The sequence below is a fragment of the Oncorhynchus mykiss genome, chromosome 6 (assembly GCF_013265735.2).
Source record: "Oncorhynchus mykiss isolate Arlee chromosome 6, USDA_OmykA_1.1, whole genome shotgun sequence".
In the NCBI taxonomy this organism is placed as follows: Eukaryota; Metazoa; Chordata; class Actinopteri; order Salmoniformes; family Salmonidae; genus Oncorhynchus; species Oncorhynchus mykiss.
In genome coordinates this window covers 58,446,827-58,518,915 of record NC_048570.1, presented here as the reverse complement: position 1 = coordinate 58,518,915, position 72,089 = coordinate 58,446,827, and the positions used below count along the sequence as shown (strand labels likewise).

General features: G+C 45.3%; 1 protein-coding gene across 1 annotated transcript; it reads right to left on the bottom strand.

Moving 5' to 3' along the window:
- Positions 1-13,620: 13,620 nt before the first annotated feature.
- LOC110526241 (docking protein 4-like) lies at positions 13,621-64,468 on the bottom strand. The gene is made up of 9 exons (XM_036980596.1): positions 64,161-64,468; positions 28,491-28,795; positions 19,750-19,857; positions 19,076-19,190; positions 18,841-18,960; positions 17,772-17,961; positions 16,921-17,059; positions 16,575-16,689; positions 13,621-16,376 (listed from the first exon to the last, which is right to left on the bottom strand). Exons 2-9 carry the CDS (start codon positions 28,554-28,556, stop codon positions 16,234-16,236), a joined length of 996 nt encoding a protein of 331 aa, XP_036836491.1. The 5' UTR covers positions 28,557-28,795; positions 64,161-64,468; the 3' UTR covers positions 13,621-16,233.
- Between the last annotated feature and the right edge of the window lie 7,621 nt (positions 64,469-72,089).

The window sequence follows — 72,089 nt, the reverse complement described above, 5'->3', positions numbered from 1 at the left end:
ACAATAAATTAATTTGACTTTGTGAAAATCTGTTTTTTGGACAACTTGCTTAGGGGAGAGTGGGGTAGGTCAGTTGAGCCAGCCATGTTTCAAGGAAAACATACATAAAATGTATCATGTGACCAAATATTTAGGAAGAAGTCAATACTTCATGTGAAGGGAAAAAAAAACATAGAAAAGGTGAGCCAAAGCCAAGTTACAGTACCATTTCATAAACTCTTCCAACTGCCAATCAACTTCTGTCTGAACCCTACATCGCAACCACTGACAAAGCACATGGCGGCAATCCTTACACCGTAGAGCAGCTGGAGAGTGTAGTTTCATCACTAGCACATTCTGAGTTCGATTTATATCCATTCATCTAAAATAATTAATTGATTTTAAACCAGAAAACAATTTGTTTTTAAAGATGGACAATATTCATATGATATGAAAGGCAGGTTCCTATTGAGTTCAGGAAGCCAAGCTAGAGCTCTGTGAGACATTCACAACGATGGGGGCAGATGTTTTCATCAAGAGAGACCTTTAGAAAATACAGTGGGGCAAAAAAGTATTTAGTCAGCCACCAATTGTGTAAGTTCTCCCACTTAAAAAGATGAGAGAGGCCTGTAATTTTCATCATAGGCACACTTCAACTATGACAGACTAAATGTGAAAAAAATCCAGAAAATCACATTGTAGGACTTTTAATGAATTTATTTGCAAATTATGGTGGAAAATAAGTATTTGGTCACCTACAAACAAGCAAGATTTCTGGCTCTCACAGACCTTCTTTAAGAGGCTCCTCTGTCCTCCACTCGTTACCTGTATTAATGGCACCTGTTTGATCTTGTTATCAGTATAAAAGACACCTGTCCACAACCTCAAACAGTCACACTCCAAACTCCACTATGGCCAAGACCAAAGAGCTGTCAAAGGACACCAGAAACAAAATTGTAGACCTGCACCCGGCTGGGAAGACTGAATCTGCAATAGGTAAGCAGCTTGGTTTGAAGAAATCATCTATGGGAGCAATTATTAGGAAATGGAAGACATACAAGACCACTGATAATCTCCCTTGATCTGGGGCTCCACGCAAGATCTTACCCCGTGGGGTCAAAATGATCACAAGAACGGTGAGCAAAAATCCCAGAACCACACGGGGGCACCTAGTGAATGACCTGCAGAGAGCTGGGACCAAAGTAACAAACGCCTACCATCAGTAACACACTACGCCGCCAGGGACTCAAATCCTGCAGTGCCAGACATGTCCCCCTGCTTAAGCCAGTACATGTCCAGGCCCATCTGAAGTTTGCTAGAGAGCATTTGGATGATCCAGAAGAAGATTGGGAGAATGTCATATGGTCAGATGAAACCAAAATAGAACGTTTTGGTAAAAACTCAACTCGTCGTGTTTGGAGGACAAAGAATGCTGAGTTGCATCCAAAGAACATCATACCTACTGTGAAGCATGGGGGTGGTAACATCATGCTTTGGGGCTGTTTTTCTGCAAAAGGACCAGGACGACTGATCCGTGTAAAGGAAAGAATGAATGGGGCCATGTATCGTGAGATTTTGAGTGAAAACCTTCCATCAGCAAGGGCATTGAAGATGAAACGTGGCTGGGTCTTTCAGCATGACAATGATCCTAAACACACCGCCCGGGCAACGAAGGAGTGGCTTCGTAAGAAGCATTTCAAGGTCCTGGAGTGGCCTAGCCAGTCTCCAGATCTCAACCCCATAGAAAATCTTTGGAGGGAGTTGAAAGTCCGTGTTGCCTAGTAACAGCACCAAAACATCACTGCTCTAGAGAAGATCTGCATGGAGGAATGGGCCAAAATACCAGCAACAGTGTGTAAAAACCTTGTGAAGACTTACAGAAAACGTTTGACCTCTGTCATTGCCAACAAAGAGTATATAACAAAGTATTGAGATAAACTTTTGTTATTGACCAAATACTTATTTTCCACCATAATTTGCAAATAAATGTATTAAAAATCCTACAATGTGATTTTCTGGATTTTTTTTCCTCATTTTGTCTGTCATAGTTGAAGTGTACCTATGATGAAAATTACAGGCCTCTCTCATCTTTTTAAGTGGGAGAACTTGCACAAATGGTGGCTGACTAAATACTTTTTTGCCCCACTGTATGCACATTTTCTCTACCACTAAGCATACAACATGTATTTTACATTTATAAGGAAGGTGAAATCTTATAGTTAGTCGTTTTATAATTTGATTATACTATATTTAGAAAGCATACAAGTAATTTCAAGCCTTGTTCATATTTTTGTTGAATAGGAAATACATCATAAAATATGTCATATTTTTAGCCTATTTGTACTGTGCAGTTGAGGATGTGTCCTCAAAAGTTACTACACCTCAGCAATTTATAACTATTTTTACCAGAAATTTGATATTTTAACCTTTCTTGAAGTATGCTACATTATTTGTTATTGTTTATGGCCCTCATGATAATGAATACGTTTTAGGGATTACGTAGATTACATTGAACTGATTTTAAGCCGCAGACTCTGGCTAACCACTCGTTTTTTTTTTGTTTTAATTAAAATGTCAAGCAATGGTGTACTTTTGACAGCTAAAATATGGCAACATATGGCATAATTAAAACATCCAGCCATGGCGTAATTATGTTACCGCAGTCACACCACAGGTTGCAGATTTATTTGGAGATTGGGTTGAAAACGTGATATGCCAATTTCTTTAACCAAGCACTGTTGGGCTATGTCAGTGGTCACCAACCTTTTTTGAGTTGAGACCACTGAGTCAAAATGCAAGCCGAGATCTGCAGTAAATGTTTTATGCTTGACTTAAAAAAATGTAAGCCTATACAACATTAACCTATTAAAAACACTACTGTAGTAATGAGGTTTGTGCAGTAGGCTATAGGCCCAAAACATTATCAAAGCAGATTGGCTTTTCTTGAATTGACCTGCCAATGCATTGTTGTTCTTCTCAGCCTAGTTAGAAATATATATATTTAAACATTTGAGCAGTGGTGTAAAGTACTTAAGTAAAAATACTTGAAAGTACTACTTAAGTAGTTTTTCTGGGTATCTTTTCCAATTTATATTTTTCACAACTTTTACTTTTACTTCTCCATTACTAAAGACAATATTGTACCTTTTACTCCATACATTTTCCCTGACAACCCAAAGTACTCATTACACTTTGAATGTTTAGCAGAAAAGGAAAATTAGTACCTCGGGGACAAAGACATAACAAGATTTTAGGTGACAGCCAAAATGGATAAACGTTGGAGAGACTACTTTCATTTCAATATGTAGCTTCCTGCACGCACACTGGTGGTGGGAGACTGGTGGTGGGGTTTTTTGTATCTGGGCGGTGGGGGACAAAGACAATGTTAACCCAGTTTTGGTGGAGAGTCAAAATGGATAGCCTAAGCTTGGATGAACAATTGAGACACTCCATTCATTTAAAAAAATGTATCTAGCTATACATTACATTCGTAAAGTATTCAGACCCCTTCCCCTTTTCCACATTTTGTAACGTTACAGCCTTATTCTCAAATAGATTAAATAACAAATATTCCTCAAATCTATACACACTACCCCATAATGACAAAGCGGCAGCGTAGCCTAGTGGTTAGAGCGTTGGACTAGTAAACGGAAGGTTGCAAGTTCAAATCCCCGAGCTGACAAGATACAAATCTGTCATTCTGAACAGGCAGTTAACCCACTGTTCCTAGGCTGTCATTGAAAATAAGAATTTGTTCTTAACTTACTTGCCTAGGTTCAAAAAAAAGGTTTAGAGACATTTTTGTAAATGTAAAACTGAAATATTAAGGATTTAGTCCCTTTGCTATGACACTCAAAATTGAGCTCAAGTGCATCCTGTTTCCATTGCTCATCATCGATATGTTTCTACAACCTGATTGGAGTCCACCTGTGGTAAATTCAATTGATTGGACATGATTTGGAAAGGCACACAGCTGTCTTTTTAAGGTCCCAAAGTTGACCGTATATGTCAGAGCAAAAAGCAAGCCATGAAGTCGAAGAAATTGTCAGTAGAGTTCCAAGACAGGATTGTGTCAAGTCACAGATCTGAGGAAGGGTACCAAAACATTTCTGCAGCATTGAAGGTCCCCAAGAACACAGTAGCCTCCATCATTCTTAAATGAAAGAAGATTGGAACCACAAAAACTCTTCCCAGAGCTGGCCACCCTACGGTGAAGCATGGTGGTGGCAGCATCATGCTGTGGGGATGTTTTTCAGTGGTAGGGACTGGGAGACTAGTCAGGAGAGGGAAAGATGAATGGAGCAAAGTACAGAGAGATCTTGATGAAAACCTGCTCCAGAGCACTCAGGATCTCAGACTGGGGCGAAGGTTCACCTTCCAACAGGACAATGACCCTAAGCACACAGCCAAGACATTGCAGGAGTGGCTTCGGGACAAGTCTCTGAATGTCCTTGAGTGGCCCAGCCAGAGCCTGGACTTGAACCCAAATGAACATATCTGGAGAGACATGAAAATAGCTGTTCAGCAACACTCCCCATTCAAGGGGTCTAAATATTTTCAATGCACTGTAATGTTAGCTGCCCAAAAGTAATTGTCTGGATCCAGACTGATTAGCTAGCCAGCTAGCTAGCTAACTCAGAAACATTTAGGCAACAAGTAAAATATATAGTAACTGAACCACTATAATAGCCTGAGTAATAATAAGCTTGCCAACTAGCTACAACCATGTTAAATTAACTCAGACAGGGAATAGGCCTAGCTAGCTTAATAAAATCTATACGTAACTAACGGGTCTAACGTTAGGCTAAATTATTTAGCTACCTACCTGGTGTGAAAGAATGCACCGCACAGTAATGTTAGGCTTACAGAAGACAAGCTTGCTACAGCTACTGACATAGCCAGCTAGCCAAACTTCAACAAAAATCTAACATTTTTGTTACCACGCAGCACAGGAAAATAGCTTGTTGGCTCAAGCTCAAGCTAGCAGGCATGGGGTTGTTTGATAAAATTGTCTAAAATTGTCAACGACAGATACAGTATGTCATTATTATAGATTGGTCTATTTAACCTGAATGGATAATTAGCAATGTTAGCTATCTTAGCCTTTCTAGCTTTTTACTCACAGTTTTTGGTCAGCTACAACACCTTGCACATTGTAATTCCACTCAGCGCAGGCTGCACTGTCTGGTAGACTTGCTACACAGCTGCAACAATCCTCATTGATGAGCTTACCGGATCACTTTGATCTTCTGGATTTGGTGGGATAATTAACCCACCCACTGGGCAAATCTCAATCACCCAACATCAATAACCCAGCATTAACAACCCAACCTTGCTCTTTGTAAAACAGCCCAACTAAGTGACCCAATGCCTGTAAACCAGTGAATGGGTTGAACAAACAACCCAATGTTTTTTAGTGTCATATCCAAAACTGCTATATCTAGAGCCATGTATTTAGGTTTCTATAAAGGTATTTAGGTTTTCTATAATGATACATTTACATGACACTGCAACATTCTATGGCTGTTCAGTTGTAAATTAGGTTTCTCTAAATACTTTTTCCACACTTAGGAACATAAAACATCAGATGTTTATTTTAATTTAACCCCTGGTTTAGGTCTAGATTCAGGGCTGGATTCAATCTGTATCACCAAACTAGGCTATGACAGATAATCTTGGGTGATACCAACTGAATCCAGCCCTGAATCTAGGTTTTACAGCTGGATTCAATTCCATCCATTTTAGGGTAATATCCGATTGAGCCGACATTTGTAGTGTTTATCGTGAAGGGAAACAACCTATTAACAATAGCCTATCGGCTGCAAACGAACAGCAGGCTGTGTCACTCCAACAATAAGAAGTAATCCATCCTTGACCGTCAAATTAATTCCGACAGACTTTCAATGTCCTTATATCATTGCCTAAAGTTTATATAATCAAACTGAAAAAGCTTCCCTTGATTTATCCTAACAAAAAAAACTGTAAACCCCCCCTCCCCCCATTAAATTGTTCCAAAAGTTGCTTGAACAAAAAAGAGAACACACTTTACACCCTGCTGTCACGAGAATTAGGTTCTCAGTGTTCATAAACCCAATGTAATGATTTACTCAGCCTGAACCCCAGAATTTGTAAGAAACTGGTTGAAATGAATCAGACGGAGGCCCAGCTTCAATAGTCAGAAAATGTATTTACGAGAGCGCGCTAGCCTGTTGTACAAAACAATTTATTTTATACTTGCTTCTCACGCACACATTCACACAAACATACGCACACACATTCACACAATGTCCTGCTACCCAGCCGACAAAGATTAGGGACCATGAAAACACAGTGATAATCACTCCCTGTCCTCTCCCCAATCTCTCAGTGGCCCCTAGGCAAGGTCGGCCCCGAATCTTGTTCAGACAGTCTGTGCTCAAGACACTATAATAGACATATTGTCTGACTGACTAAAACTACACACATCATTAATTATAACTTTATGATTCTAGTCAATTTCTACAATTATATGGTTTCTGAGTGGAGTATTCTAATCATTCCTTTAAAGCTATAAATTCCATTAACAGCTGCTCACTCTGCATACAATACAGTGGCTAGGTGATGTTAGATAAAAACAATGTATTATTGTATTATTAAATGTATTATTTGTATATTTATTTCGGCTATGTATTGATCATTTATTTGCCTCTAAAGAATTGTGTGGATCAATGGACCTTTATCACTATAACAGATCTAAGTCAGATTCTTTATTTCATTACAACAGCACATTTCACAGCATTACCAAGCAGGGATCTCAGAAAGTGGTCGTAGACAGCATCAAAGTCTCAGTGACATCACATCAGAAAAACAATTTGCTAAAGTTTAGAATGGCTCTACCCTCCACCAACAATGTAAGCAACGAACGAGAGGGATGCAGAGAGAGTGGGTTCAATTGCAAAATGGGGAGATAGTCAGTAATCACATGTATAACTCTTTCTTCATCTCCACCAGGCCACGTTGGAGAAGATGGATGACATTTGGTTGGAGATTCCTACTGAGGCCTTACGTGTTTTCCTGGGAGACACGGCAGAGGAAGTTAACCTGGGAGTATTTTGGTTTGAGCATCACAGCATGTTCCTGGTAAAACAACAGCAACAACCACAACATCTCAGAGATTACTAATGAAACAGTCCTGCACTCATAACATACATTTACATATTTCAGGACATCCTCATGTCACGCAAAGCACAGAAAAACATCCGTGGTACATCCTCATTTTAACTCCAGTATGTGAATCATGTAGTGACAACACATTGGTATTAACATACACCGATGTTATCAGTGCACATTTGAATGAAGCCTAAACTGCAATGTGACAGGCTGCTATGGAAAGTAGCTCTATTTGCATGAATGGGATTTGGGGACGTTGACAGTTTCATGGAAAGAACCAACAACCCGTTGTATCTCTGTCATCTATGTAAAGTTACAATGTAAAGTTCTGTTCTCTCTTCGTATCCTTGACTAGGTGGGGGAGAACGACAATGAGCTCCTAAACAGCCGAGTGGTGGCCATCGATGACGGAGAGGACATCTCAGGCCTCACTAACCATATACAGGTTAAGTTCCTCTTCCGGAATGCATCACTGGTTAGTGAGCAGTGCATATTCACACCACAATCAACCATCACAGTCTCCTTTTAATTTATTTTTGTACTATTATGATTATTTTCCTGTCTGCAATCCAAAAATGTCTTTACAGCCTCAATCATTTATGTTCACATGTACATTTTGTGGTGTGGATTGGAATAGGACAGTGACTAATGTATTCTCTGATAGGAAAACAAATCACTTTCTGGGATGTTGAAAATTGTAGTATTATTTATTCACGGAACAAGAGTTTTATGATGCACTACATACAACTAAATGAAATGTTGAAAATGTTTTACTGTATCTCTTTGTTACACAGATACTGTTGCACATTGGAATTCCTCTGGATGTGTCACTGAGATCTAGTAAGTAAAGGCATGCCATTATGAAACACTGTAGGTAATGTCCTGTTGTGGCATTGATACGGGATTAACAACCCAGTCTGATACTGTGGTCTATGGTCAGGAGCATGGATATATTACACCACTGGGTGTCACTATTGTATACAAAGACATATTTATCATCTTTCAAGAGCAGCTCTTGTAATTCAGTTAACATGCTTAGAAAAAGGGTTAGGGCTAGCTAAAATGCTCTCCTAACCTGCTACGAAAAGTCACTTATATCTAGTCAAAACCGCTTATTACAACCTACAGGCTTCTTCCTGTTTCTACGTTAACTCGGCCAGAATAGGCATCCATCTCCACGGTAACCACTGAAGTGTGTTCAACCCCGAGATGCATCCAGCTGATGCACAAAACTAAAAAAAAATGTGTTTCCAGGTTTGCTTGTAAGATTAGGGCCAGTTTCAATGAGTTCTGACAACTGCAGAACAGTTTTACTTTTATTTGGAAGATGTCGGAGGTGTAACTGACTGGAGATGTCAAATCAGTAAACAGCTCCCGGCTTTAAACCTCTTGTGGACATTGCCATTGGATGTCCTGAGTCGCATTAATAATAATACTATAGCGACCCGCACAGACAGCTGTGTGTTATGAGTTATGCTGTTTGTTTGTTGTGTTGTTTGTCTGGACATTTGTTAATTTATGATCTAGCCAGGGCATTACATTGGTGTCAGAAGTAAAAACGTTGATAAATATTAGCCAGCTAGCTAGCTGACTACCATAGCTAGCAAACGTTGCGTGGAGAACGGAGGTTGAAAATGCTTTGAGGGAATCAGATAGTGAAGGAGGAGGCAGGGGGCGATTATGGCCAAGGAGGTGCATGTGCATGGATGTCGGAGGATCTTGCAGATGGGGGCGCCTGGGCATCGGAGGGCAGAGGCCGTTTGAGGGAGAGTGCTAGAAGGATGGTGGCTGAAGCGGACCTAAGTGCTTTGTCAACACTGTGCTTCGCGCAGATTCTGGGGGGCGGACCGAAGGGGTGACGTCGACGCTGCGTGACGAGAGGCTGGAGCTCAGGATGTAAACAAACATGGCGGCGCCCTGTCCCCGACTGCATCTGTATCTGTTAAGACCCCGAAGTAATCCGGTAAGGGGGATTGGGAAGCTTTTCATGCTCAGTTTGAACTGTTAGCTCATGCTGGCCTCACGGATGATGCTCTGTCCTGTTTGATATTGATTAGCCCTGCAGACGTGATTATGTGGATTTAGTTGGAGCACTGAGGAGGCGCTTTGAACAGTGTGTACAGCCCGCGCTTCTGCGCTCCGAACTGAGTAATAGACGCAGGCAGCCTGGAGAGCTGCTACGGGTGGTCCCATGGTCTGATGGGTGTTTGGCCAGCCAGGCCATCTGCACCGGAATTGCCCCATGTCCCCCAGAGCTCAGGGAAATGGCTCTATGTCAGCACTGGCAGGGACGGGGGAGCAAGGCTGTGTTGGGGACCTTTGTCATGTCCCTGTCACTGTGGAGGGGGTGCCCTGCTCTGCCCTGGTGGACACTGGGTCCACAGTAACCCTGGTGAGGTCGGATATTGTGCCAGGTTGGACTCAGTTTGAGCCCACAACTGTTCAGCTCTGCACAGTCACAGGTGAGCTGGCACCCATGAAACGGAAGGGAATAATGACTGACAGTAGGGGGCAGGACAGTGCATTATCCTGTGTGGGTAGCGGTTGTGCAGGACCCTTGTATCCTAGGGTTGGACTTTCTTAGGAGCACAAGCTGCCAGTTATTCCTAAATGGGTGGAATTGCAATCTACTGTAGAGGTCTATGCCCAAACAGTTTGAACTTCTACTTTTAAAGCTTCATCTCTCCAGAAATAAGTCCCTCGCTGTTGCTGCTTGTTATAGACCCCCCTCAGCTCCCAGCTGTGCCCTGGACACCCTATGTGAATTGATTGCCCCCCATCTATCGTCAGAGTTTGTACTGCTAGCTGACCTAAATTGGGAAATGCTTAACAGTAGAGGATGCCTGGTTGTTCTTTAAAAGTGCTTTCCTCACCATCTTAAATAAGCATGTATAACAAAGAACAGATATAGCTCTTGGTTCACTCCAGACTTAACTGCCCATGACCAGCACAAAAACACCCTGTGGCGTACTGCACTAGCTTCGAAAAGTCCCCGCAATATGCAACTTTTCAGGGAAGTCAGGAAACAATACACAGTTAAGAAAAGGCAAAGGCTAGCTTTTTCAAATAGAAATGTGCATCCTGCAGCACTAATTCCAAAAGTTTTGGGACACTGTAAAGTCCATGGAGACTTTACAGCTGCCCACTGCACTGAGACTAGGAAACACTGTCACCACTGATAAATCCACGATAATCGAATTTCAATAAGCATCTCTCTACGGCTGGCCATGCATTCCACCTGGCTACCCCAACAAAGGCCAACAGCTCTGCACCTCCTTTGGACACTGTGTTAACAAACCTCCAAACGAGCTTCAATGCCATACAACACTCCTTCCGTGGCCTCCAACTGCTCTTAACTGGTAGTAAAACTAAATGCATGCTCTTCAACTGATCGCTGCACGCACCCACCCACCCGCCCGACTAGTATCACTACTCTGGTCGGTTCTGACTTAGAATATGTGGACAACTATAAATACCTAGGTGTCTGTCTAGACTGAAAACTTTCCTTCCAGACTCACATTAAGCATCTCCAATCCAAAGTTAAATCTAGAGTCGGCTTCCTATTTCTCAACAAAGCCTCCTTCACTCATGCTGCCAAACATACCCTCGTAAAACTGACTATCCTACCGATCCTTGACTTCGGCGATGTAATTTACAAAATAGCCTCCAACACTCTACTCAGCAAATTGGATGCAGTCTATCACAGTGCCATCCATTTTGTCACCAAACCCCCATATACTACCCACCACTGCGACCTGTATGCTCTCGTTGGTTGGTCCTCGCTACATATTCGTCGCCAAACCCACTGGCTCCAGGTCATCTATAAGTCTTTGCTAGGTAAAGTGCAGCCTTATCTCAGCTCACTGGTCACCATAGCAACACCCACCCGTAGCACGCGCTCCAGCAAGTATATTTCACTGGTCATCCCCAAAGCCAACACCTCTTTGGCCGCCTTTCCTTCCAGTTCTCTGCTGCCAATGACTGGAACGAATTGCAAAAATCACTGAAGTTGGAGACTTATATCGCCCTCACTAACTTTAAGCGTCAGCTGTCAGAGCAGCTTACCGATCGCTGCAGCTGTACACAGCCCATCTGTAAATAGCCTATCCAACCAACTGCCTACCTCATCCCCATGTTTGTTTTTCTGCTCTTTTGCACTCTACTTGCACATCATCATCTGTACATATATCACTCCAGTGTAAATTGCTAAATTGTAATTACTTCTCCACTATTGGCCTATTTATTGCCTTACCTCCTTCATTTGCACACACTGTATACAGATTTTTCTATTGTGTTATTGACTGTACGTTTGTTTATCCCATGTGTAACTCTGTTGTTTTTGTTGCACTGCTTTGCTTTATGTTGGCCAGGTCGCAGTTGTAAAGGACAACTTGCTCTCAACTGGCCTACCTGGTTAAATAAAGATGAAAAAAATAAATAATAATCTGATTGAATCTAAGCCTAAGTGTACTCATAATATATATACAGATATGTTTTTGTAAGTTTAGCTATTTATTAAACTTTCTGTTCTGCTTTTTTCCCCTAATTATTTTTGTTTCATTATTGAAATGCCCATATAGCTTTTGTAAAAATAAAAAAAAATCAAGAATTTAAGAATTTGTTCTTAACTGACTTGCCTAGTTAAATGGAAAAAAAAAATACACCGATATTGAAATGATAATGTGATGAGGCAGGACAAAAACAAGCCACAACCAGTCTTTACAGTGTATTTTTTTTATAGTAAAAACTGCAAAATGTTAATACCACAAACATTACAGGACACACATGGCATTTTGTTAAAGGAATTCATGCAACAGGGGTTTCAATGGCAACATGCTCATAGCATACCTACATCAGGGTCCCAGGCACTGAGTCCACACAAAACTATAGTCCTAATATGTCCTGTTTAGTGTGGTCTCCCCAAATCACACCACGTGCCTCACCCAAAGGAAATGCACCGAGCACAGAGACAGAGCAAAGTATGTTACGAGGCAGATAACAATGTATCGTATTAATGTTTTTAATTTCAAGATCAATTTAAGCACTATTCCCAATGTTCCAATGACTGTGTGGGGCTGTAACTTCCAGATTGATGAGAAGGTTAAAGTGTTGTTTTCTCTGTGCTCTCAGAGAAAAGTATCACAGCTCTAGCTGGGAGAAACCCTGGCAGAGAGGACTTAAACTTTGTTTAATTGAATGTGCCATACAAATAAAGGCAATTTAATTAATTATATGAAGAGTGACTTGGTCCTCCTTTCTTTTTGGAGAAGAGGTTGGTTTAAGAAGTCCTCCATTATGTGCCAACTAACCTAAACAGATACCAGGAATAGTACAATGAACATAAACCAATCATTTGTGGTGAATGTCTGAAATAAACAATTTTCCTACAGAACACGAACATCTTTGCCTCTGTAAAAATGCTTTTGACGAATTAAACTCTTATCAAACTTTCTGAACGCACATTTAGCACATGTATGATTAACATGGAGGAGGAACATGTTTGGAGGTTGAAATTTGGGTACCTCCTGAACCTAACAAGACTAATGCTGGACAGCTGGCAAACAAAGATAGCAAAATATGTTTTCTATTTTTCAAACATCCTGGTGAAATTGAATATTTGTCGACAGGTGGCTTGGCCCACAATTTAGTCCATTAGCAGTTGTAAAATGTAGTTAAAGTATTGTTAAATATACAAACGTGCAAGTGAATTGTATGTGACATGTGAGGTAAAGTTTGCATTTGTGTGCCTGCTATGCAAATAAGTACTGGTGTTGATGTTGAGTAACATGTACGTTCTGTGGAAACAACCCAGTATCAACCACAAAGCTAAGGAGTGATCCAAAATGCCTGTTACCTATTACAAACATTGTAATAAAACAACATTTTCACCACCACAATAAACAGATGTTCAATCCATCATGAGATATCCAGACCTATTGCAATTCTTATCCAGGAGGGATTTGGCCGATAGAATTGTTATGAAAAAGCAGTTTCCGTAATGTCGCTCGCTTGTCTGATGAAAACCAAACAAAACATTTTGCCAAATGTTTTATTTTTTACATTTATTTAAAGCACTAACTCCCCTCAATGTACTCTGAACCTTTCATGACTCTGGGACCAATAAATCCTATTTGAAATAGCTTTGGGAGTTTCATAATTGTATGTTTGTTCGTGGGAAAATGTTCTAATCTTTTCAATGTCCTGAAACGTTTCTGTTTTGGAGATGCGGTTTTCACCAGACAGCGACGATAAAAAAGAGAACCAAGAGAAAGAGCAGCGACGGAAACGTGACGTCTAAGGCAAAATAGTTTCAAGGAGAGGAGGTAAAGGGGACGAAATGGAATGAAACGTGGTCGTTTCGGACCCATGGAGGGAGTATGAAGACTCCTCCCATTCCAGAAGACTTGTATCAAGCCTTCCCCTCCATACATCATCCCCATGGTAACATCTCTCTTTCATCCAATGAAAGTAAATCACTTCGATGACCCCATGATCAGGTGAATCGTTGTTCTTTATTTCCTTGTGCCAAGTAAACGTCTGTAAAAAAAAAGTCTTCACCCACATATCTGGACGAACAAGTCCACAACATTTCAATCTTACCATCGTTACGCAGTATAAAAATGTGTAGAGTGCATGCATTTCAAAGAAACGTCCCCCAGACAATCCCTGTCACAGAACATTCAGCCATACACCGCACACTCTCTCTCACAAACACGCACATCTAGAGACCACACGATGTGAAATAAATAGCTGTATTTTCAAGAGCCCAAGGGGGCAGCAACAACAACTCATGTATGTACACAAACACAAATACATAGGGTAAAGATTATGTTCAACAAAAAGCTTAGCCCTTTATGTTAACATGAGATAAATAAGCTGTAAATGTGTGTTTTATTGGATTCCAGCATTTAACAAGTAGCCTTAGACATCAGACTGTCCCACTCTGGCCAACTCAAATAAATAACATTACACCTAGTCACGGAGATTAGAAAATTACCTCATTTTATAAGCTTCACATATAATAACTTTAACAGTGGTGAAATACTGTATATATATATTTCATATTAGTCCAATCTCTAACTACATGGTGGTATTAGTTGGGTCATATCCAAGTGTCACAAATGAATACACAGTTGGAAAGTCTTACTTCATAGTCAATCAAATCTGCTAATGTTGCGACGGGTTGATATAATTAGCCTTATTAGTTATAAACCCAATCTTATGTAAGAACTGTGTAGAGGGCAGGTTTTATACTTCCAGCTATATAAACATGTGTTTCTCTCTTTGTGCAACAGTCATCTACTAACTAACCCACTAGCAGTATCTAGGCTACACCCCTAAAATGAAAGGACTCCATGTGAGGGTCTCTGAGGCAGGTAACTTATGGACCCGCCCTAGATCTGTGCTTATCCCTCACATGACCCAAATTAAGAGCAATGGCTCCTGATTTATCAAAAACACCTTTTTTTTTTAAAAGAAGGGAAAAAAACAAGTGCAAACATGTCAAGAACCATTTTGGTCAGGCGATAACCCACCCCCACACACCAGAAAGTCTGTGAAGCTACAAACACGGGACATTAACAATGGTTATCACAACTTCACTAGTTCATTATACTCTTGTGCCTGACAGGAAACTCAATGAGGAGCCACACTATGACACAGTCCGTGGTGTCTCCCTCAGACCAAGGACCTCCACAATAATGATGAGGTTTGAGGGAGTGGCTACATCTTTGTGACGTCTATATTTTTAAAAAATCTAGCTTATTCTTTACCATGTCTAAATTCTCTCTTAACATAGGTTTTAAAGTGGCCAAATGACAGTAACTGTGTATCCCATTCATGCAGTACACACACACACACACACACACACACACACACACGCACACACACACACACACACACACACACACACACACACACACACACACACACACACACACACACACACACACACACACACACACACACACACACACACACACACACACACACACACACACACACACACACACACACACACACACACACACACACGCGCGACAGGGTTCCATTACCATATTATGAACAGCCTTGGATGTCTTCACAACCCAATGGCAGGAAACCAGGAGAAAACAACAAACGAAGTCATGACTTCAGAGGCATATGGCTCTCCCTCCCTCTCATCACTGCCTCCCTCTATCCTCCCAGAAAAATCTGTCTATTTTCTTTATCAGACAGAACAGTATACAAGGTAAAGTCAGGTTGTTAAGTCTGCTACAAGTTTATTTTTTAAAGAAAGAAAGATGAAAGACAATTGGTCCTTTGTTTCTCTGTGGAATTAGACCAGGTGTTTGTTTGGATGGTAGTCCAGGGACAGTCCCTCTTCCACCCACACATAGTTGAAGAAGGAAGCCAAGGCCAGTACTTGGGAAGAAACTGTTGTCTTACATATGTGTCTGTCAGATTGAGGTTACGGGTTGGAGCGAGCGCCACAATCCTTATCATGCTGGAGAGCAGGGATGGTAGGAAGGGGTCCTACTGTTCTGCCCCCAATAAGAGCTGTATGGGGACGTCCTGAGCCCCTAACATTGAACTTTGCTAAGAGCTGGCATGAGGTACATGAAGAGGTCTGTCGCAAAGGGGGTTGAGATGATGGAGAGCTGACTGAATCCCATCAGAAAATAAGATTTCACAGGGGTTAGAGAGGAGACTAAATCACATCCTTACAGCTCACACCCATTCTCCTCCTGTTCCTCCTCCACACCCACAGCAGAGCAAAGAGAGATGCACCATGCCACAATGTCAGCTCACTAAGAGGCAACAAGCCACTGCTGGCTCGCACAATGCACTTTGCCCCCACCGTGAGTTGAAGTTCCTTCAGGTAACCAGCCTTTGGAAGAAGAAGAGAAGACCAGAGGCGCTGTCACGTCCTGCTTCACAGAGCTCCCAGCTTTAGGGGAGGTCCTATGACCCCATCTTAGAGCCCACTCCCCACAACCCAACCTGATTGGCTGGAGGGTAGATGAGGGGGCGTGGAGTTGAGGTAAGCACTGCAGAGAAAGGAGAATAGGAGGAGTGCGGTGTATAGAGTGGAGGAGGCTAGGGGTCTGCAATGCACCCCTGGGATCACTGGCTGGGGTAGGTGGGGTAGCGGGCGGGGGAGTGTCGGCTGTGTGCCAGGGGCATGGTAGCGTGGCGTGGCTCTGAGGGCAGCCGGGTGGAGAGCAGGTCTGCATCAGCGCCAGTCTGAGAACCACCAAACATGTCACCTACAGGACAGGACAGGACACAAGAGACAGACGAGAAAAAGTCATGTCTACAGGTGCAGCCTACTCTATAAGCTTCTGTATGATTCGTTAAACTCCAGACCCCATGTTCAAACGTTTACACTTTCCATATTCAGACCAATGTTCCCACTCTAGCCCCAGTGCTGTGTGGTTGAGATTGTAGTCTAGGCTGTGGTTTACCATGGGCTGGGTCCATGCCCCCCTGGGTGCCAGTGATATGGTGCCAGAAGGCACTGCGGGGCAGGATGGCTGTGGGGGTACAGGGGTAGGAGCTCGCCTCAGAACCTTTAGACAACTGACAGAGAGAAAAAAATGTATTAAAAACACAGTATGATATAGTATCACATATTGTATTACACAGTATTATATAGTATCACATATTGTATTACACAGTATTATATAACCATTATATAACCACCAGGGAGAATACTGTGTGTGTGTGTGTGTGTGTGTGTGTGTGTGTGTGTGTGTGTGTGTGTGTGTGTGTGTGTGTGTGTGTGTGTGTGTGTGTATAACTGTGCCCTACTCTGCTGTTCTTCTCCATCTCCATCAGAACTCTCTTGTGCTGCTCAGCGATGGCCAGGGTGGAGGAGTGGACTCTCTGGTAGATCTGTTCTCCCTCCCGCGTCTGGAATGTGTACAGGCCTTCTCCACTGTCACACATCCTGGAACACACCAACACACACTACTCAGTACAACATGCATGTGTATACAGGCCATAATAGGTCATATCAACAAATCATCTTATATAGCTGTGTTTTTGCAAAAAGTCATTTTTCAGGCACACTATTCACCACAAATTGTTCTCAAGCAAATAGCAGCCAATAATACTGCATCCTAAACACCACTAGGTGGCAGTGTGGGACTACGTTCTCCCTACTGACAGTGCATCACTCTTATCTTTGTCCTTTGGGGGGCACCCTGCAAGTGGACCGAATCCTTTCTTTTCAAGTTTATCAAAGCGCAGGAGGAGATAAGAACGCCTCGCTCACCATTGATTTTCCTCTAATCTATTCAATCAATCTCTTTATGAGGCTCTGCCGGACAGGGCTCCTGTCTGTGTGTGTGTGTGTGTGTGTGTGTGTGTGTGTGTGTGTGTGTGTGTGTGTGTGTGTGTGTGTGTGTGTGTGTGTGTGTGTGTGTGTGTGTGTGTGTGTGTGTGTGTGTGTGTGTGTGTGTGTGTGTGTGTGTGTGTTTTTTTTGTGCACGTACGTGCGAGCATGAGTGTGTGTGGTCTGTATGTGTTTTTCATCAAGCGATCTATGGGCTAGGCACAGACAACTGGTTACACAGTCCTGCTTTCCTGCAGCTTTTGCATTCTTCTCCCCATCCCTCACTCTCCATACCCCTCCCTCCCTCAGTGAGTGTCTCCCTCACCGTCCAGCCTCGAAGGTGAAGCGCGTGGCATCTCGTCCGTAGCGGCGCAGGGAGCAGAGAGGCCAGGTAACCAGTTTGGTGCGAGGGTTGTGGATGTCCCACAGGTAGATATTCTCATGGGTGATCTGCATCATACACTCCCCATAGATGTCCAGGTTAGGACAGGGCAGTAGGAACACATTGAAACGCTCTGTCAGGGAGACAGGAAGGGATATTACTAGTCTTAGTTCAGCATGACATACCACACATTATAAAGTGACTTGTAGAAAGCCAGGACCCGTATCCACAAAGCATCACAGAGAGTTGAAGTGATGATCCATTTTGCAATAATAATAAGAGACTGGTAGCAGCAGCTGTATTGTGTGTGTAACAAGAATGTGTGTGTGTGTGTGTGTGTGTGTGTGTGTGTGTGTGTGTGTGTGAGAGAGTGAGAGAGTGAGAGAGTGAGTGAGTGAGTGAGTGAGTGAGTGAGTGAGTGAGTGTGCATGCGTGCGTACACGACAGGCCTGATGGAAAATTTGTCTGTCAACTTTCCAAATGTCGACAAACCAAAATACGCTAGACAAGGTGGAATCTTCTTGTGTCTGTAAAATGAATTATGCGAGAGATGGCAGTGGAAACACCTTTATGAGCAACGAGAGAGCAAGTGCCAAGACCAGAGTGGGCACATTTGCTATAGCCTATAACGCTCATTTGTTTTGTGGCAAAACTATTAGTGGAGTTGAAAATGTGTTGAAAACACATTTAACCTTTTTTTGGGGGGGGGGGGGGGGGGGGGGGGTACATGGGAAATGAACCTCTACAGTCATTTTAATGTGCACTACGTCACTACACACTGCTTTTTTATCCGCAACAAGTCCATTTGATGTAAACATCTCTGGTGGGAAAATGGCTGTGTTGTTTTTATTCATGTTTTTTTATATTCGCATGAAATTCTGACACCAGTTGGATGGAAACCTAGCTAACTGTTGTTTTGAGGATGAGTAATAAGTAATAATGCATGCAAACATAGCCGTAAAGCAAAGTCGAGCAGGACTGTGTCATGGTGCTAGTGAGTCAAGACACTCACCTGTATGTTCACACTGAACACCTGCTGCCAGCAAGTCCGGCTCTCCTAGACTGATGTCATTGAGGCGGGTCCCCAGGCATTCGATTGACAGAGTTTTGAACCACTCCTCTGCTTCTAGCTCTGAGTTTAGACCAATGGGATGTAAAGAGAGACGTCATAAAACAGGAAACTTTAGCGAGAATTGTACACTGTGAGAAAACATATATTACAATACAGTAGGTGTGGTGTGGAGTACCTGATTCACAGGTGAACGTGCGTGAGGTGTCATCGGTAAAGACGATGGCTACCGCCTGGCGCTTGGTGTCCCTTGGGAGCCTTGTGACATTCTTCACATTGCTGATCTCTGTCACCTAGGCAACAGGAGAGGTCAAGAGTTCAGACAAACACAGAGAGGTTGAAAGGATTTTTAAAAAGCTGTCAAAATACTGTATGATGTGCCACCGGTTGGTCAGATTCAGTTTTCAGAAAGAGAGAAGAAAAAGACGGGGGTGTTGTAGCCAGGTGTAGTGGGGGCCGGGCCGGGGTGTTTTGGAGGAGGGCACCCCATGCTCAGACACTTCAGGGAGGCCTGGAATCTGTCTGGGATTGGGAGGCTGGCTTTGATGTGAGCAACGTCTGTGTCACTCTCATTTCCTTCAGCCTTTGTGTGTGTGTGTGTGTGTGTGTGGATCCCTCCAGACATGCACGTTTGCTCCCCGCAGCTGAACGGGGGGCTCAGAGAACAGACTGACTGAATGACTGACTTTCAAATTCCCCCACCCCCACACACACACACACAGATATATCACCCACTCACAGTAATACCATACGCGCCACACTCAGACATCATACTTCAAACTGACATTTGCCAATTGAAACGTGACTTATCATGCAGCACTCTCTGGGGTGGTCGGGGGGGTGGGGGGGTACCTTAGGACAGACTCTGATGTAAGCGGACTTCTCATCAGTGTACTTCTCCAGTCTGCGTGGTCCTTTACTGGACGACTTCTTAAACACCAGCCAGCAGCGACGGTAAATCTCAACGCACAAAAAACAGTCAGTTAACATACTGCAACCAGCCACCCGACAGCAAAGCCAATGTTAACATATCCACCCCATTCAAGCCTAACGATTTACAATCTTTTGCTATCAAGAGCAGGCACACAATGGTTGCCTCTGCTTTACCTGATCAATGAACCAGGAAGCATTCTAAGAAAAATCAAATAGCATTTAGTGATTAGCAATGTGAAAGAGAGACACAAGAGAGAACAAGAGAGACAGGTAGAACATGAGAAGGAGCGTACCGGGTCTGTGTCATGGAGTCTAACATTGTTCATACAAGACAATTCTATTATGCATATGATATTGAGTTAAGAGGCAGACAAAGACACAAACTCTCCTGGCGGAATAATGAGAAATCCATTGCACGCACGCATGCACACACACACACACACACACACACACACACACACACACACACACACACACACACACACACACACACACACACACACACACACACACACACACACACACACACACACACACACACACACACACACACACACACACACACACACATCAATATGAGCGCTATTGCTTTAGCGACATTTATCCCCCTTATCTCTGTTATAAAAGGCAGGGCCTTTATTTTATTGATGTTCCACTGTCCTCCTGTTGCCAGGGCAACCCCAGGACCTGTACAGTACAGGGCCAGCCATCCCTAAACCAATCCCCACATTCCTCTTTCCCTAACCCATTATCACACCCCTGTTTATTAGCTAGGGGCCACAGAGCCAGTGAAATCCCTTAGTGCACTGACTCAGTTGTAATGAATACAAAGACCCCAAACTGAGTGACAATGTCTCACTGCTGTTCACCGACAAAACACCGGCGTCACCGTGACAGAGATAACAAGACCAATTAAATATGCAATTGTATTTTTACGAGACATTAAACAAGAGCGCCATCAACAAAGGCACACCGTAATGTGAGCGTGCTCAAATGGAGACATGGTGAAAGGAAAAAGCGTTGCTCTGATGTGTCGTTTTCTTTTTTTAATTGGTGCAACGAGTTTACACCTTGAGGAGAGCGGAAGCTCTATCGCTGCTTGCCTGTCTGATCCTGGCGTCAGCAGGATGAAAGCGCTACCTTCAGTGGGACAGCTGACGGCGAGGTGAGAGCAGGTGCTCGCCAGTCCATTGTGTCTCAGCGATATCAAGCTGTTCAATGGAGATTTACCTCTATGTATCTGCCACCTAGCTCCTGATTCTCCACAATGCTTTTCCAAACCAATGGGCTCCGCTCTTCATTGGAGCTGTGCGCGTGTTGTTGGCAAGCTTGCAGTCTACTATCGTGTCCCCCTCCGTTCTCCCCCTCGCCCCCTTCTTCTCCGCCCTCAGCTCCAGTGCTCAGAGCAATCAGGCCTTGCCAGGCAAACTGACTGTGAAACCTGGTAATTAAGCTAGTGGGTGGAGGAGCAGCAACATAGAGATGAAAAAAGAAAGGGAGAGAGAAACAGAGGATATGGTAGACAGGGAAAGAGGGGGAGAGAGAGAGAGAGAGAGAGAGGAGTGGGAGCTGTGAATTCTGCTGCGATACCTTGGTATGAGGTTCATTGGTTCATTAAATATGAGGAAGTGATGGACGTCACATCGTTCAGAACTGAACTGAATAGTCATGTATTAGCCTACCTTTCTTCAAAAAAATATACATTGAAGCAATCAAAAATCAATGTCTCTCTGATCATACTATGTGTTCAGAGGCAGTAAAAGCCCATCTAGACACACAACCACCACCACCACCACCACCTGAACACAGCAAACCCAAGATCACAGGCCTGCCACATGATCCACCTCTGCTGTCACCAATTTCAAGGGTCTTTGTCCCCCAGGCGAGAGGAGCGATGCTCCCTGCCCTGTCGACCCAGGCCTAATGCATTTTACAAAACAGACTGACCCAGCCAAGTCAAAAAGCACAGATCCTGACAGCACCCCTACAGGGAGAATTACTCTGGCCACCACGGACAGAAAGACAGACAAAGAAAGAGAGAGAGAGAGACCTTTTGTCCCAGCCTTTATCTGTTGAAAGCAAAGGTGCCTGTAACAATGAGAATTGTGGAGATGGTCTCCCATTCTATTCCAAATGTCCCTTCTCCCATGCCATTTCTGAACAGCGAAAGGGCAGTATTTTGTAGGTTGCCATTGATATTCCAGACAGGTAGACATGGATTCCTTGTTTGCATGGCTCTCTCCCCTGAGGTGGAGCTAATCCCCTGTAAACAGGCTGGGAGGCGTGAGTGAGTGAGTGAGTGAGTGAGTGAGTGAGTGAGTGAGTGAGTGAGTGAGTGAGTGAGTGAGAGAGAGAACCTTGCATGAGTAAGGAACTATTGATCTCCCCAGTGTGCCGATAAGAGAATGTGAAAAGTCAAGTCACACACTTACCGAGAGTGGGCTCGGCATTCATGAGGTTTATCAATGATCAATATCGTAACCATTACACCCTTTAAGAACCCTTTCAGAGATTGATATCGGAGCTCTTCTTTGGACACACTGACGGGAACACAAAGATCCACATACAGTGTAGTGTGCAAATACATTACACACAGACCCACTAATGTATCTTCCCTGTACATTCCTTCTGCTCCTGCACTCAGATTGCCTTCCTCAGTCTAATTGTCTCCGCCCTGGTTTTCCTCCCCATCCCTGGCTCCCGACTGCCCCAGAAGGGGCCAGAGGCAGTTAGCCTACATTAATCCCCCTAGCTCCCAGGAGATCCTGTCTGTCACAGCAGCCCAGTTGGGACGAGCCCCACCCCAGCCTGGTTCCAGGATTAACCGGCTGATTTGAAATAAAAAATAAATGTAACCTTTATTCAACTAGGCAAGTCATTTAAGAACAAATTCATATTTACAATGACGGCCTAACCCGGTCAAATCCAGACAACGCTGGGCCAGTTGTGCACCGCCCTATGGGACTCCCAATCACATCTGAATGTGATACAGCGTGGATTTGAACCAGGGACTGTAGTGATGCCTCTTGCACTGAGATGCAGTGCCTTAGACCGCTGCGCCACTCGGGAGCCCAATAACACTAACTGGTTGACACCACGCTTATATCCAGCTTATTATACAACACACAGGACAACACAAACGCACACACAGGACAACACAAAGAGGACAACACAAACACACACTAGACAACACAAACACACACAGAACAAAACAAACACACACACAGGACAACACAAACACAGACAACACAAACACACACAGGACAACACAAACACACACACAGGACAACACAAACACAGACAACACAAACACACACAGGACAACACAAACAGGACAACGCACAAAATCAGGACAACACACACAGGCATCAAAACACACACAAACACACACAAACACAGGCTGTGTGGTTCAGAATATGAGAAATGTGCAGGTCTGAAAAGAAAATGAATGGGAATGATTGGCACCATCTTATTCAAAACCAATTCACTTAAATTCACCTAGAAATCTGAAGGGGAAACATGAGTCAGCATCCAATCTTTCTAAGCTGATCCCATTGGAAGCTCACAATGACTGGCTCCTCGGGGGGGGGGGGGGGGGGGCTCAGGTAGAGAAATAAGAACGGGGGATGAAAAAGTAGAGAGACAGGAATAGAGGAGAGAGACAGAAGAGAGAGATCTGTCACTGTAGCTGTGGGAACGGGCTCAGAGAGGCAGGGGGATTGTGAGGTGAAGGGAGTCTGCTTGATTCTCAAAGTTGAACCATTGGATTTCTGACTCTTGTTATTATTTTCAGCTCCATTCTCCCTCCCGTAGAAACAGTAGTTCGACCGTAGTTTGACCTGACTCCGTTAGAATTGTCTGAACTTGAGAAAACAACGTTCAGAGGTTTTTCGCTGGCAATTTTCCACAACCGCTGACAGTTACACGAGGTGAGGAAACAAAACCACAAATCCGTCGTGTGTCAGTGTAACATCTAGCTAGAGGCAATCTACGCATCATACCGTCGGTTATACAATGGAAAGTCACATGATCATACTGACATTCCTAGACTAGACATACATAGGTCAAAAAACAAGGAGAGATCAGGACAAAGATACCGAGCTGTTATTCCAGAAGGTTCTGTCCAGTCTGAGTGAGTCAGAGTCAGTCAGTTCAAATCAGCCCTATCTCTTTCAGGTGGGATTAAACATTTAACTCGTCCTGGCTGACATTGTGTTTATCTAAACCACATCTCCTCAGACCTTTTCCATCCTCCCTGATCAACCGTCCTCCCTAATGTTCCTGCTCATCAAAAAAAAACAGGGCACAGTCAAATGGGATGGCTGCGAAGCAATTAGGGCTGTTCCTCCACCGAGGCTAGAGGAGGCCAGCTAGTACAGCGCTACCGATAGGGAACGAGAGCTAACAGAAGCGGAATGCTAAACAGCCTCTTATTAGTCTGATTGGACTGCTGCAATATAACTGAAAAGCAGCAGGAGGGAGAGGCAGAAAGGGAGAGTGAGGAGATGAGGGAAAAAGAGAGAGAGTTAATTAGCCTAACCAGAGGACTGGGGGAGTCAAGGGTCTTCTGGGGAGAGAGGGAAAGTGAGAGCTGGAGGGTAGGAGGAAGAGGGGATAAGGGGGAAGGAGAGAGGAGGGGGAGGACAGAGCAAAGAAGAGCAGCGGTCCGGAACAGCTCTGATAGGCTATAGAGGAGAGACAGAGATGGCGAGGCCAGCTGTCCAGCCTTACAAGGCCAAAGTGGCAGCAGACTGGCAGGGTTTTGGCAGGAATAGGAAGGTGACTGTCTGGGTACACATTTGACAGGGGGAAAAAAGATAGTGTGTTTGAGTGCTTGTTCTGGTCTGTGCAGACAGAGTGTGCTCGTATGTGATAAGAGAAGTGGACAGTATTTTGTGTTTATACATTGTGTTTTGACTGGAGTATGTGTGAATTCGTGCACGTTTGCTTTTTTAGGGTGTGTGTGTGTGTGTGTGTGTGTGTGTGTGTGTGTGTGTGTGTGTGTGTGTGTGTGTGTGTGTGTGTGTGTGTGTGTGTGTGTGTGTGTGTGTGTGTGTGTGTGTGTAAACAGTACCAGTCAAAAGTTTGGACATACCTACTCTTTCAAAGGTTTTCTTATTTATTACTATTTTCTACATTGCAGAATAATAGTGAAGACATCAAAACTTTGAAATAACACATGTAGTGTGTAGTAACCAAAAACGTGTTAAACAAATAAAATATATTTTATATTAGAGAATCTTCAAAGTAGCCACCCTTTGCCTTGATGACAGCTTTGCACACTCTTGGCATTCTCTCAACCAGCTTCATGAGGTAGTCACCTGGAATGCATTTCAATTAACAGGTGAGCCTTCTTAAAAGTGAATTTGTGGAATGTATTTCCTTGTGTTGTGACAAGGTAGGGGATATACAGAAGATAGCCCTATTTGGTAAAAGACCATGTCCATATTATGAACAGCTCAAATAAGCAAAAAGAAACAACAGTCCATCATTATTTTAAGACCTGAAGGTCAGTCAATGTGGAAAATGTCAAGAACTTTGAAAGTTTCTTCACTTCGAACACTGAATACAAAAAGAACAAGAGAAATAAATGAAAACCGAAACAGTTCTGTATGGTAAAAGACAGAAAACAACTACCCACAACCCATTGTGGGAAAACAGGCTGCCTAAGTATGGTTCTCAATCAGAGACAACGAACGACAGCCGCCTCTGATTGGGAACCATACCAAGCCAAACACAGAAATACAAAACCTAGAATACACAACATAGAATGCCCACCCCAACTCACGCCCTGACCAAACTAAAACAGAGACATAAAAAAGGAACTAACGTCAGGATGTGACAAGGGCTTAATAAAATATAAACTACAACTACAATATCAGGGAATTGTTTCAGAGATGAAAGCCAGAGCACCAACTGGACCATAGTCTTCAGAAATCAGGAGTCGGAGTTGTTGGGCGGCTGTCCACTGAAGCTAGCGGTAAAACAGCTAACGAACACAGGCTTTGTTTCAACTGCTAATGCGGACTCACATGTTACATAGCAGAACTGGAGGAGAAGCGGGAATACGACTGTAAATAGCATTAGCGCCACATAAGCGGGAGTTTATGACATTGTGTTGTTATTCCGCGCAGTCATAATACAGAACAGCTGGGGGGAGGGGGAATCTACTTAAAACAATGACAGAGTGAAGGCCTCTGATTTCACTTTGTGTGCTGACTGCAAGGAGATGCAGCAAGATGGAGAAGAAAACAGGGGGAGATGATGAATGGTAAAAAGGAAAGAAAATAATAGATAAAGGCAGAAATGAAGGAGAAAATAAGGCATGAAAAAACATGCAGTGACAAGAATCCAGAGAGAGAGAGAGACACAGCGAGAGACAGACCGAGAAAGACAGAGACAGAGAGAGAGTGGACAGAGAGACACAGCGAGAGACAGACCGAGAAAGACAGAGAGACAGAGAGAGAGAGTGAAGAGAGAGACAGAGAGAGAGAGAACAGAAAGACAGAGACAGAAAGACAGAGAGACAGAGAGAGAGAGAGACACAGCGAGAGACAGACCGAGAAAGATAGAGACAGAGAGACAGAAAGACAGAGAGAGTGGACAGAGAGACAGAGAGACAGAAAGACAGATAGACAGAGAGAGAGAGTGGACAGAGAGACAGAGAGACAGAAAGACAGAGAGACAGAGAGGGAGTGGACAGAGAGACAGAGAGACAGCGAGAGAGTGGACAGAGAGACAGAGACAGCGAGAGAGAGTGAACAGAGAGAGGAGGGTATAAAACCAAACTCAGGTAATCCACTGCTTGCCTTCCCCTGGGGAGCTATGTGTCACAACCCCCACGCTACCACGGTAACCACAATCCTGCTGAGTGCACACTTCCTAGCGACTCCACCACAGAGGCACGGAGGAGAGAGAAAACGAGGCGGGGAGGACATAGAGAGTGAGAAGCCTAACTACTGTGGGGGTGCTCTCCTCAGGTCAGAAACCCAAGACCCTGCCTCCTGTAATAATTACAGCCACAGAAGAGATGAGACTTCATGCCATGAGACAGAGATGGAAAGCGCTGGAGGGACGTATGAGGTTCATTGTACAGGGTTAGCAGGGCTGGGGTATGCTGAAGAAGGGATTATGTGGGTGGAAGAGGTGGTAGGACAGGATATATGGTTAGGGGGAAGGATAGTCCCATCATCAACACGTATGCACACCACAATAAGAGATACTGGGCCAAATACCAGCTGAGAGAGAAACCAGTGTGTCTGTGTTGTGTTGTGTTTGTGTTTGTGTTTGTGTTTGTGTTTGTGTTTGTGTTTGTGTTTGTGTGTGTGTGTGTGTGTGTGTGTGTGTGTGTGTGTGTGTGTGTGTGTGTGTGTGTGTGTGTGTGTGTGTGTGTGTGTGTGTGTGTGTGTGTGTGTGTGTGTGTGTAGCATATCAAATCCAGCCTAGAGGGGGTGCACAGCTGTAAATCTCCTCTGGGTAGGTAGAGAGATACAGGCATGGTTAATCTCTCCTTAGAGCTCCCGTGTCTGTAACCGAGTCTGTGCATCACAGAGGACTGCCACATCACACTGACACTAAGCCTGTGTCTTTACCCCTGAGCACAGCAACACAACCACAGGATTAAACTACTACTGCACAAACTACTAGCCTAATACTCTTTTTGGTTCCAAGTGAACCCTTTCACAACTAAAAGGTTCTAAGTAGAACCTTGTCTGGGGTCTACCTGGAACTAAAAATGGTTCTATGGGGAAAACGAAGAAGACCATGAGAGGACCACACAGAGAACAGCCCTGCCATACAAATATAACCCTTCTTTTACCAGGCATTTTCTCACAGAACAGGTTGAAGCCAGTTCATTATTTCAAAGACACACAACGTGTCAGTCTTCTTCTGATGACGCCTGGACTTGACATCAGCGTGAGGACACGCCTCAGTCTGGCCTCACACCAATACAGGCAAAACAATACCGCGAAATGAGGGAAACCAAAACGAGCCATTTAAGGAGAATTTTACTTGAATAAATAAAACAAATGTCATTATTGAACATCCTCTACAGTTTCAAGGAGAATCAATACAACTAAAGAAGATAAATTGTGCTTGGCAGTCATTATGATGACTGTAGAAATACTGGAGGCTAAAATGTCAAATGTAAATCAGGCAGTCTGTGCCATACTGACTAATATTCATAAGTGTATAATTAAAACATTTCATTTGTGTTCATTGACATATAATTCATCTGACTCATCCCCAAAAGACTAATTCCAACAACCAGATGTACGTCATTCCGTTCTGACTCATAAGCATTACCATACTTCATTACCATACTGCATGTTCATATTCATGGCTTGAAGCAGAGGTGAAGAGAAAATGTAGGAATACACCAACCCAAAAACTTTTTCCATTTCTCTTTCGTGAGATACAAAGAGTTGTTTTGTATCATCTTTTGTTTTGTTTCAAAAATGATCTGTATCTTTCCCTTGGGCAGACATGGAAAAAGCATACACAAGTAGACAATCACACGAGCACACACACACACACACACACACACACACACACACACACACACACACACACACACACACACACACACACACACACACACACACACACAGACCAGAGACTCCCAAAAGACCCCCAGTCCAGTTTGGGGCTCCACTCACCCCCAGTTTCCTGCTACGCATGCGGACGTATCCCTGCTTGACGATGTCGTTGAAGTTGGAGGCCATCTCTGTGGGAGCTGGGACCTGCTGGGGCCTATTGAGGCTAGCATCCAGTCCTTCTGTCCTCCAGTCCAGCTCTGCACCTAACCCCCCTCCCTCCCCTCCTCTTTCCCTCTTAAGTCCTGGGGTTACCTTCTCCCTCCTCTATATCAGCCAAATCTTCCTTTTCAGATCCTGTTGCCCTCAGACTGCGCTCACTCCTCTATTTCAGCTCGTTGTCCCCCATCGTCCTTTCGTTGCAGTCCCTAAAGAAGGAGAGAAGGAGAGAGAGAGGAGAAGAAACAGGGGATCTATTATTCATTAAAGTGGCAGGAGAGAATGGTAGTGGCTTGCAGACACACGGAACATTATCCTCCATTATTCATTGCTTTGGCAGACACCATTATTGAGGGCAAGTAGGTAGCATGGCTTCTGTGACACATCATTATGTATAGTGTACAGCACAGCCTCTGTCTCGGAGCTACTGGAACTACCATTAGATCGGGCTTGGAAACAGAGGCTCTTCCGGAGACCATCCTTCCCAGTCAAGCAAGAAGAAAACAGAGTAACGAGGGGAAACTCATTTTAAGTTCAGCCGGACAGCTGTAAACCAAAGCAGACTTTATGACTTCGTTATTGTTTCTAATGCTCTTCTGACAAAGCCCAAAAGCTACTTCAATAACAACTCAAATCAAAAGAATGTTGGTTGGTTAAATGATCCGTCATGGAGACTGTTTGACACAGTATCGAGAGCAGCCATGTGATATGCAGAGCTCCACAGTGAGGGGGACTGTAGTTCCAATGGCATCAATGCCTCTATTCAGACATTCAAACACACACTTGTACACTCACTCGTAGAGATGCAATTTAAGCATGCACACAAGTACACACACAGACACATCACAAACACCATTGGAGGCATTGCAGAGTGAGACAGACAGGCAGGCAGAGTATCTCCTGTGACCATATGATGCCATTCTCAGGGTTCTGCTCTGGTGGTGCGCGGGTAAGCGGTTTGTTCACCCGCACCCACCCGCAATTGCTAGTAACCCATCTGCAACCACCCGACTATAACTATATGTGATACAGTGAAAATCCGAGGGCAGTACCCCACCCTAACTCGATAATATCGAATATGCGCTATAGGCTAATCAGATTGGATGAAAATAAAATTTGACAGGGGGCATAGGATTTTATTTGCCTGATTTAGATTATGTTTCTGCTTATAATTTCCGACATTTTGGTAGGCTGTTTAGTCAAACTGTCTATAATTAAATACATGCAGCTTCTCTTCTGTCATTATAGCATAATGTCATAAATCAATAGAACGAATCCGATCTATCTAGTCGATGTCGGTAAATTTCTCTGTCATCTCAAAAAAAAGAAAAAAATGAACAATTTTCTGTGTAAAAATGTCCAAATGACATCAGTTTGACCGGTTGTAAGGGAATAGAAGCTGTGAAAATGACCCAACATGTTTCTGATAAGATTTCAGTTTGGCTTGGATGCATATTTTATGTGGTTGAAATACTATCAGCTTTTATGATGCTGATAAAGACAGCACCTCTACAGATGGCATCTAATTGCACATTCTCTCAAGATGCTGAAAGAAAGAAATCCTATTTCTCCACTCATGTTCCCAAATAGTAATTTAGCCTACATTTGGTGTATCATTTTACTACAAGAAATTCTTAATATTAAGGCTGTGAAAGGTTATAGACCTACAGTCAGTGTCCAGACAGTTTTCATTTAACCCATCAGAACAGCAGGCTACAGTTCCCTTGACGTGCCATTTAAAGTCCCCATCTTGTGACTGTCCAATTTGTGTAACACCCAACAATCACCACACATAACACTGCTATCATCCTCTTTTCCCACTTCAACAAATCTTTCCCAAACATTTACTTTTCTGGCCCTCCCTTCTCTTCATTTTCCACTATCCCTTTCGCAGCTTTTCTCTATTGAATTAAAACTCAGACATTGTCCTTTTTTGCCTCTGTGGATCGACTTTTAACTTTTTCTGCCCGTTCCCAAAAGCGTTTGGCGATTGCCGTGTAGGCTGTTTGGCGCGCGTACAGTTAGATCCTGAAACCTAGGCTTACATGCTGACCCGACCGGACACGTCGCGTGCGCTAGCATCGCAAAATACATTTAGAAATCCATGTTGTTCAATTATTGCACCCACACTGCTCGCGCGCGTCAACGAGCGTCTGCATTGCCAAGGGCTAAAATAGAAGTCCTTTCTATTTCTGACGCAGATCGCGCTGAAAGTCCTGCCTCTCCCATCTCCTCATTGGTTTATAGAAGCAGGTACCCACGTGCCATCTCCTCATTGGTTATACCCACGTGGGTAATTGAAAGACGAACTGTTTTGCCGGAAGTCGTGGTAATACTATGAAAGTTTAGATGCCGATCACCATATAAGTTCAAAGATGAAAAAGCCTGGAAGGAGGAGAGATAACTAGAAACGATTCGCTTGGCCGTTTTATGTGTGGATTAATTGGCAGAGTAGAGGACCTTGTGCATTTCAGGTAAAATAACAACTCAATGTTTATATACCAGGGCAAATTAGCTAGCAACAGCAAGCTAGCTAAATAGGACAAATTAGCTAGCAAGTGCAGGCTAACTAGCTAAATTTCCATACATGTTTAATGCTTTTCGACCTGTCCCCAAATGAATGTCATCGGTTCAGAGTTTGTTTTGATATTTTGACCTGCGTGTCGTGATCGCGTTTGGTGTAGGGGGACAAAATAAATTCATGCACGATAGCGCACGATGGCGCACGTGCGCAGCCGGTTTGGGTTCCGTGTTATGCACTAACTCCAGATCGCCTAAAATAATGAAAGGAAAACCTCAATGCAGCCTATAGATATAAATCAATGTAGTCTATAGATATAAATCGCACAATAATTATATATGGATTTTAAAGTATTGTTTTGTCTTGATTCAACCGGCCGGCCCGCCACCCACCCTCCCTTCATCCACACAATATTTAATGATCCTAAACACACCCACCCAGCGGATATAACCGTGGGGACTGCGGGTTATAAGTCAACCCATGCATCACTATTCTGCTCGCTGGGGGGCAGAAATCAGTGTGGTGCATCTTCTCCCTGAGGAACTGGCGCTAAATCTCCCTGACAATGGTGGAACAGAGACATTAAACTTTAACAAGGACCTCATTAACCAGGACAGAGCCAGGCTAATCGCTCACAGCACTGTTGTTTTAGAGAAGTGGCTCACACACACTGGGGAGGGGGCTAACACATATACACACAAACACACACACCTTACAGACAGACAGACACACCTTACAGACAGACACCCCTTACAGACAGACACACCTTACAGACAGACACACCTTACAGACAGACAGACAGACACACCTTACAGACAGACAGACACACCTTACAGACAGACAGACACACCTTACAGACAGACAGACACACCTTGCAGACAGACAGACAGACAGACAGACAGACAGACAGACAGACAGACAGACAGACAGACAGACAGACAGACAGACAGACAGACAGACAGACAGACAGACACACCTTACAGACAGACAGACAGACACACCTTACAGACAGACACACCTTACAGACAGACAGGCAGACAGACAGACAGACAGACAGACAGACACACCTTACAGACAGACACACCTTACAGACAGACAGACAGACAGACAGACAGACAGACAGACAGACAGACAGACAGACAGACAGACACACAGACACACAGACACACAGACACACAGACACACAGACACACACACAACATATAGAGCTAAACAGCTGCAGACTGGCTCCACTGTTGCCCTCTGGGACTGCTGGTGTCACCGTGGTGGGTAACCTAGCTTGCCAAGCTCCTAACAGCATTCTAAGAAAGTAGTACCTGGCAAAGACACACGCCTGGGAACAAGAATATATGTCGGCTGAGCAGAGGATCCTTATGTGGATGGGATTGGCTCAATGTTAGCATAGTGGGAGTGCTTGAGACACACTTGATGTGCCATTATATCTTGGAGCACAATTGGAAAGCGATTAAATCCCATGAAAGCTATTCAAATGAGACAAATGTGCACCCCGGTGAGATAAAATAACTCCCAGGGTGATGCTTAGTTAAACAGAGCTTCAATAGAGTACGTATGGAGGTGATTGAGGAATCAGGAGGATTTGTACAACTCTACACATTACACATGCTGTATTACAGATCTATCCAACATCCATGGTCAGCAGTGAATAACCTGGAGAACAGGGGCTGTTGTCTGCAGCCAGAGGTGGGCTGGTGTGTGAGGAAGATCAATAAAGAGTGCAAGGGTGCACACAATGGAGGATCAGCTTGTCAAAACCCAACATCAAAAAAAAAGGACATGCCATTGATTCTGATCCTGCACTGACTGATTCTGTGCTAGCCTCTACAGTGAAACACCAGGGCCCCGTTCTCCCTCTACCCCCTCTCCACCCCATAATCATTGAGATGTGCTGATTTACCTTTTTTTCCCCACGATCGATACACATCGGCAGCTTTTTCCCCCCTGAGACGGACAGTAAACGGCCCGCGGGTGATGTACCACTGAGCAACACATTAGTATTAATATACGTTCAGTGGGTGGAGAACACATTGTCCCGACAGAAACAAAGCCTTATCACGCCTTGTGTCAGCACAGGAAACCACTCCATTGTACTCTGCTTGTTTTACACGACGGCGCATCGCCACTAGGCCGGCACAGAGCCGGGAGTGGGATTCTAGGAACAGACAGACAGACAGTATCTTCAGTCACTACTTCATAATGTGTGTTTATGATAGAGGGGAACACAGGAGTGTCTGTCGGGACCCAGGTGCCGGGGATGGTAATAGGCAGATAATGAATTCAGAGATTAGTGAATCCCACTTCGCTCCTCTCCCAGCGAACGAGGAACAAACAGCTTGTTAAAGAAGGACGTCAGGTGAGACGGCGGGGGTAACAGTGCTTTAACGAAGGCGAGGCAGGAACACCTGTTCCGGCTGGAAGTGTAGGTTGAGACAAGAGGCTGCAGACAGGCCTGTCTCTTGGAACAGAGCGACTTGATAACAAGCGGCTTTGAGGAGGGCCTTTCGGGTGTCGTCTGTTCTCTACTTTCTTTAGAGGAAACGTTAGATCACACAGCTGGCTGCTAAACCTCTTCTTAAAGCCCATCAGCTCCTCTCAGCCACACATTTAGGGAGGAACCTGGAGTTCCAGTGTCTACACATGACTATAAAGGACAATGTGTATGAATTAAGAAGGAGAATGCTACTGTGGAAAATAAGCACATTTCAGATGGTTAAAAAAAAATACACTTTTCCGTACATCCACTGTAACCATGGGAACCTAAACGTGTATCCCCAAAAAGGCCTGTCTGCGCTATGGTTGAAGAGAGGAGACAATGTACAGCTCCCTGACAGAGAGAGCAGAGATATGCCATGCTCGGAATAACAATAGGGAACCGTGTCTGTGAGCTTGATCTCATATCTCATTCACTATCACCGAGTCATTTAAAGGGGCATATCATATCAGAAGTCAGTTGTCAACGGAATACTTGCACACGTCAGTCACAAATCTACCGTGACTGTACTGTGAATGTTGTTTTACTCGATTGTCTTTTCCCAATGTTGTCATCTTTGAAAAACCAAGGTGTGTCACGGCCTGACCTTAGAGAGCCTTTTTATTCTCTATTTTTGCTAGGGTGGGTACCCTAGTTTATGTATTTCTATGTTGACCTGGTATGCTTCCCAATCAGAGGCAGCTGTCTATCGTTGTCTCTGATTGGGGATCATATTTAGGCAGCCTTTTTCCACCTACAGTTTAATGCAACCTGAGTCAGCTCTCCGTACTCATCCTGAGGAGCGTGCTAGCTGTCTAGTGAAGACTGTGTCGGACCAAACGCAACAGGTCTCCAGTACGCCTCCCCAGCCCTGCACGTCCTGTGCCAGCTCCCCGCACTTGCCGTGCGAAGGTTGACATCTGACGTTGTGCCAGCTCTACGCTCCAGACCTCCTGTGCTTCTCCCCAGCCCGGTACGTCCTGTGCCGGCTCTACGCTCCAGACCTCCTGTGCGTCTCCCCAGCCCGGTGCGTCTCCCCAGTCCGGTACGTCCTGTGCCGGCTCCACGCTCCAGGCCTCCTGTGCGTCTCCCAAGCCCGGTACGTCCTGTGCCGGCTCCACGCACCAGGCCTCCTGTGCGTCTCCCCAGCCCGGTACGTCCTGTGCCGGCTCCACGCACCAGGCCTCCTGCACGTCTCCCCAGCCCGGTACGTCTTGTGCCAGCTACATGCACCAGGCCTCCAGCAACAGTCTGCAATCCAGAGCCTCCAGCGACGGTCTGCAGTCCGGATCCTCCAGCGATGGTTCCCAGTCCGGATCCTCCAGCGATAGTTCCCAGTCCGGAGCCTCCAGCGACGGTCCCCAGTCCGGAGCCTCCAGCGACGGTCCACAGTCCGGAGCCTCCAGCGACGGTTCCCAGTCCGCAGCCTCCAACGACGGTTCCCATGGTCAGGAGCCTCCAGTGATGGTTCCCATGGTCCGGAGCCTCCAGTGATGATCCATGACCCGGAGCCTCCAGCGATGATTCATGGTCCGGAACCTCCAGCGATGATCCATGGCCCGGAGCCTCCTGCAAGGGTTCCCAGTCCGGAGCCTCCTGCAAGGGTTCCCAGTCCGGAACCTCCGCCGGTGCCTCCGGCGACGTCTATGGTCCAGTGCCTCCGGCGACGATCCACGGTCCGGTTCCTCCGGCGACGATCCATGGTCCAGTTCCTCCGGCGACAATCCACGGTCCGGTTCCTCCGTCGACGATCCACGGTCCGGAGTCCCCGGCGACGATCCATGGTCCGGTGCCTCCGGCGACAATCCACGGTCCGGAGTCCCCGGCGACGATCCACAGTCCGGTTCCTCCGGCAACAATCCACTGTCCGGTTCCACGGAAGCGGAGGGATCCGCGAGCAGAGCGTGGTCTACGTCCCGAACCGAGCCGCCACCGAGGCTAGATTCCCACCCGGACCCTCCCCCATAGAGTCAGGTTTTGCGGCCGGAGTCCGCACCTTTGGGGGGTGTACTGTCACGCCCTGAATTAGAGAGCCTTTTTATTCTCTATTTTGGTTAGGTCAGGGTGTGACTAGGGTGGGTACTCTAGTTTTTGTATTTCTATGTTGGCCTGGTATGGTTCCCAATCAGAGGCAGCTGTCTATCGTTGTCTCTGATTGGGGATCATATTTAGGCAGCCTTTTTCCACCTACAGTTTAATGCAACCTGAGTCAGCTCTCCGTACTCATCCTGAGGAGCGTGCTAGCTGTCTAGTGAAGACTGTGTCGGACCAAACGCAACAGGTCTCCAGTACGCCTCCCCAGCCCTGCACGTCCTGTGCCAGCTCCCCGCACTTGCCGTGCGAAGGTTGACATCTGACGTTGTGCCAGCTCTACGCTCCAGACCTCCTGTGCTTCTCCCCAGCCCGGTACGTCCTGTGCCGGCTCTACGCTCCAGACCTCCTGTGCGTCTCCCCAGCCCGGTGCGTCTCCCCAGTCCGGTACGTCCTGTGCCGGCTCCACGCTCCAGGCCTCCTGTGCGTCTCCCCAGCCCGGTACGTCCTGTGCCGGCTCCACGCACCAGGCCTCCTGTGCGTCTCCCCAGCCCGGTACGTCCTGTGCCGGCTCCACGCACCAGGCCTCCTGCACGTCTCCCCAGCCCGGTACGTCTTGTGCCAGCTACATGCACCAGGCCTCCAGCAACAGTCTGCAATCCAGAGCCTCCAGCGACGGTCTGCAGTCCGGATCCTCCAGCGATGGTTCCCAGTCCGGATCCTCCAGCGATAGTTCCCAGTCCGGAGCCTCCAGCGACGGTCCCCAGTCCGGAGCCTCCAGCGACGGTCCCCAGTCCGGAGCCTCCAGCGACGGTTCCCAGTCCGCAGCCTCCAACGACGGTTCCCATGGTCAGGAGCCTCCAGTGATGGTTCCCATGGTCCGGAGCCTCCAGTGATGATCCATGACCCGGAGCCTCCAGCGATGATTCATGGTCCGGAACCTCCAGCGATGATCCATGGCCCGGAGCCTCCTGCAAGGGTTCCCAGTCCGGAGCCTCCTGCAAGGGTTCCCAGTCCGGAACCTCCGCCGGTGCCTCCGGCGACGTCTATGGTCCAGTGCCTCCGGCGACGATCCACGGTCCGGTTCCTCCGGCGACGATCCATGTTCCAGTTCCTCCGGCGACAATCCACGGTCCGGTTCCTCCGTCGACGATCCACGGTCCGGAGTCCCCGGCGACGATCCATGGTCCGGTGCCTCCGGCGACGATCCACGGTCCGGAGTCCCCGGCGACGATCCACAGTCCGGTTCCTCCGGCAACAATCCACTGTCCGGTTCCACGGAAGCGGAGGGATCCGCGAGCAGAGCGTGGTCTACGTCCCGAACCGAGCCGCCACCGAGGCTAGATTCCCACCCGGACCCTCCCCCATAGAGTCAGGTTTTGCGGCCGGAGTCCGCACCTTTGGGGGGTGTACTGTCACGCCCTGAATTAGCGAGCCTTTTTATTCTCTATTTTGGTTAGGTCAGGGTGTGACTAGGGTGGGTACTCTAGTTTTTGTATTTCTATGTTGGCCTGGTATGGTTCCCAATCAGAGGCAGCTGTCTATCGTTGTCTCTGATTGGGGATCATATTTAGGCAGGTCTTTTTCCACCTGTTGTGTGTGGGATCTTGTTTATGTATTGTTGCTTGTGAGCACTGCATAGCTTCACGTTTCGTTTTGCGCTTTATTGTTTTCTGCGCCTTGGTCCAGTTATTCCAATGAACGTGGCAAGGTGAGGCTAGCCAATGTTCGCTACAAAAAAAAATTCCGTCACTGAAATGTCACGTCTGCTAAACGAGCAAACGTGAACATTGTGAAAATTCTGTGCAACTTCTGGCACGTTTACTGTGAACGCCGTGTTTGTACCTGCTTTAAGTTACAGTTATAACAGTGGCCAAGTACGCTATCGTGTGGTGTTCAATGTCGGCCTACATTCCTTGAGACTTCTAAAAAAACATGTAGGGATTGACATTAACCTGCTGATCCACTTGTCCTTCAGACAAGGAGTTGACTGAAAATGTTGTGTTGTTTGATGCAAGAAACCACTTTACAAAATACAACTCATTATTATTCCCATACCATTACAACAGAGAATCAGACAAATTATGCTGCCCTCTGCCTATTGGCTACTTAGCTTATTCAAGCCTGTCTCAAAATACAACACTGCCCCTTTAAAAAGCTCTTTACCTTACTTGCTTTCAAAGATGTCTAGAAATGCACACGTTTTGTGCTCTTGTGGGATGCAACCACTCCCCCATTGCTGACTAGAAAGTAGCTATAACTGGGATAATAACTCACTAACTAGCAAAGAATTTGAACAAATGTGCACAGGTGGCAAGATGCAGCTCTCGCGTTGATCTCAAAACAAGCGCATCTACTCACGTTGTAAACACAGTCCAGCTCAGTATGGGCCCGAGTCATGCCTTTAAATGCAATAGAATCCTACTCCAATGTGCTCTGCCTACAAGAAAATCTCTTGCATAGTTCGTTTTGTTTCAGGATGTTGCATTGAAAGTGGCGTTGGTTCGAGCACAATTCGCACAGTAGTGTTAACTAAAGGGGAAAACTAGACATTTTTGTAAAGTTCAATCTGATGCTTCTCCGCGCGAGCTGAAATGTCTTCTGCGAGGCAGTCCCGGGGGAGCTGCGCCGCCCGATTGCAGCTTTGAGGGAACAACGAGGCCAAATCTACCGTATGGCTGTCTTGAAATGCACTTTCCTCTCTTCTCGCCTGATAACTGACCCTTCCTGCTCCCTCTCTCCTCTCTGCGTTGTATTGTTGATGTCAGAGTTCGATATGGATCCCACTCTGCCCTGTTGCTGGAAGATGGATTGAACCACACACACAGAGCCAGCAGCTACATGGACCTCCTGACCTGTTGAGATGTGAGGGAGGTGTGGTAGCTAGAGGCAGGGAAGTGTGTTAAACCACAGATGACCCATTATGCATATATTGACCAGATACTCAAGAGGCTGCTCTTGAGGCAGGTGGGACCATTCTAGCCAATGAGACGGCAGATACCCATGTGAACAACAGGCACAACTTCAAGAGAAAGTGTTTTTTTTTTTCAAAGTTGTCCTACTTCTATCAATACACTCGTAAAAACATAAGCATTACACAACTTCCGTTTGATCAAATAAGCCACAGGTAGCAGATAAGCTAGTCATTTTTTTTTGCTAACCAAATACTACACTCTCATTGACCTCCTTACAAAAACACCTCGTTTGGTGAGCAAAAAAAAAAACAACGAAGAACCAAAAAAAACGGCAAGAAGAGAAGACAGATTTTGGGCCCAGTTATTCCTCTCGCTTTGCCGCAATCCTCTCTGGTGAAACACATATCGGTGCTCCTATCACCATACCACGAGCCTATCAGCACTGAATCACTCGCAGCCGATCGTTTGCCGGGGCTGGCATGAATAAAGGTCACACACTGGTAGAACATTATACAAGCAACAGTAAAGCAACAGTAAAGTAATAGACACTGCACATATCTGACATCTGTATTCAGGCAACAGGAGTCTTAGGCAGGGCAGAGAATGCAGGAGAGCTGCTTAGCTGACAGGAGGAGGAGAGAATGCAGGAGGTTTGTGTGTGCTGGAGGCTAAATGTGTCTAGGCAAAGAGGCCTGTGTCAGTTTGAGTTCTTATGAGCGAGGGCATGCTTATTGTGATACTGCCTAAGACAGCTTGAGGCTAAGAGGCAGATCGTGTTAGAGAGCCTTGGCTAACTGGAGTCGAGAGGAATAGGGGGAGTTAGTAGCAGGATACAGAATGTAACCTAATGTGGAAAGGGGAATGACTCCACTATCATCATGACGTTGGTTGTAGTTACAGACAGACGCCTCAGCATCTGTACTCCAACAGACAGACCTTCTGTGTGTGTGTGTGTGTGTGTGTGTGTGTGTGTGTGTGTGTGTGTGTATGTGTGTACATGTGAGCATGCATGTGTGTGTGTGTATGTAAATGAGTTAACAGCTGAGCTGTAGAGCAGCACAGCAGCTCTCCCTGCAATGTGTACCAGTTGGAACTGCTGTCTGGTGAATCCAATCCCCCGTATCCTCTCTCTCTCAGCTGTGCCTATCTCAGCCTAATCAAATCCCCAGAGCACCAGGTGTGCCCCGGGCAGGTTAATCTAATGCCAGGTGTGCCCATCTCAGCTGAATTAGATCATGCTACATTAGGCGCAAGACAGATCCAGATATGTCATCTTCTCTCTGGGAGCGACACTGGGCGAGGGAGTGAGGGAGGGAGGGCAAAAAAAGTGAGTGCGACAGAAAAAAGGGGTTGATTGTCAGTGTCAGGTCAATTTCATGAGCCACTTCACTTCCATTCCCTTGGAGAGGTTAGTGAGGTGAAAAGAATGGAGCATTCCAGCCATCGATCAGGTGGGGAGGGGAAGGAGAGAGAGCAGATCGACTGCAGTGTAATGCTATGAGTGTGTGTGTGTGTGTGTGTGTGTGTGTGAGTGCACACGTCTTCATAGGGTTAATAACTTCAGCTCTGTGAGTTTGACAGATTTTCTCAGATTTGCTCTGTGATGTTCAACAGCTTCAACTTGGAGAAGACGGCATCCATTTAGGGAGCGACGAAAACGACCCCAGAGGTTCATGTTCTCTCTCGTTCTGACTTCCTCTTCCACCCACACGTCAATGTCACCCATCGCTCTCCTTTCACCATTGATTATACAGTATGTCTATCTCTGTTTTTACCCCCATGTCACTCAGCCTATTCTATAAATGGGACCTTTATAATAATGAGTCATCCTCACCCTCCACAAACTGAGGGCATCATGTGACAGCCATTCACCAGGAGAGAGGCTTTGCGTGCATCCTCCCCACGGAGCAGACGGCTGTCTAACACACAGGGGGCAACAAGCAGCTGGTACACAATATGGTAGAGGGGGTACCAGCCAAGAGGGAGGATCAACCAGCAAAAATACCAATGACTGTTCCATTACATGAAGGAGAAAAGATGGAGGACAAGACAGACAGACAGACAGACAGACAGACAGACAGACAGACAGAGACAGACAGAGATAGACAGAGACAGACAGACAGACAGAGATAGACAGAGACAGACAGACAGAGATAGACAGAGACAGACAGACAGAGACAGACAGACAGAGACAGACAGACAGACAGACAGACAGACAGACTCAGGAAGAGGGCAAATGGTAACTTCCACTTGTGAAGGTTAGTGAGTTATTGTTGTTGCTCCAGTAAGAGCCAGTGTTTAAGGGCTCATCAAGTTTACTCCGCCATCTTGATATCATTAATGGAGTCAAAAGAACACCCCAGACAGGTACGCCACTAAAGTCTCACAAGAGAAACTCTTTCAACCTGCCAAAATCTCTGTATCTCATGAGCTTTCGTCAGACTGTGCAGTTTCTTCAGACTACCGGTATTACTCCTTGTCCACATACGCACGCACACCACGCACTCACACACACACATAAACACACACCACGCACGCACGCACACACACACATAAACACACACCAATTATTATTTGACTCCACAAACAGACCCCCTGGGAAGAGAGCTGGGAAAAGGCCCAGGGAACGCCCCCTCACTCCGTCTACTCCCTCCATCTATCCCCTCGCTTAATGAGGACAGACAGACTGCTGTGAAGAAGGGATGAGGTCAGGGGAGGATGTGGGCAGGAAAAGGACAGAGAGAACAAAGATGGAGAGAAGGAGGATAAAAAGGAAGAGAGGGGCTCCTTGGGGTGATAATAGGCAGCTCTGTCACAGTAATGGCTAATGAAATGCCACACCAAGTTTCAGAGCTCGTTTCATTCTTCTTTTCCTTCGTTGAGTCTGACACATACACCTTAAACTGTCTTTAAAAATGGGTAGCGGAAAAGGACATTCATACCATGTGACCGTCTGGGGAATGGATCAGTGTGTCGATACAAAGCTGGCTAAAACGATTGACAGAGGACATGACAGAGACTTGACATCGAATGGCTGTTTTGGACATTGTCCTGGGACCGTTGTTCTAAGAGAAACTATGGTCGATCTGAATCAGCACGGGGTCACATAACGACCCCGGCCAAAAACAGACCACCAGATCAACTGTGGACCGGGACCTGCGCTTATTAAGTTTAGCCATTCACGGCACATTAACACAACTGATCCCCCGCCTATGCAAGATTAGAATAATTTATCATTGATCAAGAATCAAATTGCCCCACTCTATTTGGACTCTATTTCTATTACTATTTCTATTTCTTCCACTCTATTTCTGCCAGTGGCTGTGAGTCTTGAGGTCATTGTAGGATACAGTGTCCAATTCAATCACAAAGCCAGCCTGCCCCCCTGGGATCCAGAGAGCCAATGAAAGGTGGATGTAGAAGTGAGAATCAATGAATACACAGCAGTTTATTAAACTAGCATTTTACGCTCTGGTATGATATCGACGGACAAACGGGAGCACGGTATTAAGTTAGGCTGGCTGCTCATTCGACAGGAGCCCGGGAATTGGCAATGCAAAGCACTTCCCACAGAGAACTGTTAAAAAAAAAATATAGACTCCATTTTATGGTATCAACTATTGGTTTGACTGAACAATAACTCGAAAATGGAGTCCAAGGAGACAAACCAAGCGAAGGCAAACAACAGAACGTCAAATAAAAGACTGCTGGCTGTGCCAAAGGGTTCAGGGGCAAGGACAAGGTTGAAGAGAATAAAAGCAGCCTAGGACTACATTTGGAACGACAGTGGGGAAGGATGAGAGAAAGAGAAAAAGCGAGAGGGCAAGGTGCATTCCACTCTGTTGTTCCGCCTGTCGTCCCCTCGGCCATGTTGTGGTGAAGGGCGTTTCATGGCGCTTTCTAGACAGGGGGCTTTCTGTCGGCCTGGAGCGTTTTGTCTCCACTGTCAGCACAGAGAGAATTACCTGCAGTCGCAGCGCTGACCTGGACACCGATAAAACACGCTGAGGACAGAGAGAAAGGGGGGACATGGAAAGAAAAGAGAATGACATCTTCGCGGATGTAATTATGGTAATGTCCAGACATGTTATTTTGGTGCGATTTGTTTTTGATTATGTTATTTCTTTCTTTCCTTTGGTTTTCATCTAGAGATGAAATCTGTCGTTCTGCCCCTGAACAGGCAGTTAACCCACTGTTCCTAGGCCGTCATTGAAAATGAGAATTTGTTCTTAACTGACTTGCCTAGTTAAATAAAGGCCAAATAAAAAATAGGAAATGGGTGTGGGAAATTAGCGTGAGCTAGAAACACTAGTGCAATGCGTCGAATGATTGTTTGTTCAATGTGTCTATGTGTTTGTTCTTGTCCCTATCCAAATAAACTAGACAAAATCAGGCATAACGTGAAGAAAGAAGACTGATTGGTTGATTGAATTTCCCCCATTTCTCTGGCAGGCTGCAGTGAGTCAATAATGGCTCCTGCCACCCCTACTGCTGAGTCAACTGATATCGTGTGGATGTGTGTGAGTGTGTCTCACAGTGTGTCTTACGGATTCAGGATGTAGGACACCGCAGACTTTACCCTGTAGCTTACACTTACACAGCTCCTCAAAACCCAACTTCACGCCAGAAATCAAATACTTTGTGTTTTGTCGCAGTACCATTACGGAGGAGTTTAGGGTGTGTGCGCGGGTCACCTCACATGCCCCTTCAGAGTTCCCCCTGCCCCAGTAACACTCCTTTCGCCGGCCCTCCCTCCCTCCCAATTCTATCTCATCCTCCTCATCCTCCTAAACCTCCTATCACATTGTGCATAACCCCCCGGCTCATAATCCTTGTATCATATCCCATTAACCCCCCCCCCCAAAAAAATATATCTGCTAAAGCTCCCATATAATCGCACGCACTACACACACACACACACACACACACACTACACACACACACACACACACACACACACACACACACACACACACACACACACACACACACACACACACACACACACACACACACACACACGCTTATCCTCCACAAAGAGAATAAGAAGGAAGAGGGGATTCATTCTCACTATATTCTCTGATTCTCTGCCCTAGGTCTTTATCCCCAGTCTTTATCCCCAGTAGGAGGCTGGAGGAATCAATGCCCAGGGCTAAAGGAACCCAGCTGACCTCAGAAACAAGTGAGAGGTCGCTCTTAATTAATACAGCTTGGCTACTGCTGGCAGGGTTTAACCCACCATGCCTGGCTCACTGGGAGAAACACAGGGAGAGAGAGTGGGGAAGGGGGAGATTCTACACTATGAGCAGGCCGGAAAAAAATATATTCTAATATGTTCTGACCACACAGTCCACCGAGTCCATCAACGTTTCCATCCCCCGGGGCTGGGAGTAGTGAGTGGGTGGAAGGCCGGATCATTCTCCCACTCTTGAAAAGGATGGAATAAGGACCCGAAACTAAGCCAGTGCCTGAGCTGTTCTCTGGAGAGGTGAGGTACTAGCAGCTATGACAAACAGTAGCATCCACACCCACAGTAAACACGGACACAGTGTAGGAACACACCATCTCTCCCCCTCTGCACCGTGAGCTCCTCCAGTCCGGCACTCTGGCACATCCAATACCTTCCTCTTCCCACCTCCGGCACAACCCATAGCGCACTGCTCTGTCATCATCAAAAACCACTCTGAGAATGAGGATGAGGGCGAGAGAGAGAGAGAGCGAGAGAGAGAGAGAGAGAGAGAGAGAGAGAGAGAGAGAGAGAGAGAGAGAGAGGGACAAGGGGAGAGCACGCACAAAGTGCTAAACGAGCAATAAAGTTGACAGCAGAGAGAGGCCATTCATCTTGCCGCCAGAGAAGAGGCTCCAGAGTTAAGACGCTGGCTAGCACCGTATTTACACCATCTATCAGAGGACAACACACACAGTACATCACTACAACCATAACAGAGCACTATGTGGACAACAGTGGAGGCTGCGGAGGGGAGGACGGCTCCTAATAATGGCTGGAACGGAGCAAATGGAACGGCATCAAACACACGAGAACCACGTTTGATGTATTTGACACGATTCCACTCATTCTGGCAGGCAGGAGGGAGGGATCGTGTCACTGGCAGGGCTGGGACAGGAGGGACTGAAGCCCAGGCAGCAGGAGTTGTCCCCCAGGTCCCCCCTCACCTGTCTGTGACCCCAACTAGACAGACACACACACCCAACCTAAACCAACCTCGGCTTCAACCTCTCCTTGGCCCTACTGAGGAAGAGTCCTGACAGCAGACATACATGGACAGGCATATGTGCAAGGATGGATGCTGGCACAGATGCATGAATGCACACAGACACATAGTCTTGCTCTGATTGGGTGCCACAGAAAGTGAGCTCACAGAGAGAGAGAGAGAGAGAGAGAGAGAGAGAGAGAGAGAGAGAGAGAGAGACAGAGGGAGAGAGAGATATTTCGCCTGAAGCCAGCACTAGGGAATGACGACAGACGCGACGCCCTGTCTGCTCACGTCTACTATCTGTCACAGATAACACACACACACACACACACACACACACACACACACACACACACACACACACACACACACACACACACACACACACACACACACACACACACACACACACACACACACACACACACACACACAATCCTCATAGACAGACACCAGACACTCTGTCTGCAAGCGCGTCCTATCAGACAATGCCCCATAGCCAGCGAGCTCATACACACACATAATATATACAGTGCCTTGCGAAAGTATTCGGCCCCCTTGAACTTTGCGACCTTTTGCCACATTTCAGGCTTCAAACATAAAGATATAAAACTGTATTTTTTTGTGAAGAATCAACAACAAGTGGGACACAATCATGAAGTGGAACGACATTTATTGGATATTTCAAACTTTTTTAACAAATTGCAAAATGCAAAATTATTCAGCCCCTTTACTTTCAGTGCAGCAAACGCTCTCCAGAAGTTCAGTGAGGATCTCTGAATGATCCAATGTTGACCTAAATGACTAATGATGATAAATACAATCCACCTGTGTGTAATCAAGTCTCCGTATAAATGCACCTGCACTGTGAGTCTCAGAGGTCCGTTAAAAGCGCAGAGCATCATGAAGAACAAGGAACACACCAGGCAGGTCCGAGATACTGTTGTGAAGAAGTTTAAAGCCGGATTTGGATACAAAAAGATTTCCCAAGCTTTAAACATCCCAAGGAGCACTGTGCAAGCGATAATATTGAAATGGAAGGAGTATCAGACCACTGCAAATCTACCAAGACCTGGCCGTCCCTCTAAACTTTCAGCTCATACAAGGAGAAGACTGATCAGAGATGCAGCCAAGAGGCCCATGATCACTCTGGATGAACTGAAGAGATCTACAGCTGAGGTGGGAGACTCTGTCCATAGGACAACAATCAGTCGTATATTGCACAAATCTGGCCTTTATGGAAGAGTGGCAAGAAGAAAGCCATTTCTTAAAGATATCCATAAAAAGTGTTGTTTAAAGTTTGCCACAAGCCACCTGGGAGACACACCAAACATGTGGAAGAAGGTGCTCTGGTCAGATGAAACCAAAATTGAACTTTTTGGCAACAATGCAAAACGTTATGTTTGGCGTAAAAGCAACACAGCTGAACACACCATCCCCACTGTCAAACATGGTGGTGGCAGCATCATGGTTTGGGCCTGCTTTTCTTCAGCGGGGACAGGGAAGATGGTTAAAATTGATGGGAAGATGGATGGAGCCAAATACAGGACCATTCTGGAAAAAAACCTGATGGAGTCTGCAAAAGACCTGAGACTGGGACGGAGATTTGTCTTCCAACAAGACAATCCTCCAAAACATAAAGCAAAATCTACAATGGAATGGTTCAAAAATAAACATATCCAGGTGTTAGAATGGCCAAGTCAAAGTTCAGACCTGAATCCAATCGAGAATCTGTGGAAAGAACTGAAAACTGCTGTTCACAAATGCTCTCCATCCAACCTCACTGAGCTCGAGCTGTTTTGCAAGGAGGAATGGGAAAAAATTTCAGTCTCTCGATGTGCAAAACTGACAGAGACATACCCCAAGCGACTTACAGCTGTAATCGCAGAAAAAGGTGGCGCTACAAAGTATTAACTTAAGGGGGCTGAATAATTTTGCACGCCCAATTTTTCAGTTTTTGATTTGTTAAAAAAGTTTGAAATATCCAATAAATGTCGTTCCACTTCATGATTGTGTCCCACTTGTTGTTGATTCTTCACAAAAAAATACAGTTTTATATCTTTATGTTTGAAGCCTGAAATGTGGCAAAAGGTCACAAAGTTCAAGGGGGCCAAATACTTTCGCAAGGCACTGTATATACACATTACACACACACACATTACATACACATACTAACAGGGAGAAAATGGAGCCTTTATCTAGTTGGAGGATAAGAGGACTATTGACTAGGGAGATTGCTAGAGGCTGGCAGGCATGCACACTCCAGCCTATCACTGGACATAGTGTATAAAACCCCACATATCCTAAACCAACAAACACACACAATAAAAAAATAACACACAACAACTTCATAATCCCATGCAAACCCATTTATGACCGATAAAAGAGTATCCTCTTCCCGTCCTGATACTTCAGGGTGTTTTTGGACATGGAGTCTGGGCTGCATTGGGAGCTGATAACCATCATTAACCCTTGCAGTGAAAGCACACACACACACAGATCGCCATCTGAACCCTTTCGGTCCCGTGAAAACACACCCTCGGGTCATTACCAGCAGAGGGGTGTGGGAAAGTGACACAGGTAGGGGCCAGGTTACAGACACTAACCCTGTGTTCTAAACGGCCCGATATTCCCTGTGTAGTGCACTACTTTTGACCAAGGCATTTGCTTGTGTGCCAAGGCATCATCGCAGTTTTGTACTTCTTAGTCTTTTGTGATCATCCATAACTTGAACCCTGTCATAACATCATTTTGCAGCACACAATCACGTTTACATTTTACAATCTAGAGATGTTTTCTGTCAGAAGAAACCCACAGGTGACACACTCTTAGAAAGAAAACGGTTCCAAAAGGATTCTTCGGCTGTCCCCATAGGAGAACCTTGTTTAGTTCCAGGTAGAACCCCTTCTGCTTCCAGGTAGAACTCTTTGGGTTCCATGTAGAACCGTCTGTGTAAAGGGTTCTACATGGAACTCAGAAGGGATCTACCTGGAACCAAAAAATGGTTCTAACCTGGAACCAAAAAGGGTTCTCCTATGGGGGACAGACGAATAACCCTTGTAGGTTCTAGATTGCACCTTTTTCTTTCTATTGGTGTACGAGAGAAGGGAGATTGAATTTCAACCCAATAAAACGCTCCCTAGCACAAAAGTACAGTCAGTGAAATGTAGCCGTGTTCTTCATTTGGAACCAGTGATATTTGCTTTCCAGGGCTGCGGGTGTTTTTTTTTTTCCCCATCTCTCTCTCTCCATCAAGACGGGATCCGTTTATCTCGCAACCACCAGACTTTTGAATTGTCTAAGAGAGGATTTTAAAGTCAATTGAGTCCTTCCGACATTTTTTGTTGTTGCCCTCAGCAAGCTGTACTACTTTCTAGAAGAAAACACAAGTCACTTAGCAGTCAGAGCCCTAAACGCACGTACGCACACGCACACACACACACACACACACACACACGGTCTGTTTGAATACACCCATTCTGTCTAAAGAGTTCCTGTTCTGAAGAGTTATACAGTAGCTCACATAATCTGAGCAAATACTAATCTGATGAGCAGTTTCATCCTGGGATCTGGCTTGCCTTTTCACTCGACTGCCTGATTTGCATTTCTACTTAAGCACGGTAACAGATCTTAGAGCACACAAAGCATCCATTGAGACAATAAGCCAGCCTTAATAAATACAGAGGTGGTGTTTATTAAAGCTGCTCAAATCTACTGCTGACCCCTTGAGATGTGGATTCTGCTGCTACTGCAAAATGAACAGTTTGGCCTGACCAAGCCGAGGGAAGGCGGTGGTGGTGGTGGGGGGGGGGGCAATGCAGTTAGAAATAGGATAGCAATAACTGGAACAGAAAGGGATGTAGAAAAGAGAGAAAAAGAGAGGGAGGTCACAGAGGGAGGTAGCGCTGGAAAGAGCTTTGATGCTACATTATCTTTTCACCCTTGCTGTGCTGCCCCAGGTTGTGCTCTCCCCTCAACACAAGAGGCTCATCGTAATGGCTGGAACGGAGTAAATGGAACGGCATGAAAACACCTGGAAACTGTGAGCTTGATGTATTTGATATCATTCCACTGATTCCGCAACGATCAATACCACCAGCCTGTTCAACCTATTATGGTGCCAGCGACCTCCTGTCCCCCTCAACAGACACACACTGCATGTGACACACACACACACACCACACACACCGCCTGCAACATACACACACATGCGTACACACGTGCACCACCCCATTAACATACAGTCGTGGGGTAACTACGCAGATGTCTAGGGAACACTGCACCTCAGAATCTGTGCCACAGTCACTGTCAAACTATCAGCCCTTTTCTCTCCCCATTCAACTCAATGAATACCATCTGCCAAGCCATGGACAGAAAACAGAACAGCCCACAGACCTTACAGAGAGACTGGCGCCTTGAGGGTGTGGGTTTATGTTTATGTGTGTGTGTGTGTGTGTGTGTGTGTGTGTGTGTGTGTGTGTGTGTGTGTGTGTGTGTGTGTGTGTGTGTGTGTGTGTGTGTGTGTGTGTGTGTGTGTGTGTGTGTGTGTGTGTGTGTCTGAATTTGGACGTTTGCACACAGGGCTTAATCTCTGACTCAGTGTCTAATTTCTAACACAACCCAGAGTCTTTTGGTCAAGCCCTAGTCCAAATTGGAGCCAGGCCAGGTCAATGTCTGGGGGAGTACAGGACCCTGCTCCCTCCTCCCTCTTCACCCACACCCTCCACAAACCCCCCACACAGCCCATCACAAGGCTGTCGGCATGACCGTCTCCACAAAAAGAATATATTCGTTCTCCTTATATCTAACAAACAGAAATGATCATCTACAGGTTGTGGCACCACTGAAGAAAAACAAAATACACATTTTATTCACCGAAGCCCTTCAGGCAAATTAAGAGGAAAAAGAGCAGTTGCTGCCATCTAACAGACTCGATTTTCGATTTTAACTTAATGCGCCATAACCTTGCAGTCTGCCTGCAACGCTTTCTGGGGACTTTAAATCATTAGGTTGTTGAGTTTTTTTGTAATTGCCTTGGTGAAGTGAGGAATTCTAACAAAGTGGTAGGCAGGCCTCAACTCCCAGGATCTCCTTAACAACACTCCTGTGAATAAACATCAAAGACAAAACAGCTGTCAGCAAGAGACTGTGGGAGAGAGAGAAAGAGTGAGGAAGGGCTTACACTATCTGTGTGTGTGTGTGTGTGTGTGTGTGTGTGTGTGTGTGTGTGTGTGTGTGTGTGTGTGTGTGTGTGTGTGTGTGTGTGTGTGTGTGTGTGTGTGTGTGTGTGTGTGTGTGTGTGTGTGTGTGTGTGTGTGTTGAATGCCTCTTAACTGTATCATCTTTTACTGGACTAAATATAAACACAGAGGACGAGCGGAGCCACAGAGAGCTCATGGGAGGAAGACAATAGCCTGTCCCTGACATCATCCACATACACACTTTTTATGTTACACACATTCTATGTTGTAGGTACATAGCTATATTGACTAAAATGTCAACAAATTGTGTCTCTCAGAGAGAGAGAGAAATACAGAGAGAGAAATATAGAGAAAAAGAGAGAGAGAAAGAGAGAGAGAGCAAGAGAGAAATATAGAGAGAAATATAGAGAGAGAAATAGAGAGAGATATATATACAGTGCCTTGCGAAAGTATTCGGCCCCCTTGAACTTTGCGACCTTTTGCCACATTTCAGGCTTCAAACATAAAGATATAAAACTGTATTTTTTGTGAAGAATCAACAACAAGTGTGACACAATCATGAAGTGGAACGACATTTATTGGATATTTCAAACTTTAACAAATCAAAAACTGAAAAATTGGGCGTGCAAAATTATTCAGCCCATTTACTTTCAGTGCAGCAAACTCTCTCCAGAAGTTCAGTGAGGATCTCTGAATGATCCAATGTTGACCTAAATGACTAATGATGATAAATACAATCCACCTGTGTGTAATCAAGTCTCCCTATAAATGCACCTGCACTGTGATAGTCTCAGAGGTCCGTTAAAAGCGCAGAGAGCATCATGAAGAACAAGGAACACACCAGGCAGGTCCGACAAAAAGATTTCCCAAGCTTTAAACATCCCAAGGAGCACGGTGCAAGCGATAATATTGAAATGGAAGGAGTATCAGACCACTGCAAATCTACCAAGACCTGGCCGTCCCTCTAAACTTTCAGCTCATACAAGGAGAAGACTGATCAGAGATGCAGCCAAGAGGCCCATGATCACTCTGGATGAACTGCAGAGATCTACAGCTGAGGTGGGAGACTCTGTCCATACGACAACAATCTTATAGTATATATTGCACAAATCTGGCCTTTATGGAAGAGTGGCAAGAAGAAAGCCATTTCTTAAAGATATCCATAAAAAGTGTCGTTTAAAGTTTGCCACAAGCCACCTGGGAGACACACCAAACATGTGGAAGAAGGTGCTCTGGTCAGATGAAACCAAAATTGAACTTTTTGGCAACAATGCAAAACGTTATGTTTGGCGTAAAAGCAACACAGCTGAACACACCATCCCCACTGTCAAACATGGTGGTGGCAGCATCATGGTTTGGGCCTGCTTTTCTTCAGCAGGGACAGGGAAGATGGTTAAAATTGATGGGAAGATGGATGGAGCCAAATACAGGACCATTCTGGAAGAAAACCTGATGGAGTCTGCAAAAGACCTGAGACTGGGGCGGAGATTTGTCTTCCAACAAGACAATGATCCAAAACATAAAGCAAAATCTACAATGGAATGGTTCAAAAATAAACATATCCAGGTGTTAGAATGGCCAAGTCAAAGTCCAGACCTGAATCCAATCGAGAATCTGTGGAAAGAACTGAAAACTGCTGTTCACAAATGCTCTCCATCCAACCTCACTGAGCTCGAGCTGTTTTGCAAGGAGGAATGGGAAAAAATTTCAGTCTCTCGATAAACTGATAGAGACATACCCCAAGCGACTTACAGCTGTAATCGCAGCAAAAGGTGGCGCTACAAAGTATTAACTTAAGGGGGCTGAATAATTTTGCACGCCCAATTGTTCCGTTTTTGATTTGTTAAAAAAGTTTGAAATATCCAATAAATGTCGTTCCACTTCATGATTGTGTCCCACTTGTTGTTGATTCTTCACAAAAAAATACAGTTTTATATCTTTATGTTTGAAGCCTGAAATGTGGCAAAAGGTCGCAAAGTTCAAGGGGGCCGAATACTTTCGCAAGGCACTGTATATATATACTGTATATAGAGAGAAATAGAGAGCAATAGAGAGCAGGTCTGGTCATGCCTGGGGGTTTGGGGCTGTCTGGGGCAACATCCCTCAGCTAGACAAGGCCAGCCAGACTGGTGAGTAATGGTAAAGGGCAGGGTACTGAGGGCATACCTTAAGATATAAATGTCTAGACTTTAGAGATACAGTATAGTTAGTGTTTTCCCAACATCTCAATCTCCATGGGCCGGTATGACACGAATATCTATCCATCACAAGGACAAGGACAATCACACAACCAGTAGTACCACGACAGGAAAACACTCAGCCACACACACGCAGTCAGCCACACACACATCCGCGTGCAGATAGACATGCACACACACACTTCCTTGGAGACAAATTGAGAGCCCGTGAGCCAAAGAGCAGCAGAGGAAATGTAATGAGGCCAGATTAGCATCAGAACAGTTGATGCTAATCACAGGAAACGCGCCTCAACACATTCCCACGGCACATCACACACACACAAACAGCAGGAGGGTAGAAGTCAACGTTCTAGTGATCAACAAAAAAACATTACCTGTCAGTCCATCTCTATTCCCTGAGGTGTGCTGCTGACCGCATGGTGCAAGACTCTTCAGCGACTGCTAATGAGCTTTGAACATCTCTGATGCAAGAGCTAAAAATACATTATTACAAAAAACGACTCGCATTTTGGAAAATATTGGAAGCTGTCAAAGAATAGAGCTGAGTGGAACGTTGCATGTGCCTCATGGGTGATCCTTGGACGTTCGGACCTCTGAATGTAGCCAACGGCTAAAGTTCCACTGACTAGTTTCCAGTCAAACAGAGAATGAAACATTGGCATTAGCAGGGTGAAAGAGACAGAGGCAGAGACAGAGACAGAGAAGAAAGGTAATCATATCTCACCAGCGAGTGGACCAGCCCCAAATCCCAGCATTGTTGGCAGACAAAGACCGTGTTAAGCATACGGATGAGGGAGGGAGGTGACCGCTGTACGGGCGTTGTGGGCCGTCAGATCTGTCTGGCTCATGTGGAGACCAGGAAGTCAATCTGGAGCCACAGAACCAGACCTGACTTCTTTCTCTCTTTTTTTCTCCACACTCTTTTATAAAGAGTTGTTTAGAGGCTGGGAGCCGGAGAAGGTCAGTGTGTGAGAGATCACAGGACAGAATTTACAGAGTGATGACACTCCTACAGAGGCTAATCTGTGTTGCTCTATAGGGGGATCCCAGTGGGGGGGCTCTCTAGATGGTCAATGGGAGGCATGTTATCCATTGTCTCTAAATGGATACTCGCACAGCACGCCCTTGTTACAACACAATGTGTTTACAAACCGCTCAACGTTACTGACTGAAAGTCAATATTCAAAGTATCTCTGCTGATGAGACACATACACTCAAATCACCAGAAATATGCCCTCTCATAGACATACACACTCTCCGATCTTGCTGGCAGGCCGACGTGTGACAACACAGGGTGGATGTGTCTAAAAATGGAGACCTTAAGAGATGTCAGGAGAGGTGTGATGTCACTGACTGCTTCTAAGTGCAGAGAGAGAGAGAGAGAGAGAGGCTGAGGACATATTTTCCACAGGTTGTGTTTCTCTCAGCAGAGCAGCAGTGCAGAGAGGAGTAGCAGGTCTGGAAAAGCAGGTTTGAGCTCCACAACATAACAGATGATGAGGAAACTAACTCACATATGGTGTAAATGAGTCTACATCACCTCCCTCGACCTCTACAGACTCCACTTGGCCCTGATAAATACTACGTCCAATGGAGAATTTAAGCACTTGTCCTCTTGGAAGGAAATATCTGTTGTAAACGCATCTAAATACTTCAATGCACAGAATGGCATATCAAAACCTTTACCCTCTACACACCACCAGCCAACACATAGCCTCCCCATTCTGCTGACATGTACGTTTAATGCGAACACATTGTGATTTCAGTGTGAACTTCATGTGAACTGCAGATAACACACCAGACTGTAGATCTGCTGTCACATTTTCTAGCAGATGACAAGGTGGTAGGGGCACTATGAGTATGGCGCCGCCCTTGTGGTTGTGATTAGAAGGTACAATTTGAGGCAGACACACACACACGCAGCATAGCTCCCTGTTAAAATAAAGGTTAAACACACACACACACACACACACACACACACACACACACACACACACACACACACACACACACACACACACACACACACACACACACACACTAGAGAGACAGAAGGAAACAGAGATCGGGGGAGTATCAAAAATGATACTGAAAACAAAAACCTTGTACACGCAATTACCTGAAACGATGGGCTGAACTCACCTCTTCTCTGCATAAAAGGCTATAGTTAAAAGACATTCAGGGAGGCGCGTGCAAAAAAATGACATTCAGACAGACAGGCAGACAGACAGACATTCAGACAGACAGGCAGGGAGCTGTGAACAATGCAGAAAGGAATCTGGGAATACACGGCCGAGGTGAAAAGATGAGAGACGAAGGTTGTAAGAAAGAAAAGGGCGTGGAGTACATTCACAGCACAAAGACACACACACACACACACATCTCTGTGTCAACAGGATAAATGATTCAAGTTTAGCCTGATCCTCTATAAATGCTTCAGAGCTCTCAGGAGATCCACTCTTCAAGTCCGTTGAGTGAGAGAACACAGGATGTAAGAATGAACCAGGCTCAGAGTACAACTGCTGTCCCTCTGGGCTGATATATGTGCTGAGAGTACCTAAGCCCTGATTCAGGAACAGTATTTTTCCTCTAGTTTCCCCGTGGGGGTTGAGCTAGGACACAGATCCTGGATCAGCAGTTTGGAACAAATCATACCGGTATCATAGTAAACGGTGGCAGTGAGAGGGTTGAGCCAGTAACCCGAAAGGTCGCTGGTTCAAATACCTGAGCTGACAAAGTGACAAATCTGCCGATGTGCCCTTGAGCAAGGCACTTAACCCTCATTTGCTCCAGGGGCGCAGTACTACTACTGGCTTACCATGTAAAACAACACATTTCACTGCACCTCTCTGGTGTATGTGACAATACAACGTTATATATATTTATGGAGGAACTGGAGGAAAATCACATAACATTACTGCATCTCCAGCAACGTTGTATATATTTATGGGGGAACTGGAGGAAAATCACATAACATTACTGCATCTCCAGCAACGTTGTATATATTTATGGGGGAACTGGAGGAAAATCACATAACATTACTGCATCTCCAGCAACGTTGTATATATTTATGGGGGAACTGGAGGAAAATCACATAACATTACTGCATCTCCAGCAACGTTGTATATATTTATGGGGGAACTGGAGGAAAATCACATAACATTACTGCATCTCCAGCAACGTTCCGCTGGAAACACTTTTCCGGACATCCGCTGTCAGAGAGACTGGACAGGGAATCTGTTGAACTGTGGGACAGTGACAGTCTCTGGGAACTGGGTACTGTTCTGCCATCCATCAACAAAGGCATACTAGTGGTACAGGCCCGGGGTCAAATGGAGAGAGTGTCAGGAAGAGAGAGAGAGAGAGAGAGAGAGAGAGAGAGAGAGGTGAGAGTGCGGAGCGGTCCCTGTCAGCTCACTTTCGGGTGGCAAGCAGACAGAGCAAGTGCTCCATCAGGCGGGCAGGCTCCCCAGACAACCCACCCCCAAACAGGGTCACCATCTCAGCCTGGCCAGGCCTCATCCATCAGCCCAGACAGCTGTCCCATTAGCACCGCCTCAGCCTCAGACACAGAGACGCACAGAGGACACATGGCGACGCGGCACACCGGGGGAGCACACAGGACATGCACACAGACACCGGGGGGGCTCTCACTCTTACTCACAGACTCACTAATCCACACACTCACAAACACTAAATGTTCCTTTCCCCACCCGAAAAAAAACCCCACACCCATTTAAACTACGCAAACTTCTTCTGCTTGCCTCTCTGAAGAGAAATGATGTGCATTCACACTTAATTGAGCCGTGATGACGTTATCCATTCGTATGTGAAAATGTTTTCCATTTTACAGTAGCACAATCCCCTTTTCCCTTAAAAATACTTCTGAGTTAGTCTGCACCCGCAGATGCACTGTACACTCCTCAGCTGACGTGGGAAAAGCTAGTCATACTACACATAGGGAAACAGACACGCTGCAGCATGGTCGCTCCGTCCCTGGCCTTGCAGTGCGTCTCGGTGTGGGCCGGCTGCGGCCCGCCACCATGGAGGACTGAAGTTACTGAAATCAAAACAAATCAATGAAGCCCAGACCCAGGGGAGGTGAGTGGAGGAGGGGAGCCTTTTGCTCCAAATTACAGCATGAAAAAAAGAAAACGCTGTGGATGTGATGTGGAATAAAACAAGAGGCAACACAGCTCTGCCTGCCAGTAGGCCTGACCACACAGTAGCAGACACGAGAGAGAGCTAGTGAGGAGGGGATGAGGGACAGAGATGGAGAGAGAGAAAGAGAGGGTAGAGAAAGAGTGAGTGCAAGGAGTGAAATGCTGGAAGCATTGACACAATTGTTACCCACACAGAGAGGGCGCGACAAGTGGATATAGCAAGAGGGACACACACACGTGCAGAGAGAGAGAGAGAGAGAGAGAGAGAGAGAGAGAGACAGGACAGGACAGGACAGGACAGGACAAAATAAAAACCCTCCAACCCAAAAAGGCAAGTGGTGTTGATGGTATCCTTAATGAAATGATCAAATAAACAGACAACAAATTCCAATTGGCTATACTAAAACTCTTTAACATCATCCTTAGCTCTGGCATCTTCCCCAATATTTGGAACCAAGGACTGATCACCCCAATCCACAAAAGTGGAGACAGATTTGACCCCAATAACTACCGTGGGATATGTGTCAACAGCAACCTTGGGAAAATCCTCTGCATTATCATTAACAGCAGACTCGTACATTTCCTCAATGAAAACAATGTACTGCGCAAATGTCAAATTGGCTTTTTACCAAATTACCGTACAACAGACCATGTATTCACCCTGCACACCCTAACTGACAACCAAACAAACCAAAACAAAGGCAAATTCTTCTCATGCTTTGTTGATTTCAAAAAAGCCTTCGACTCAATTTGGCATGAGGGTCTGCTATACAAATTGATGGAAAGTGGTGTTGGGGGTAAAACACACAACATTATAAAATCCATGTACAAAAACAACAAGTGTGCGGTTAAAATAGGCAAAAAACACACAGATTTCTTCCCACAGGGCCGTGGGGTGAGACAGGGATGCAGCTTAAGCCCCACCCTCTTCAACATATATATCAACGAATTGGTGCGGGCACTAGAAAAGTCTGCAGCACCCGGCCTCACCCTACTAGAATCTGAAGTCAAATGTCTACTGTTTGCTGATGATCTGGTGCTTCTGTCACCAACCAAGGATGGCCTACAGCAGCACCTAGATATTCTGCACAGATTCTGCCAGACGTGGGCCCTGACAGTAAATCTCAGTAAGACCAAAATAATGGTGTTCCAAAAAAGGTCCAGTCACCAGGACCACAAATACAAATCTAGACACCATTGCCCTAGAGCACACAAAAAACTATACATACCTTGGCCTAAACATCAGCGCCACAGGTAACTTCCACAAAGCTGTGAACGATCTGAGATACAAGGCAAGAAGGGCATTTTATGCCATCAAAAGGAACATAAAATTCAACATACCAATTAGGATCTGGCTAAAAATATTTGAATCAGTCATAGAGCCCATTGCCCTTTATGGTTGTGAGGTCTGAGATTTCACAAAAAGGGACAAACACCAAATTGAGACTCTGCATGCAGAATTCTGCAAAAATATCCTCCGTGTACAACTTAGAACACCAAATAATGCATGCAGAGCAGAATTAGGCCGATACCCACTAATTATCAAAATCCAGAGAAGAGACATTAAATTCTACAACCAGCTAAAAGGAGGCGATTCCCAAACCTTCCATAACAAAGCCATCACCTACAGAGAGAGGAACCTGGTGAAGAGTCTCCTAAGCAAGCTGGTCCTGGGGCTCTGTTCACAAACACAAACACACCCCACAGAGCCCCAGGACAGCAGCACAATTAGACCCAAGCAAATCATGAGAAAACAAAAAGATAATTACTAGACACATTGGTAAGAATTAACAAAAAAACAGAGAAAACTAGAATGCTATTTGGCCCTAAACAGAGAGTACACAGTAGCAGAATACCCGACCACTGTGACTGACCTAAACTTAAGGAAAGCTTTGACTATGTACAGACTCAGTGAACATAGCCTTGCTATTGAGAAAGGCCGCCGTAGGCAGACATGGCTCTCAAGAGAAGACAGGCTATGTGCACACTGCCCACAAAATGAGGTGGAAACTGAGCTGCACTTCCTAACCTCCTGCCCAATGTATGACCATATTAAAGACACATATTTCCCTCAGATTACACAGATCCACAAAGAATTGGTAAACAAACCATATTTTGAAAAACTCCCATATCTACTGGGTGAAATACCACAGTGTGCCATCACAGCAGCAATATTTGTGACCTGTTGCCACAAGAAAAAGGCAACCAGTGAAGAACAAACACCATTGTAAATACAACCCATATTTATGCTTATTTAGTTTCCCTTGTGTACTTTAACCATTTGCACATTCTTACAACACTGTATAAGTAGATAAAATGGCATTTGTAATGTCTTTATTATTTTGAAACATCTGTATGTTAAATGTTTACTGTTAATTTTTATTGTTTATTTCACTTTTGTATATTATCTACCTCACTTGCTTTGGCAATGTTAACACGTTTCTCATGTCAATAAAGCCCCTTGAATTGAGAGAGAGAGATGTTTCCCATGCCAATAAAGCCCCTAAAATTGAATTGAAATGAGAGAGAGAGAGAGAGAGAGAGAGAGAGAGAGAGAGAGAGAGAGAGAGAGAGAGAGAGAGAGAGAGAGAGATGGGGGGGGGGGTCTGGATAGGCTCAGCTAGTCGAGGGCAGAGAAGGGAAAGACAGGGTCCTATGGCAGAGAGCTGGACGCTCTATCGGCTCAGCAGACAGACAGACAGGCAGGTAGGCAGGCCACTACACTCTGTAATTTATAGAAGTGGAATGCGGCAGCCAGCCCCTGGTGCTAATTACAGGCCCTCTCTTTCTCCTTCCCTCACTCTCTCTCTCTTTCTGCTGTCAGAGTGGGGCTGGGCCCTGGCTGCCTGCTGGAGACTGAGCCAGAGCCAACCAACCAGAACCAGACTACTCCCACAATGCCCTGCTCTCTCCCAGCCCCAGTCCCCAGATACAGCAGCAGCAGCAACAGTGAACAGCAAGTCAACTAGTCTCCACTGGAAACATACTGCACAAACACTGTCGGTCAGTCTACAGTATATCTCTGTATGTCCGTCCTCAAGTGGCTGGCAGTCTATTTTAATGTTGATCATATCTGTGCATGCATGTGAAAGGGTTGGTGTGGTAGCTCATATTGGGGGTGAAGGGGTGTTGTATTCAAACAGACGACTTTCATATCAGGAAGGGGAAGGGGGCACTTTATGGCAAAACAATTATCCGCATCCATCTATCATCCTACTCTATGCATCCCCATCGTTCTCAACGTCCATCCATCTCCCTCTGTCTCCAGGTGCTGGTTACTGCCACACATACACCCCGCCTCGCCTGGTTCACTAACTACTTCTCAGATAGAGTTCAGTGTGTCAAATTGGAGGGCCTGTTGTCCGGACCTCTGGGAGTCTCTATGGGGGTGCCACAGGGTTAAATTCTCGGGCCGACTCTTTTCTCTGTATACATCAATGATGTCGCTCTTGCTGCTGGTGATTCTCTGATCCACCTCTATGCAGACGATACCATTCTGTATACTTATGGCCCTTCTTTGGACACTGTGTTAACTAACCTCCAGACGAGCTTCAATGCCATACAACACTCCTTCCGTGGCCTCCAACTGCTCTTAAATGCAAGTAAAACTAAATGCATGCTCTTCAACCAATCGCTGCCAGGACCTGCCCGCCCGTCCAGCATCACTACTCTGGACGGTTCTGACTTAGAATATGTGGACAACTACAGATACCTAGGTGTCTGGTTAGATTGTAAACTCTCCTTCCAGACTCACATTAAGCATCTCCAATCCAAAATTAAATCTAGAAATCGACTTCCTATTTCGCAACAAAACCTCCTTCACTCATGCTGCCAAACATACCCTCGTAAATCTGACTATCCTACCTATCCTTGACTTCGGAGATGTAATTTACAAAATAGCCTCCAACACTCTACTCAGCAAATTGGATGCAGTCTATCACAGTGCCATCCATTTTGTCACCAAAGCCCCATATAGTACCCACCACTGCGACCTGTACGCTCTCGTTGGCTGGCCCTCACTTCATATTCGTCGCCAAACCTACTGGCTCCAGGTCATCTATAAGTCTTTGCTAGGTAAATCCCCCCCTTATCTCAGCTCACTGGTCACCATAGCAACACCCACCCGTAGCACGCGCTCCAGCAGGTATATTTCACTGGTCACCCCCAAAGCCAATTCCTCCTTTGGCCGCCTTTCCCTTTCCTTCCAGTTCTCTGCTGCCAATGACTGGAACAAATTGCAAAGATCACTGAAGCTGGAGACTCATATCTTCCTCTCTAACTTTAAGCACAGCTGTCAGAGCAGCTCACAGATCACTGCACCTGTACATAGCCCATCTGTAAACAGCCCATCCAACTACCTCATCCCCATACTGTTATTTATTTTTTTGGTCCTTTGCACCCCAGTATCTCTACTTGCACATTCATCTTCTGCACATCTATCACTCCAGTGTTTAATTGCTAAATTGTAATTATTTCACCACTATGGGCTATTTATTGCCATATCTCCCTTATCTTACCTCATTTGCACTCACTGTATGTATACTTTTCTATTGTGTTATTGACTGTATGTTTGTTTATTCCATGTGTAACTCTGTGCTGTTGTTTGTGTCACACTGCTTTGCTTTCTCTTGGCCAGGTCGCAGTTGTAAATGAGAACTTGTTCTCAACTGGCCTACCTGGTTAAATAATGGTGAAATAATGTTGTTGTTTTTTTAAATAGTATGCCATGCACTCTAACCTACATGTAAAACACATATCTTAGCTCTTGCACCGCCCTCATTGCACAGCACATCGCTCTGAATGATTTATGTGGTCCTTTACAGTAAATTCTCTCTCTCTCTCTCACACCCACATAGATATTTCCAAAACAACACAAAGAGGAACAGAAAAAGACAATACCTTTTTCTTTCATACCCACACGCATGTCCACACAAACATATTACACAGATAATGTATGTGGAGAAAAAGCAGTCCAAAGCGCCCAGAAAACAGCACAGGCCGTGGTGACATTGACACACAAGTCATTGTTTCCCTTGATGGAAACTGAGTACCCTTCTTCCCCCATAGCAACAGCAGCAGTCTGGCTCCATATTGCCCTTTCTGACTCATTTCACAGTAAGACAGGAGCATATTGATCCTACAGAACGCTACTAAACCCTACTAAGCCATCTCTGCCAGCATACACACCAACACAGACACACAACATGACCACCTCTGCCAAAAGACCAGGGGGGGGCAAACATGGACCGTTGGAGTGGGAGGACAGCACAGATGTGCCTCCTTTTTATTCCTGCAATCTCCCAGAACCCAATCCAGTATGTGTGTGTGTGTGTGTGTGTGTGTGTGTATGTGTGTGTGCATGCGTGCGTGCGTGCGTGTGCGTGTGTGTGTGTATGTGTGTTCAGAGGGAGCTAACTGGCTATACCCAGAGCCCACACTGTCTGAGTTTATTTGCATGTTTGACTGTCTGTAATAACAGCAGACAGTAGGAAACAAAGTGATGACATTTCACCGTAAAGTACCGCAGACGTCAATGTAAAATAACCCCCTGAACCACTGGCCCTGGACCTGCCACACTCTAATATACACACACCCAGCTCTGTTAAACACCAACGAGCGGCCCATGATGGTAGCGCCGGCGCCGGCAGAGAGAGACAGAAAGAGAGAGGGAGGTGAGGCAGAGTGAAGGGTGAAGGGTTGCGGTTACATGAATCAATGAACACGGACCTGTCCATTCCACAGTCGTTGAGAACCCTGAGTGAAAGAGTGAATGTAGGCAGGTCCACAGTCATAGATGTATCCAAAGAAGATTTGTGACTGCCGTACTCGTACCGTCCTCACACTGTTCAGTATGGCAGGGAGGAGATATTGGTGGGGGTGTGGGTGAGGCTATAGGCTAACGTCGTGTTATATCCACTGGCCTGCCTATCATCCCTCCTCGTTTTTTTTTTAGAGCGGGACAAAGTATTGACGCCCACTTGAAGACATCGCCGGTTGGCATGCAATTTGTGCCAGGCAGCCAAGGCCTGGAATTGGCTAGAATCATTCAGTGTACGGCAGCTGGGAGAGAAAGTGCTCTTTGTCTCTGCGGCAGCGCTGCTAACGGTGAATTGCCTTGAATTATCTCCTAATTGTCGATCTTCTCTAAATCAAACTATTATTTAGTGTGGTTCCAATAGAGCTGGGGTCATACCGGGTTAGCGTTGGAAAAAACTGTCTGTCTCTATACCTGACAGCTGAGCCACGCACACATGCACACACGCGCACACAAACAAATCATAAGCAGTACAGTAGGATATACAAAAATGGTAATATAATCATGTCTCCGCATCATTCATAACACATCAATAATCACTCTCCCTGCGGGAGTTCAGCTATGATGCAAACAAACCCCGACAGCGACCCGCTGTGTGTGTTACAACAAACAGCTGTGTGCGCACAGAGACAAGGCACGGTCCCTGGAACCTCGCATAGGACGCAAGTCAACTCTGCAAGGCCATTTGACAAGGCCATGTCTGACATGTTGCCTCTCATCTCCACAGCTTCTCATAGAAATATACTGCATGATTTCTATTTTCCTATAACATACATGGTCATTGTTCATGCGCGCCACACGCAGTCGCAATACAACGTTTACACCCACTAAGCCTATAGAACAATCGAAAGAGAATCGTTTGATTTTCCGGCCACAGGTTAATGAGTTTTCATACTGTCATCTATATCACAAAGCGGTTTACCAAAGATCACTACTGCAGGAAACATCCACTGTGGACCTCACTCGTGCCAGAGATTTAGCATTCTGTTGAACAGATTTATCAAGCTAATTTATTTTGCGCTCTGGATGACTTGTTTATGACCAGCGAGATAAGAGCAGACACGGTTTCATTAGCTGGGTGAAACATGCTCGTTGATCTGCAAGAGAAAAATACAACTAAAGGTACTATTTCAATTTAATTAGGCTAATTGTCTTGGGATTTACAAGGTGCCAGGCAATTCCACATTGAGTTGTTATTACACCTTTAGTGGAATTTGCTAAATGTCACCAATCTAGATAGGCCTACTTTAAGTATTTTTTCCCCCATTAAACATAAAATATTATAACAGGCCCCAACATTTTGTTAATTTCACATGTAGGCTACAGTAATTCAATCTGAATTATTTAGATCTGTTATAAATTAATTTCATTGATGCAATACCCCTCATTATTTCATATAAATATACACCTATAATGTGTGTAAAATATTCATGTGACATATCTCTTTCTCTCTCTCTCTCTCCGCACACGTTTTTTTTTATTTTTTACATTGCTTACTGCCAATCGCCCACTCTCAATCAATAGGTCTTATCCGATGTAGAGAATATAAACTATCAGCCCAAAGCCATACCCGTCAACTATTTATGCTATAAATGTATATAGCCAATAGTTAAAAATAGCCATATAATCTTGAATATGCTAAGAGGAAAATCCAGTTAGTCTTATTACATGTAGCTTAGGCAAAAGTATTTGGGGTTTATGCAGTCTACAATTGGCGATTTGAGATGGATAATGGTAAAAAAAATATATATATATAAAAAATACAAATACATTTACAATAACAAGCATACTTTTCCAAAATAAATCCCTCCATATGCATAATTAAAACAAGCTGCTATACTTTCTAGTTGCAGTAGGCTTTAAAACAAAATAGCATTATAGAATCATCTAATATCATCCATGTTGCAAGCAATGCAACTTAGTAAAAGCAACACCTCAAAACAATTGCTCAATATACACATAATGTACACCGTGTTATACACACAATGTACACCATGTTCATCGATTTAACGCTCCAAAACATTTACCTGGGTGACGAAGTCCTGAAGGGGCGCGGCGGTCGGTGCTGAGCGGCTCCGCTTGTGACCTTCAGGCAGGATGGGTAGAAGCCACAACTATCGAACTGAATTGGTAATAAATGCAACCTACGCCACCTGACAATAATTCCATGAATCGACGTAGAATAGGCTGCCTTCTGGCTGTGTGGTTTTATTTGTGACGAACGCGCCGAGGTGATTCGCTCTTCACGGAGAACTGGCGGCGATCTCTTCTGTCCAGTCCGGCTGGCGCTGCTCAGAGCTGTACCAATGACTGTATAGGGCTGTACGGAGCGGATCAGAGCCGCCAACAAAATAGACACAATTTCAGCCAGCCACGTTTCAGCAGCCACCCTTTTACCGTAAAACTCCAAGAGCTGTGCACATATCATTTATTCATACTTTCCAATTGGGTACTCATTCACAGTGAGAGCAGCATTTTACCATATTTGATACATCTTTCTCGGAAATGCAAAGATTTTAAGCATCTTCAAATATTTAACATGTAGCCTACTCTGCGTGTTTCGATATAGGCCTACCAAGTTCGTGGTGTGTGCTGTGTGCTCTGTGCAAATTTAGCACAACAAATGTATCATATAGTTTACAAGATATTAAGTCGGAGTATTACCTGTCACAAAGTGGTGAGATGAACCCGAATATAAAAAGTGATGTATTTGCATTGACTTTATGCACCAATGATATCACCAGCAGTCCTCTATTCACATTTTACTAAGCAAGTCAGTTAAGAACAAATTCTTATTTTCAAGGCAGCCAAGGAACAGTGGGTTAACTGCCTTGTTCAGGGGTATAACAAAATATTTTTACCTTGTCGGCTCAGGGATTCGATCTTGCAACCTTCCGGTTACTAGTCCAACGCTCTAACCACTAGGCTACCTGCCTATGTAGTTTAAAGGCTGACTGTTTCACCATCTATCACACGTCGTATCCTTACTCAAATATCATCACAGAAGACAATGTGGGTGTGACCGCCGCTAGTGTGTAATTGTGACCGGCAGCCTTTAACTCCCACTTCGCCGGGGCACTACTAGAAAGTTTTAAAGGGGTCAACCCGGGGAGACCCAAGGGGGCTGTACCACTTATGACGGAAGTGATGGATTATTGTTGGACCAGCTCGCTGGTGTTGCTACTGTATTGTAAATGCTCATGCTGGCAATGCTCCACTGCCCTGTACCAGCCGAGGAGATCCTCATCAGTCACTATGAAGGGTAATCAATCTCTTGGTGAATCAGGTGAGAATATTATCATAGAAATGCAAAATAATTATAGGATACTGACAGGTCATCAAGACAGGTACACCTGAGCTGTTTCACTAGGCATAGTCCTTTGTGGGCAGCAAGGATATTTCAGGTGAATTACATGTAGGCTGCACACCCAAACAAACCATAGAGATTCACATACTTGTATGCACGCTAAGGAAGGTCAAGCTGCACAGAACGGGGCTTTCTGCTCTTGCAGGAGACTGAACAGGGGTGATTGGAGCTGAACAGCTGCAGTCGGATGGACAGACTGAAAGTAGAGGTAGGCAGAGACAAATGAGAGAGGAGCAGAGTGCTGATAAACACAGGAAGATGCTGGTGATTCATATCCATTACAGACAGTAAGGATAAACAGATATAGATGATACCTCTCCAGTCAAAGACAAACATCTGACTCACTAGAACAATTTAACACTTGTGTTTGTCCGTGCATCATACTGTGTCAGACCACAGTTTATCTGTTAAAGGTATGTTCCTGTAATAGAGGTACGGGGAAATAGGAGGAGGAAGAGGGGGGTAGAAATAGTTTGCTTGGTTTGAGGAGGGGGTTCCTGACTTTTTGTAGGGGTTAAGGGATCCAGGGTTAGAGCGGAACAGTAAAGTGATGACACTGGAAACTTTAACCCCCCACCCCTCCTCCTGCCTGGCGTCCATCCTGACAACAGAGAGGCGCAGGAAGTGATGTGCAACAAAGCAGCAGAGTCTCACGAGCTCAGAGGAAACAGGCCTCGCTGCTGGTGATGGAATGACCCCCCCCCCATCCTGTCCTGTCCCGAACACACTGAACGGTGTCCTCTGGTGACCTCTTGAACACATTTCCCATTGTGGACCCAACCTCTTAATCTCCCTCTGTTGAGTGTGTTACATAATGGTGGTTTCTCTTACTAGAGTAATGTCTCAACAGTTTTAAGTGGCTCCTCTGCATTGATTTTCAGAGGCATAAATGCAGTCAGGGAAGATTTCAACACGAACCAAAAAAAGTGGTATTATGTACATATTTCTGTGCCAAACTACCAACACCGTGCCTATTAGAGCTCAGGGCTCGTTCATCCAGAACAACAACAAAAGAGATGTATGCAACATTGCTTGATCAAACAGTCCAAGTCTGTTGTTTTCAGCCTGACATACAGTACCAGCCAAAAGTTTGGACACACCTACTCATTCAAGGGATTTTCTTTATTTTTGACTAGTTTCTACATTGTAGAATAGTAATGAAGACATCAAAACTATGAAATAACACATGGAATCATGTAGAAACAAAAAAAATGTTTGGCCCACAATTGGCCCAGCGTCATCCGGGTTAGGGAGGGTTTGGCCAGCAGGGATATCCTTGTCTCATTGTGCACTAGTGACTCCTGTGGCGGGCTGGGCGCAGTGCACGCTGACCAGGTAGCTAGGTGTACGGTGTTTCCTCCGACACATTGGTGCAGCTAGCTTCTGGGTTGGATGTGTGTTGTGTCAAGATGCAGTGTGGCTTGTTTGGGTTGTGTTTCGGAGGACTCATGGCTCTCGACCTTTGCCTCTCCCGAGTCCGTACGGGAGTTGCAGCGATGAGACAAGACAGTAACTACTACCAATTGGGGAGAAAAGCGGGTAAAAAAAAAAAAATAGAGTTACCAGCCTCAGAAATTGCAGCCCAAATGCTTCAACGAGTTCGGGTGTTGCTTCCTAAGTGGACAGTTTGATTTCACAGAAGTGTGATTGACTTGGAGTTACATTGTGTTGTTTAAGTGTTCCCTTTATTTTTTTGAGCAGTGTATATTTTGGTTTATTTAACACTTTTTTGGTTACTGTATGATTCCATATGTGTTATTTCACAGTTTTGATGTCCACTATTTTTCTACAATGTAGAAAATTGTACTAATAAAGAAAACCCCTTGAATGAGTAAGTGTGTCCAAACTTTTGACTGGTACTGTACTTTGCATTGAGATTGAGAATGGAGAATTTCAACCTCCCTGTTATAATTATAGGGTAACGCCCTTCTCAGTCAGGCTCAGGTAGATTTCAAAGACATGTAGTCATTAGGCATACAAAAGAGTACGCACATTTACATCCTTCAGCATAAATGCATTGTACTATAATGGATCTGTTCTCCCACAATACATCTCTGCTTACGTTCTTTAAAAGATGCCCCTGAGTGCTATCACATGGTGGCGCTGGCGGAGGCAGGGGAGGGAAGGGGAGGCCTGGGGAGGGGTTGGACGGAGGATGAGTGGGTGTTCAGAAAGGAATCTGTCCAGAGAGAGACTGGTGCCGCTGAGTTGATAAGCGTCTGTGATAATGCTAACAGGGGACAAAAGACAGACACCAGGGCATGCACTGACAGGCCTCTGTCTGCTCACACACACAAGCATGCATGCAGGCAGACACGTGCACGCACACACATACACACACAAACACACACACACACAAACAGCACAAAAGCAAAACACACAGACAGTGCTGACGACGTCATCCCCACAGTGACTGTACGTACATATCACAACCAGAAGTAATGGATTACAGGCAACATCGAGCTAAAGGCTAGAGCTGCCGCTTTCATGGAGCGGGACACTAATCCGGACGCTTATAAGAAATCCCACTATGCCCTCCGACGAACCATCAAACTAGCAAAGCATCAATACAGGATTAAGATTGCATCCTACTACACTGGCTCTGACGCTCGTCGGATCTGGCTGTGCTTGAAAAGCATTACGGACTACAAAGGGAAACCCAGACGCGAGCTGCCCAGTGACGCGTACCTACCAGACGAGCTACATGCCTTTTATGCTAGATTCGAGGCAAGGTATTCGGCCCCCTTGAACTTTGCGACCTTTTGCCACATTTCAGGCTTCAAACATAAAGATATAAAACTGTATTTTTTTGTGAAGAATCAACAACAAGTGGGACACAATCATGAAGTGGAACGACATTTATTGGATATTTCAAACTTTTTTAACAAATCAAAAACTGAAAAATTGGGCGTGCTAAATTATTCAGCCCCCTTAAGTTAATACTTTGTAGCGCCACCTTTTGCTGCGATTACAGCTGTAAGTCGCTTGGGGTATGTCTCTATCAGTTTTGCACATCGAGAGACTGACATTTTTTCCCATTCCTTCTTGCAAAACAGCTCGAGCTCAGTGAGGTTGGATGGAGAGCATTTGTGAACAGCAGTTTTCAGTTCTTTCCACAGATTCTCGATTGGATTCAGGTCTGGACTTTGACTTGGCCATTCTAACACCTGGATATGTTTATTTTTGAACCATTCCATTGTAGATTTTGCTTTATGTTTTGGATCATTGTCTTGTTGGAAGACAAATCTCGGTCCCAGTCTCAGGTCTTTTGTAGACTTCATCAGGTTTTCTTCCAGAATGGTCCTGTATTTGGCTCCATCCATCTTCCCATCAATTTTAACCATCTTCCCTGTCCCTGCTGAAGAAAAGCAGACCCAAACCATGATGTTTGACAGTGGGGATGGTGTGTTCAGGGTGATGAGCTGTGTTGCTTTTACGCCAAACATAACATTTTGCATTGTTGCCAAAAAGTTCAATTTTGGTTTCATCTGACCAGAGCACCTTCTTCCACATGTTTGGTGTGTCTCCCAGGTGGCTTGTGGCAAACTTTAACCGACACTTTTTATGGATATCTTTAAGAAATGGCTTTCTTCTTGCCACTCTTCCATAAAGGCCAGATTTGTGCAATATGCGACTGATTGTTGTCCTATGGACAGAGTCTCCCACCTCAGCTGTAGATCTCTGCAGTTCATCCAGAGTGATCATGGGCCTCTTGGCTGCATCTCTGATCAGTCTTCTCCTTGTATGAGCTGAAAGTTTAGAGGGGCTGAATAATTTTGCACGCCCAATTTTTCAGTTTTTGATTTGTTAAAAAAGTTTGAAATATCCAATAAATGTCGTTCCACTTCATGATTGTGTCCCACTTGTTGTTGATTCTTCACAAAAAAATACAGTTTTATATCTTTATGTTTGAAGCCTGAAATGTGGCAAAAGGTCGCAAAGTTCAAGGGGGCCGAATACTTTCGCAAAGCACTGTATACTGCGAGCATGCGCTGACCAACTGGCAAGTGTCTTCACTGACATTTTCAACCTCTCCCTGCCAAGTCTGTAATACCAACATGTTTTAAGCAGACCCCCACAGTTTCCTGTGCCCAAGGACACTAAGGTAACCTGCCTAAATGACTACTGACCTGTAGCACTCACGTCTGTAGCCATGAAGTACTTTGATCCTCAACACAGGGGCCCCTCAGGGGTGTGTGCTTAGTCCACTCCTGTACTCCCTGTTCCCTCATGACTGCACGGCCAGGCCAACACTATCATTAAGTTTGCAGATAACACAACAGTGGTTGGCCTGATGACCGACAACGACGAGTCAGCCTATAGGGAGGAGGTCAGAGACCTGGCCGTGTGGTGCCAGGATAACAACCTCTCCCTCAACGTGATCAAGATAAAGGAGATGATGGTGGACTACAGGAAAAAGAGGACCGAGCACGCCCCCACTCTCATTGACGGGGCTGTAGTGGAGCAGGTTGAGAGCTTCAAGTTCCTTGGTGTCCATATCACCAACAAACTAACATGGTCCAAGCACACCAAGACAGTCGTGAAGAGGGCACGACAAAACCCATTCCCCCTCAGGAGACTGAAAAGATTTGGCATGGGTCCTCAGATCCTCAAAAGGTTCTACAGCTGCACCATCAAGAGCAACCTGACTGGTTGCATCACTGCCTGGTATGGTAACTGCTTGGCCTAAGACCGCAAGGCACTAGAGAGGGTAGTGCATACGGCCCAGTACATCACTGGGGCAAAGCTTCCTGCCATCCAGGACCTCTATACCAGGCAGTGTCAGAGGAAGGCCCTAAAAATTGTCAAAGACTCCAGCCACCCTAGTCATAGACTGTTCTCTCTGCTACCACATGGCAAGGGTACAGGAGCACCGAGTCTAGGTACAAGAGGCTCCTAAACAGCTTCTACCCCCAAGCCATAAGACTCCTGAACATCTAATCAAATGGCTACCCAGACTATCTGCATTGCACCCCCCCCCCCCCCTCTTTTACACCGCTGCCACTCTCTGTTGTTATCATCTATGCATAGTCACTTTAATAACACTACCTACATGTACATATTACCTCAATTACCTCGACTAACTGGTGCCCCCGCACATTGACTCTGTACCGGTACCAGCCTGTACATAGTCTCGCTATTGTTATTTTACTGCTGCTCTTTAATTACTTGCTACTTTTATTTCTTATTCTTATTTGTACTGCATTGTTGGTTAGGGCTCGTTAGTAAGCATTTCACTGTAAGGTCTACACCTGTTGTATTCGGCGCATGTGACTAATAACATTTGATTTGATTTGCCACCAACAAACAAGCTTTTTCACGCCAGCCTTCAAAATGGGCCTTGATGTGTACCTCATGTGAAGCGTTATTTCGTTTCTGTTTGTGTTCATTCATCTTCATCCCAGTCTGTTGTAGGAAGCCTTCAGCTATGTCTGATACTGACAGAACCACAGCTGGTTCTGCCTTCTCCTTCTAGTGGTGTAGAGAGGACAGCTCAGGCTCTGTTTAAAGAGACTGAGTGGGACGGCCCATTCTTTCATCTATATTAGCAACAGCAACATCATAGACAACCTCAGGGTACTAGTACATGTGTCTCCCTCTGGTAACCTTTAAAGAGGAAAACGTGCGCACACACACACGCACACACACACACACACACACACACACACACACACACACACACACACTCTTCTAATTGAGTGCAGAGGACAAACACTTTGGAGACGCAGCAGCAGACTAAGCATCCAGTGTGTGTGGGGGGGGGGACTTTCATAAATGAGTTTAATCGGGGCCATATGGCAGCATTTGAGAGCTAGTGCTGAGTGTCTGGGAGAAGTATGACTCGCTGCTCCACATTTCACACGCCACTGCATTATCACACGCCCCCCCCCCCCCCGTAACCCCATCACCAACTCCATCCCCTACGGGGTTAAAGACGCTATTTTCCCGACAGAGGCTGAGTGCGTGATGCTTATGTTAATTTAAACATCCAAGCTACAGCCAGGCAGTGAAACACACAACTGTTTATTTCACACAGAGAGGGAGAGAGGGGGGGGGGGGGAGAGTGAGAGAGAAGAAGACATAGTTCTGATTTTATAGAGAAGAACACCATGGTTGCAAATATTTTTTTCTCTCATAATGTCATTTGTTTTTTTCTCCACTGTGTCTGGGAACCTTATCAGGTTATTGCATGCATGTTATCGTTATGGAATATGAGAAGGCTGCTCCTTGATTCGGCAGTATGGTGTGCGGGGGGCAAATGTCACTTGTATTGATGACTGGTGTGGAGTGTAAACATGTCAGCAAAATACAGAAACAACATCCCCAGATATTTTATACAAATCCTTCTGTCTGTTACACTATCAAAGAATACCCCACCCAGTGCCCAGTCCACAGACCACACAGCTGATATTGCAATGTCCCTGTGTGTGTGTGTGTGTGTGGTCCTTCATTGTGTTCTCCCTCCGACGTCCAACTCTACCGAGAGGAAAATAAGAGCAAATTGAATGCGCACACAAGATTAAAAATAATAAACCAAAATGGCAGACAATTTGTGACCTCATTAAAATCCGCCATCTCATTAGGAAGG

Excerpts from the sequence above, each read along its gene's own strand:
- LOC110526241 (XM_036980596.1), bottom strand. The coding sequence starts at position 28,556 with ATGGCCTCCAACTTCAACGACATCGTCAAGCAGGGATACGTCCGCATG. Across the intron at positions 16,690-16,920 it reads AGATGGAGAAGAACAGCAGA|TTGTCTAAAGGTTCTGAGGC; the intron begins GTAGGGCACAGT and ends TCTCTCTGTCAG. Across the intron at positions 16,377-16,574 it reads GGGCATGGACCCAGCCCATG|GTGACATGTTTGGTGGTTCT; the intron begins GTAAACCACAGC and ends CCTGTCCTGTAG.